The sequence below is a fragment of the Zingiber officinale genome, chromosome 5B (genome assembly GCF_018446385.1).
Source record: "Zingiber officinale cultivar Zhangliang chromosome 5B, Zo_v1.1, whole genome shotgun sequence".
Lineage (NCBI taxonomy): Eukaryota > Viridiplantae > Streptophyta > Magnoliopsida > Zingiberales > Zingiberaceae > Zingiber > Zingiber officinale.
In genome coordinates this window covers 52,160,751-52,232,839 of record NC_055995.1, presented here as the reverse complement: position 1 = coordinate 52,232,839, position 72,089 = coordinate 52,160,751, and the positions used below count along the sequence as shown (strand labels likewise).

Here is a 72,089-nt window from a genome sequence, read left to right as displayed (position 1 = left end):
TATGGCAATAAATCACATGATATAAGCACGGATACGTCACAGGCGATAAACCTAACATGCTATGGATATCAAACAGTGGCATACCAAAGACAAACATGTTCATTGCTTGTAGTTATAAAATACTATGCATATCCAAATGACAATATCATAAAAGATAAGTCAAGAGGTACCCGCCTCGGATATAGAAGAATCAAACCAATCCAATGTCGAGACGTCCGTCTCGAATCACAGTCCTGTAACAACATGATATAATCAATCCACTATACTATAATTTAGATAACCAACTCAATTCCAATGATTATATCATTCATAAACTCTTCTATTTATCACGGTGTCAATTTAATTAACAATCCCTCATAACAAATCATGATACTAATCCCATAATCCTATAAATGATCATGTAACCTTCTACATCAACCAATCAATAAGATTTCCATCATAAATCCACAACAACCAAACATCATCGTCTATAACTAACCAAACCACCACATCTGATAATCCAACTAACAATCATTCATCCTATCCACACCACACTACTCACATCCAAATGTAGACAAGAATTAAACTTCAAAACTCACCTCAAACCAGATGAATTGTTGTTGACCCACAATTGAAGAGATGAAACTGTATGCTGCTGGAAACTCAGCCAAAACCATAGTAAACCTGCTGCACCTTTCCATTCAAACATCCCAAATCAACATCCATAGAACCACAACCAAGAATTCAACTCTAATTCTTGATTCATAACATTTAACTAACAACTTACCTCCTTTAAATCCTCAGCTGATGATACGCTGCTGGAGAAGGTTGCTGCCGGAAAAGATGACTTGTACAAACTCTAGCAGCAAATCCTCGACCCCATAAGAATTGCCACAACTAACTTCCTGCAACCCAACACAATGCTGCTCATGGCAGGACAAGAATTAGAGCACAAAATCGAAAAACCAAACCCTAAACCCTCACCTTCAATCCCACTGCCGAATCACTGCTGGATAATGTGGCCGAAACAACCTGACATTGCTGTCCTCCAACCTAAAATACCTCAGATCAGTACAGAGCAAAGTTCTGGCACGTACCCAAGTATACATCAAAGGGATACCATCTCCAAGTGGACCAATGAAGACAAAGCCAACGGCGGATCGTTGGCTAGGGCTCGGAAATGTGCAGAGGTGCGGCGGGTCGTGAGGACAGGGAGGAGAGGGAGTCAGGTGTCGGCCTGGCCTAGGGCAGAGGAAGCCGCGACACTGTGGTTGGCGATGCCGTCGGGTGGAGAAGTCGCGACTGGGGAAATGGCTAGGGCTCAGACGGCGACGGGCAGAAAAGGATGAGGGAAAGACAAAAATCTTAGAGCATCGGTAGGGAAGGAGAAGAAAGGGAAATAGGAGAAGGCGTTGCGCGCCGCGTGAGGGAGAAGGAAGAGGAAGGGGAATCGGCCTCGGGGGTAAGGGAAAAGGGGAGAGTTCGGCGCCGAGAGGAAAGGGAAGCGGCGTCGGGTTATGGGAAGAATCGGGCGAGTGAGGAGAGAAAATAAAGAAAAAGAAAAAGAAAAGAAAAAGGAAAAGAAAATAAAACTTTTCCTCATTAAAACAGGGTAGCCTAAACAGGCTTTCCCGGGCTCCATTTTTATCCCCGTTAACTCGTCCGTACGAGCTCCGAAAAATTCCCGAAAAATCTCCAAAAATCCCGGAAAATTCCCTTATTAATATTCGCCTATTTTCGGTATTTTACACCTAGGACTTGGTATGAACGACTGTCTAATTATCTTTTAGAAAAAGGGTTCCACCAAGGTCAAGTAGATCCAACCCTTTTTGTGAAAACCTTAGAAAAAGATACTTTCATAGCCCAAATTTATATAGATGATATAATATTTGGATCAACAAACTCAAAATTTTTAAAAGAATTTACAAACTTAATGGAAAGTGAGTTTGAAATGAGCTTAGTAGGGGAACATAACTTTTTCTTAGGTATACAAATTAAGCAAACAAAAGATGGAATTTACATATACCAAACCAAATATGCCAAGGAATTAATTAAAAAATTTGGCATGAAAAATTCAAAAATTATAAATACACCAATGACATCTAATATCAACATTGATGCTGACCCAGAAGGAAAACCAGTAGATCCAAAACACTATAGAAGCGTAATAGGCAGCTTACTCTACCTAACTGCAAGTCAATCCGACATACTGTTTACAGTAGGTATGTGCGCAAGATACCAATCCTGTGCAAAAGAGTCACATCTAACATGTGCTAAAAGAATACTTAGGTACATTAAGGGCACCCTAAATGTAGGACTCTGGTACCCTAGAACCTGCACCTTTGACCTTTTTGGTTATTCTAATTCAGACTATACCGGGTGCAAACTAGATAGAAAAAGTACAAGTGGTAGCTATCAAATTCTAGGTCAGTGACTAGTAAGTTGGTCAAGCAGAAAGTAACACTGCGTTGCTCTATCCACTACTGAAGTTGAATACATAGCCCTAGGAGAACGTGCTTCTCAACTTTTATGGATGATGCATACACTAAAAGACTATCAACTAAAATATAAAAATACAAGAATTTTTATTGATAATATAAGTTCAATTAATCTAACCAAAAATCTAATTCACCACTCTAGAACTAAACACATAGAGGTAAAACACCATTTTGTAAGGGATCATGTCGTTAGAGGTGAAATTGCACTTAACCATGTTGAGTCCAAATCAAACCTAGTTGACATCTTCACAAAACCCTTACCTAAACTCGAGTTCAGTACACTTAGAAGACAAATAGGAATGTGTTGGGTAGACTAGATCTATTCCTACATCTAATTTTAAATTTTTTTTTCAAAATTACTTAATTTTAAAATTATCTTTTAAAATTCTAGGAAAAATGAGGTTTTCAAAATCCCAATCTTATTAGTCTTTCAAAATTTGGACTTATCCTATAATCTACCCCTTAGATATCATACTCCCCTAGCTTCAGCCAGAGCATCTCATAAACACACTAGGCATAACTTGTTTGTGTTTGAAAGAAACTTGGACTAGCGTGAGATGCATAGGGTAGAGCCTGGACTCCAGAATGCTTATATCTGTGCATCATAGTGAGTCTGGGCGTTAAAAACTACCGTTACATTAATCAAGTTAAATGATCCAGCCCTAGTCAAATCTAACTGGATTACTAACTTAACTTGACTAACCAAGTGAAAACTGTTGCCCTCTAGGCATTCAGCCAGTAGCTAAAGGTTAGACAGTTGGTGGAGGATATTAAAATTTCAAATTAACTCAGCTTGCACTTTAAGACTCTGATACCCTGCTAAAGGAAATTGATCAATTTTCAACTCATGCTTGGACATTAGGGTTTTAAGCTTAATGCTCCTCCCTTGCCTCTAAGGATTTTCAAGTTATTAAAAATGTCCTTTTGACTTCTATAACCTTCCTCAAAATTAACTTTTTGATTTTTATTTCAAAAATTAAGATCTCAAGTTAACCCAACTTTCAAATTAACTTCAAAATTAATTTTTTTCAACAAAGCCTTTCAAAATATCTCTTTTGCAAAACTTAGCCTACTATTTGCCTTTCAAAAATCGCTTGTTTTAATTTTTCAAAATTAAACCTAACTTTGCACAAATTCTGGCTAAGTAAAAAGAGTTCTTTAAACACTAAAGTAATTTTCAAGTAAAGAAATGTCGTTTTAAAGTACAACTTTTTTGGTTGAAAACGTAATTAATTGGCTTAAAAAAAAACCTAGACCTTTTATCTTGTCTCTTTCCTCCTACAAAGTTTTTTTTTTGATAAATGGCAAAGGGGGAGAGTGAGACAAATTCAAAATACTAATTCAAAATTAAGTGATAAGAAAAACAGAGCTCTCATTAAAGGGGAGCCTTACACACTATGTTTTAGCTTAAATCATGCATGCACTGTCTATAGCATACTTATCTTAATTTTGTGCATCTTGTTTTACTTAACTTTAAATTTTTGTTGCCATAATCAAAAAGGGGGAGATTGTTGGTGCAGGAAGCATCCGACGATCAAACCTAAGTTTTGATAATGGCAAAGGGATTCAAAGTTAAGATTCCTTGTTATCTAATGTGCTTAAATGAGATTTTAGGAAAGTTCTAACTGCGGTTAGGCAGGTGGAAAAACCTAAGGGGCGGTAACCTTAAGTCCTAGGGGCGATAACCCTAGGTGAAGGAAAATACTAAGGGGTGGTAACCTTAGGTCCTAGGGGGTGGTAATCCTAGGTGGAGAAAAACCCTAGGGGCGGTAACCCTAGGGGGTGGTAACACTAGGCAGAAAGTCCAGTTGGTCTGGAAGACCGGACTGACACCAGGTAATCTCTCCTGAGGGGAGTAGGTGAGGACGCGTTCCCTGTAGAGGGAACAGTAGGCGTCGGGTCGACCTAAGATTTCCAGTTAGAAATCCGAAGTCAGATCCGAACAGGGTATTTTTGGGGACTATCAAACATTTATTTATCATGTGCTAACTTTGTGCTACAGGGTATTTTTGGGGACTAACATATCTTGCAGGGACCAAAGTGCATTTTACACCTCGGATGAACAGTACCCGAGGCGCCTCCATGGAGCTTGGAGGCGCCTCAGGTACATGGCTGAAGCTGGCTGTGAAGTGAAGCTGGAGGCGCCTTCATGGAGACTGAAGGTGCCTTGGACTACTTCTTGGAGGCGCCTTGGACCAACGATGAAGGCGCCTTGAGTCGGATAAGAGGCAGCGACCAGAAGATCATCACAACGCTAATGACGGGATAAAACCTTATGGTTTGAGGCGCCTAAATGGGGCTTTGAGGCGCCTTGAATACCCTTTATAAGGATGTCTCGAGGCAGCAGTAACATGAACACCTTCTGAGCAATCCTTAAGCTATAAGCTGCTAATGAGATGATCCCGAAGTCCTGCAACATCATCCCGACAACCCGGATCTTCAGTTTTCAGCATTTCTAGTTATCGGGTATAAGTTTTACTGCTTTTGATTGTACTTAGATTGTAATAGTTTTGCGAGATATAGTTGTTGCCCACAGAAAGTGGTCAATGATCGCGGGCCTTGGAGTAGGAGTCGTTCAAGACTCCGAACCAAGTAAATCACTTGTATTCGCGTGTTGTTTGTTTTATTATTTCCGCTGCGTTACTTGCATTCTTTAAGAAACCGAAACGAGTGAAAGCCACGAGCGCTATTCACCCCCCCCTCTAATGCTTTCGATCCAACATAAACGATCATAATATTTACGCACATCACTTAGCCCTATATATAATTCTCAGCATATTACCAGCCGACCACAAGTTGAGTGAGCATCCCTATGCTCATATATAGTCGACCGGGCAAAGCCCGCCCGAGCATAAAGACATGTTCAACAAAAGACATTCTCAATATACGAACGACTTAAAAGATCGGGTAAGACATATTCAACAGGAGGTATTCTTAATAGTATATGCAGCCAGCTTAAACAGCCGGCCGAGACACATTCAGCAGTTGGTATTCCTAATATACGATTAGCTTGAACGACCAGCCTGTTAGTTAGAGCCCTAGAGCCAATCATTTGATGATTGTTGTATGGACTCATTGTATCATATTTCTTATGTATATAAAGGCATTTGTTTATGGTTATTATACTTACTTGTATTGGTGCCAAATAGCTAAGTATAATAGCGTCCTTGAGTAGAAGGTTCTTACCTATATCAATCGATTAGTTGAATCGATAGTGAGATGATATATGGAACACTACTCTTAATCATTCCTAGTCAAGTATTAACATTCAGGGACAATGTTAATGCGACGAGACTAGCATGTAGGTCAACTCGATGACTTGATCTCACAAGTCATGGATATAAAGATATTAAATTGACACATGGATATGCATTGGAGAATGTATAATGAAAGACCCGCCATGAGAAAGTATCATGGATCATTATATGAGTGTCATATACTTTCTCATATGGCTATTAGTATGACTATTAGTCCTTGGACCTGAAGTCACCATGGTTCCCTACATAATGAGTTGCATACTTTGACTTCGTCAAACTTCACCCGTAACTGGGTGGACTGTAAAGGCGATTACTGGGTATGTAACAAATTATGCGGAGGGATGTGAGTGATGTAGATGGGATCTATCCCTCCTATATGACGGGAGTGACATCATGATTCTTGATAGAGTGAGACCACTAAGTGCATGGCCATGCCCAAATGAGTCAATATGAGATGTTGAGCTCATTTGATTGAGTGAGTCTACTTGGAGTTCAAGATTTAGATTGATTAGAGGATGACACGGTCTATGCCTCACATTGATCAATCTAGATGTCTAGGATAGAAGGACATTATCACATATTGTGAAGAGTCACAATTAGTAGTCACAAGGTGATGTTGGATCTCAACAATCTTGTAACTTGGGTAGTAATGATGTGTTGCTAGATACCGCTCATTACTTATGCTTCTAAATGGGTTTAGGAGCATTGCCAACGTTACAAGAACTTATAGGGTCACACACAAAGGGCAATTAGATGGAGATTAGGTTCATTTGATGAAGCAAGAGGATTAGGTTCATGTGATGAAGAGTAATCCAAAGTAAACTAATTGAGTTGGACTCAATTTGGTTCATGTGTTAAATGAGTCTAATTTGGACTTAGACTCATTGAGCCAATTTAATTTAATGAATAGAGATTCATTAAATTAAAATTGACTTGAACCAATGGTTAGATTTGATCAACCATGGGAGAGAAGTGGTCAAGTTTGACTTGACTTGAGAGGAAGATGAAAGGTCAAGTTTGACTTGATCATTGCCACCTCATTTGTGAGTTGGTATTAAGTGGACTAATGATGATGTGTCACATCATCAAGGCTAGCACATGTGTGTGCCACCTCATGAGGGAGATCAAGAGCCTTGACTCTTGATATCCCATGGAGGTTTAAAAGCTTTTTGAAGTGGTCGGCCACTTAATTCATGTGTGAGTTTCATTTTGGTTTTGTAACCTCCTTCTTCTTCCTCCTCTCATCTTCTTCTCCCTCTCCTCCACCTTGGCCGAACCTTCAAAGGTGCTAGCACACCTTTTGTTTGGTTTTTCTCCACCTAATTGTTCGTGTGGATACGTATTGAGGAGTGCCCACTTGAACACTCTCGAGATGCGACAAACTTGGACGAGCGGGATAAGCGAAGGGATTCGCATCAAGGGTAATCTCTCTACCATGTAGATATAGAGTAGATCTAGGTTTAGAAAACATGTACATGAAAATTTTGTTTTTATAACTTCGCACGGATCCGGTGGCATGGGATTTCGAGGTTTCCGCAATGCAAAAAGTGATTTTTGCCGCTCGAAAATTCCAACAGTGGTATCAGAGCCACATGCGAAGCGTGTACATGTTTTATTTTAATTTTTATGAAAAATTAAGGATCTATAAGTTTTTGTGATTTTATGATTTTTTATGTATTTTATGGGTATTTTTCTCGTTGAAGCGAAGCAACAAGTGTTTAGACACTTGTAGGCTTCGACTACCGAGAAACAGCTTCCGAATCGGCAAGGTCTCGCCCAAAATATTTTGGGACAACGGGCTAAGGCGCTGTAAGATCATCGTAGAATACTCGTGAGATTCATTTCGCAAGAAGGGGTGCTGCCCCTAACCCCGCAAGGGGCATTGTCCCGTAATCGCGCCCGAAAATCGCTAATTGGGACCGTCGGGAAGTTGCGACTCATAAAATCATAAAAATATTAGAAAAATTACAGAAATTTATGGAAATTACATAATTTAGAATTGTGTATCATTTTGTGATGATCATGGCCCAAAGAACCCAATTTGATTGGAAATATGTGTTGTAATTCATAATATGGTATGCGTGCCATTTTGTGTGTTTGTGCGTGTTGTACTTGATTCGCGACCTGCGCGTCGTACCTTCATTTATTTTATATTCCTGTTGTAAATAGTTTAAACTCGAATGTAACTCAAGTTTCAAATTTGTAATGTACAAAATTGGAGCGGTGGAAGGTCCACTCGAGACGGAGTTACGAGGAGGGTATGAGCAACACATGATGGTCAAAGGGAGGAGCTTGAAGAAGTTGTTGACCCTAGGTTGACCATCCGATCTTCTCATTGGCTTGAGAAGATCGTAGTAGGGCCATGACTAATCACAATTAATTAATTGCTTGTGTGTGTATATGTGATGCATGCTAGTAGAATAATTAATTAGTGCTTTAACGATTAGATTAGATCTAAATCGCGTACATGATGCACCTTAACGATTAGATTAGATCTAAATCGTATATATGATATACATCGTCGATTAGATTAGATCTCAATCGCGTCAACTCGAAATGTCTACCATGCCGTGATACCCATCACTACCTCGATCACATGTTGTTGTTGAATCTGCCAAAGCAGAGCAACGCATATTATCTTGGTAGGGTGCGGAGGGACAATCTTGGTCCCACCTATCAACGCATGGGTGAGTACAACTCAATTAGATTGAGTAACTAGTTAACTCAATTTGATCGAGTTTAACTATAGGCATTTTCCAATGGTTGGTAGATAGGTCAAAATCACATTTATATTAACTCTTGGGCGATTTAGCCAAAGCTAACTCAAGTTTTAATATACATGCGGATCTTGATCCTATAAACAAGAGCTGCATAGAGATGTAATTGGTAATTAGTTACCTACCGATCATACTAAGTCTTGGGCGATTTAGCCAAAGCTAACTCAAGGCGTAGTATGATGTGGATCTTGTCCCACACAAATTATAGCTAGTTGGTTAGAATCTAGTAAGTGTGGTTTGACCACATCACTGACTTGATTCTACAAAAGTTCTATAATTTAGTGGGAGCATCGTTTAATTAAAGGTATAATTAAATGATTAATAGAATATGATATTTATTTTCTATATTTTACTGTTGTAGATTGCCATGTCGTCAAACACGAACTCCTTCTCCCTGCGTTTTGTCTTTGATAAGGACAAGCTCAATGGAGCTAACTTCCTGGACTGGTATAGGAACCTGAGAATCGTTCTCACACAGGAACAAAAAATGTACGTCCTAGAGCAGCCCATTCCCGAGGCACCTCCTGCCACTGCCACACGAGCTGACCGAGATGCTTACAAGAAGCATCAAGATGACGCATTAGATGTGTCATGTCTAATGCTCACGACCATGAACTCTGAGCTTCAGAAGCAACATGAGTTGATGGGTGCTTATGATATGGTTGAACATCTTCGTCAACTATATCAAGGACAAGTGAGGCACGAGAGATTCGAGATCTCTAAGGTACTGTTTCAGTGCAAGATGCAAGATGGGACCCCCGTAGGCCCATATGTACTCAAGATGATTGGGTACATAGAAAACCTACAGAGGTTGGGATTCTCACTTGGCCAAGAGCTGGCCACTGACCTGATCTTGTAATCCTTGCTAGATAGCTATAGTCAATTTGTTCTAAATTACAACATGAACGAAATTAATAAGTCACTGCCCAAGTTGCTTAGCATGTTAAGAACTGTTGAGTACATCCTTAAGAAGGTTAAGCCCAACTCTATTCTGATGGTTCAGAAACACAAGGGCAAGGGCAAGCCCAAAGGTAAGGGAAAGTCCCAAGCCAAGGGTAAAGGCAAGGCACTGAAACCCAAAGGAGGGGTTGCCAAGGACGCTACCTGCTTCCACTGCGGTCAGATCAGGCATTGGAAGAGAAACTGCAAAGTGTACCTGGAAGATCTTAAGAAGAAGAGAAGTGAGACTTCTACTTCAGGTATATATGTTATAGAAGTCAATCTATCTATTTCTTCATCATGGGTATTAGATACCAGATGTGCTTCTCACATTTGTACTAATGTGCAGGCGCTGAGAAATAGCAGGGCATTGACGAAGGGCGAGGTGGACCTACGAGTAGGCAATGGAGCACGGGTTGCTGCTGTTGCTGTAGGGGCTTACTATCTATCTCTGCCCTCTGGGCTTGTACTAGAATTAGATGAATGTTGTTATGTGCCTGCTCTTACTAATAACATTATTTCAGTTTCTTGTTTGGACAAGAAAGGCTTCTCGTTTATCATAAAGAACAAATGTTGTTCCGTCTATTTAAACGATATGTTCTATTGTAGTGCACCTCTGATCAACGAACTCTATATTCTAGACTTAGAGAACCACATCTATAACATAAATACCAAAAGGTTCAAATCAAATGAAATGAACCAAACCTATCTCTGGCACTGTCACTTAGGTTATATAAATGACAAACGCTTATCCCAGCTCCATAAAGATGGTTTACTGGACTCATTTGATTTTGAATCATATGAGACATGCGAGTCATGCCTACTGGGCAAGATGACCAAGACTCCCTTTAGTGGACATAGCGAGAGAGCGACTAACTTGTTAGGACTTATACATAGTGATGTATGTGACCCTTTCAATGTCGCTGTCAGAGGTGGTTATTGGTACTTTATTACATTTACTGATGACTTCAGTAGATATGGTTATGTGTATTTGATGACATATAAGTCTGAATCCTTTGAAAAGTTCAAAGCATTCAAGAATGAAGTACAAAATCAGCTTGGCAAGAGTATTAAGATACTTCAATCAGATCGAGGTGGAGAATACCTTAGCCATGAGTTTCGTGACTATCTAGCTGAGTATGAGATTCTATCCCAACTCACTCCTCCTGGAGCACCACAATGGAATGATATATCCGAAAGGAGGAATCGTACCCTATTAGATATGGTACGATCTATGATGAATCACACAGATCTTCCTATATCTCTTTGGGGCTATTCTCTAGACACGGCAGCCTTCATACTTAACTATGTTCCATCCAAGGCTATGATAAAGACACTATATAGGATATGGACTGGGAGAGATGTCCAGGTGTCTTTTTTGAGGATTTGGGGTTGTGAGGCTTACGTTCGACGTCAAGTCTCGGACAAACTGGGACCCAAATCCGATAAGTGCTATTTTATTGGATATCCCAAGGAAACGAAGGGATATTATTTCTACATTCCCAGTCAACACAAAGTAGTTGTGGCTAAGACTTAGGTATTTCTAGAAAGGGACTTTGTTTCTAGAAAAACTAGTGGGAGTATATTCAATCTTGAAGAAGTTCAAGATATGGACCATAGCACTGAAGCCTTGATGAAAGTTGTACTGGAACCACAAAATGTTGTGGATGATGAGATTGTTCCACAAGGAGTTTGGAACAACAACCAGTTCAAGTAGACATACCTCTTCACAGGTCTGATAGGGTACGTCGTCAGCCTGAGAGATACTCATTTCTCTTGTCTGACCATGATGACATTATGCTCGTTGAGAATGAGCCTACCTCCTATCAGGAAGCTGTGATGAGACCAAATTCTGAGAAATGGCTAGAAGCCATGAGATCCGAGATGGAATCCATGTACACCAACTAAGTATGGACTTTGGTTGATCCACCTAAAGGCGTCAAACCCATTGGGTGTAAGTGGGTCTTTAAGAGAAAGACTGACATGGATGGACTTATATATAAGGGTCGTCTGGTAGCTAAAGGTTTCAAACAAATTCATGGTATTGACTATGATGAAACCTTTTCTCCAGTAGCGATGTTTAAGTCCATTCGGATCATGCTTGCTATTGCAGCATACCACGATTATGAGATCTAGCAGATGGATATCAAAATCGTGTTTCTAAATGGAAACTTGCTCGAGAATGTGTACATGACACAACCTGAGGGTTTTGTAGATCCATAGCATACTGGCAGAGTATGCAAGCTGCATAAGTCCATTTATAGACTAAAGCAAGCTTCTCGGAGCTAGAATCTTTGATTCAATGATGTGATCAAACAGTTTGGTTTCATCAAGAATGAAGATGAACCCTGTGTCTACAAGAAGGTTGTAGGGAACACAGTTGTCTTCCTTGTGTTGTATGTGGATGACATACTACTCATTGGGAACGACATCCCTTTGCTGCAGTCTGTAAGAACTTGGCTAGGGAATTATTTCTCATGAAGGACTTAGATAAAGCAGCTTGTATTCTAGGCATAAAGATCTATAGAGATAGATCTAAGAGATTGTTTGGCTTAAGTCAGAGTACATATGTTAACAAGGTATTACTACGATTTGCCATGCTGAATTCCAAGAAAGGATTTTTGCCGATGTCACTCGGTGTGAGTCTTTCGAAGACTCAAAGTCCCTCTTCTAGAGAGGAGAGAGACTGCATGGATAAGATCCCTTATGCTTCAGCCATAGGATCTATCATGTACGTCATGCTATGTACTTGTCCTGATGTTTCGTATGCTTTGAGCATGACGAGCAGATAACAGTCAGATCCAGGTGAGTGTCACTGGATAGCAGTCAAAAATATTCTTAAGTACTTGAGAAGGACTAAAGAATATTTCTTGATATATGAAGGCGATGATGAGCTAGCTGTAAAGGGTTACAGTGATGCCAGCTTCCAAACTGACCAGGATGACTATAGATCACAATCTGGGTTCGTGTTTTGCTTGAATGGTGGTGCTATGAGCTGGAAGAGTTTGAAGCAGGACACAGTTGCTAATTCTACAACAGAGGTCGAGTATATTGCTGCATCAGAAGAAGCAAAGGAGGCAGTTTAGATCCGTAAGTTCATTACTGAGCTTGGGGTGGTTCTTAGCATAGCAGATCCTATAGAGTTCTATTGTGACAACAATGGAGTAATAACACAGGCTAAGGAACCTCGCTCACACCAGCAGACCAAACACATACTATGGCGCTTCCATCTCATTCGAGAGATCATCGATAGAGGAGATGTGAAGATTTGCAGAGTACCCACAGAGGCTAACATCGCTGATCCCTTGACCAAGGTTTTGGCACAGAGAAAGCATGATAGTCACACTAGGTCATTGGGCCTTAGAGCCTACACTGATTGGCACTAGTGCTAGTGGGAGATTGTTAGTTAGAGCCCTAAAGTCAATCATATGATGATTGTTGTATGGACTCATTGTATCATATTCCTATGTTTATAAAGGCATTTCTTTATGGTTATTATAATTACTTGTATTGGTGTCAAATAACTAAGTATGATAGCGTCCTTGAGTAGTAGGTTCTTATCTATATCAATCGATTGGTTGAATCGATAGTGAGATGATATAGAGAACACCACTCATAATCATTCCTAGTCAAGTATTAACATTCAGGGACAATGTTAATGCGATGAGACTAGCATGTAGGTCAACTCGATGACTTGATCTCACAAGTCATGGATATAGAGATATCAAGTTGACACATGGGTATGCATTGGAGAATGTATACTGAATGACCTGCCATGAGAAAGTATCATTGATCATTATATGAGTGTCATATACTTTCTCATGTGGCTATTAGTATGACTATTAGTTCATGGACCTGAAGTCACCATGGTTCCCTGTATAAGGAGTTACATACTTTGACTTCGTCAAACGTCACCCGTAACTGGGTGGACTATAAAGGCGATTACTGGGTATGTAACAAACTATACGGAGGGATGTGAGTGATGTAGATGGGATCTATCCCTCCTATATGACGGGAGTGACATCATTATTCTTGATAGAGTGAGACCACTAAGTGCATGACCATGCCCAAATGAGTCAATATGAGATATTGAGCTCATTTGATTAGAGTGAGTCTACTTGGAGTTCAAGATTTAGATTGATTAGAGGATGACACGGTCTATGCCTCACATTGATCAATCTAGATGTCAAGGATAGAAGGACATTGTCACATATTGTGAGAGTCACAATTAGTAGTCACAAAGGTGATGTTGGATCTCAACATTCTTGTAACTTGGGTAGTAATGATGTGTTGTTAGATACCGCTCATTACTTATGCTTCTAAATGAGTTTAGGAGCATTGCTAACATTACAAGAACCTATAGGGTCACACACAAAGGGCAATTAGATGGAGATTAGGTTCATATGATGAACCAAGAGGATTAGGTTCGTGTGATGAACCAAATTGGATTAAAAGTAATCCAAATTAAACTAATTGAATTAGACTCAATTTGATTCATGTGTTAAATGAGTCTAATTTAGACTTGGACTCATTGAGTTAATTTAATTCAATGAATAGAGATTCATTAAATCAAATTGACTTGAACCAACGGTTAGATTTGATCAACCATGGGAGATAAGAGGTCAAGTTTGACTTGACTTGAGAGGGAAGATGAAAGGTCAAGTTTGACTTGACCAATGCCACATCATTTATGTGTTGGCATAAGGTGGGCCAATGATGATGTTCCACATCATCAAAGTTGGCTTATATGTGTGTCACCTCATGAGAGAAACCAAGAGCCATGACTTTTGGTATCCCATGGAGGTTTATAACCTCTCCATAAAGTGGCCGGCCACTTGATTGCAAGTGAATGCAATTGTGTGCTCATTCACTCCTTCTTCTTCCCCATCTTTTCCTCTCTACTCTCCCTCTTCCTCCATTGTCGAGACTCCTTGGAGTGCTACCACACTCTAAGATTTCTTCTCCACCTATTTGTTCGTGTGGATACATATAGAGGAGTGTTCACTTGACACTCTCGAGATCCGGTAACCTTAGATGAGCGGGATAAGCGAAGGGCTTTGCATCAAAGGTATAAAATCTCTACCATGTAGATCTAAAGTAGATCTAGGATAGAAATAAGTACATGTAAATTTTAATCTTTGCACGGATCCGGTGGCAAGACTTCGGGGTTTCCACAACGTAAAAAGTGATTTTTACGGCCCGAAAGTCCCTACATATATATATATATAGAGAGAGAGAGAGAGAGTTATATAGTCATACATGATAAGGCTAAGCGATTAGGATGGGTCGATCGGGATATTAATTTACATATGCATGGACACACAATCATTCGATCAATCCCCATAAATGCATCCATAAAGAAGATGAACAAACATTCAGAAAGTATGATTAATTGAAGGAAAATAAAGTGAGTTATACCAAGTCCAAGAGAGAAGTCAGCGTGAATTCATCATAAAGAAAGAGTCTGCAGAACATTAGAATTACAATATAACAACAATTACAGCAGCTATGGAAACAGGCCGGAAGGACGATCCTTTAGTAATTTCCTCCAGTCAGGAAAGCCGCGGGGAGGATCGGACACCAATACCTTTAATTCCTTTAACTCCCTCACCCCCCAATCCAGTGCATAATTCACAGTGCGTATAAGAGAATCAGAAACGGGAACGAGGAAAGCAGAAGACTTGAGATATTCCTTCTTCTTTTTCTCAAAGCGAGCATGCTCACCAGCTTTGTAATCTACCAATTCTTCCTGAGAAGCCTTCAGAGCAGCCTCTTTAAGGTTCAAGATAGATAATTGTTCGACCATTGTGGTTGCGTGGGTGTCCTTTAATGATTGTAGTTGGGAGGACAATTGAGCAATCTCAGAGGTGTATTTCTCTAGCTTGGAAGAGAGCTCATCACCACGGGCATTGGCTGATAGTAGCTGAGACTGAAGACTCTCCACATCAGCCTTGTACTGCTAGGATTGCTCAGTCTTAGTCTTAAGTGACTGACAAGTCTCTTCCAATTGGACAGACAAATCCTTTAGTTTCTCGTCCACCTGGTCAGGAAATAGCTCGGAGACCTGTTTCTTCAGCGTTGCATTTTCTTGGATTAAGGTATGTAGCAAATGGGCTATGCTCATATTGTATATCCAGCGCTGTAGAACAATGGGAATTAAGAGGATACGTAAGAAAATAGGATTGTAAAGGGAAATAAGGGTACCTTCGTCTCCTCAAGAGAGAATTTATCAGTCATTTCGGAATAATCGATTCCTTTAATTAATCGGCGTACCTCCTCCCCAACTGTGGTGAAAGACCCTCCTAAGAATATAAGTAGAGTAGCAGTAAGGGAAGAAGTGGAAGATAAAGAAGTCTGAATTGAAGGGAGACAGTAAATACTTTATGGTGAGTTATGGGGGGGGGGGGGTAAGGTCATTTGTTCAGGAAAATTTATAAAAAGGGAGGCGAAGAACTACCACTGGAATAGGTAGGGTGGCAGAAGAAGAAGGAACAAGAGTAGGATAAAGGGTTGAGAGGGAGAGATCAGGAGAAAAAGGAACAACATCTACAAGGGGAAGGTCCTCAGAATGGGAAATAGATTTTTGTTTCAGGGATGGAGCAAGGGTCAATTTACGTTTTTTTTCTTAGTGGGGGCTTCTGAAGGAGATTTCTCTGAAGCCGAAGAGGAGGTAAGCTCAACAATTGTGGGAAGTTCGGGAGAGTTCCCTTTTGGAGCTGCAGCTTGAGAAGTAGAAACGTCCTCTATGATAGCGGGGGCTTCTAACGAGGAGGGCTGACCCAATGCGGCAAGAAGTTCTTGCTCCTTAGCTTTAACTGCTTCTTCTACCAAACACAACTGCCCATCGATTGTAGCTTCGAATAGAGCATCCACTACACAAAGTGAAAAATACCTTAGTTAGTAAAAAAGGATTGTAATACATAAAAGGTGACTTACCAAGGGAGCCACGAAGCCCTATCTGAACGGGGCTCAATCCAAAAAGATAAAGAAGGTCATCCCAGATCCATTTGTGAATGAATAAACGATAACCTGATAACTTCTGTGAGTAAGTAGTGAAGGAAGGATGTCTATGCAATTCCTTCACGTCAGGAAGAGCAGGAAGAGAGGATTTCCAAGAAGCAGACCAAGGGATGAGTTCAGGGAATTTTACAAAGAAAAAGCGTGATTTCCATCTCTTAATGGAAGAGGGCATTTCTTCAAAAATGGTCATTTTAGGCCTGGATTGAAACAAAAAGATGCCAGACTCTGACTGTTGGGACTTTCGAGCCGTAAAAACCGCTTTTTGTGTTGCGGAAACCTCGAAGTCTTGCCACGGATCCGTGTGAAGATAAATAAAATTTATGTACATGTTTGTTTATCCTAGATCTACCTTAGATCTACATGATAAGAGTGTTACCTTTGTCGCGATGCCCTTCGCTTATCCCGCTCGTCCAAACGGTTGCCGGATCTCGTAAAGTGTCAAGTGTACACTCCTCTACACGTATCCACATGGACAAAAGGTGGAGAAAAATCACTTAGAGTGTGCTAGCACCCTTGAATGGTTTCGGCAATGGAGGAGAGGGAGAGAACAAGAGAAGAGAATAGGAAGAAGAAGAAGTTACAACAAGCACAAATGCTAGCACTAATGTGGCCGACCACATAAAGGAGGGTTTTAAACCTCCATGTAATACCAAGAGTCATGACTCTTGGTCTTCCTCATGAGGTGGCACACTATGATGTAGCCTTGATGATGTGGAACAACATCATTGGACGGCCCCATGCCAAGTCACAATGAGGTGACATTTGGTCAAGTCAAACTTGACTCTTCATCTTCCCTCTCAAGTCAAGTCAAACTTGACCTTTTATCTCCCATGGTTGATCAAATCTAACCATTGATTCAAGTCAATTTAATTTAATGAATCTCTATTCATTGGTTTAAATTGACTCAATGAATCATAATCTAAATTAGACTCATTCTACACATGAATCAAATTGAGTCCAACTCAATTAGTCTAATTTGGATTTCTCTTAATCCAATTTGGTTCATCACATAAACCTAATCCTCTTGGTACATCATATGAACCTAATCTCCATCTAATTGCCCTTTGTGTGTGACCCTATAGGTTCTTGTAACGTTGGCAATGCTCCTAAACTCATTTAGAAACATAAGTAATGAGCGGTATCTAGCAAGACATCATTATTACCCAATTTACAAGAATGTTGAGATCTAACATCACCTTTGTGACTACTAATTGTGACTCTCACAATATATGATAATGTCCTTCTATCCTTGACATATAAATTGATCAACTGAGGTATAGACCGTGTCATCTTCTAATCAATTTATGTCTTGAACTCCAAGTAGACTCGCTCTAATCAAATGAGCTCAATATCTCATATTGACTCATTTGGGCATGGTCATGCACTTAGTAGTCTCACTCTATCAAGAATCATGATGTCACTCCCGTCATATAGGAGGGATAGATCCCATCTACATCACTCATATCCCTTCGCATAATTTGTTACATACCCAGTAGTCGCCTTTATAGTCCACCCATTTACGGGTGACGTTTGACGAAGTCAAAGTATGCAACTCCTTATGTAGGGAACCATTGTGACTTCAGGTCCAAGGACTGATAGTCATACTAATAGTCACATGAGAAAGTATATGACACTCATATAACGATCCATGATACTTTCTCATGGCAGGTCATTCAATATATATTCTCCAATGCATACCCATGTGTCAACTTGATATCTCTATATCCATGACTTGTGAGATCAAGTCATCGAGCTGACCTACATGCTAATCTCATCATATTAACATTGTCTCTGAATGTTAATACTTTACTAGGAATGATTAAGAGTAGTGTTCTCTATATCATCTCATTATCGATTCAACCAATCAATTGTTATAGATAAGAACCTTGTACTCAAGGACGTTATTATACTTAGTTATTTGGCACCAATACAAGTAAGTATAATAACCATAAAGAAATGACTTTATAAATATATAGGAATATGATACATTGAGTCCATACAACAATCATCACATGATTGGCTCTAGGGCTCTCACTAACACAAACCTCTTAGGATAGGAGAATATAAAGAAATTCTGAGGGATTGGAGGGATATCAAAGAGGCGAAAGAGCATGAACAAACCACAAAGATAACGAAAGGCATTGGGGGTGAATTGTTGCAAGGGGATATCGAAGAACTGACTTATTTCAACTAGAAAAGGGGGAATGGGAAAACACAGACCGACTGCTATTTGATCTTTGAAGAAGGTCGTGACATGATTCTCAGGGGGGAGATGAGGATGAGAATTAGTATTAGGAATAGCAATACGATAGTCTTTGAGAATTCCATACAAGGAACGCAAAACAGACCTATTATCTTTGTGAAAGGTCGAAGAGGTTTGAGCGTACCACGCGGAAAATGATTCTTTAGCCATATATGAATAGAAGAGTAAAAGAAGACTTACTGAAGCCTTAGGAAGAAGGATGACAAGGAAGGGTTGGAGAAGAAAGAAGGATGGCAAAGGCTAAGTTATGACACCAACAGAGAGCGTAATGAAGAAGACGGAGAAGTAAGGATATGAAGGGTTTAGTGTTTTTTTCTAAAATATTGACGGACAAAAATCACCGTTGGATGTGAGCAAACTTCACAAGAGTAGTCATTGATTTATCGAAGAAAGAATATGATAAGATGTTGCCAAAAAGCATGCGAGTGATTACGTCAAGAGGAAGAAAGGGGTCACACGTGTCAAAAATCCATAAATGGGCATTTATGATGGACATAACAGGGCAAATCATGCCCAGATCAGCGCCGCAGCATAGTACATCACTGATACTCTTTTTCCGTTGAAGGACCAATTAACGAGGAGAGGATTTTGAAAAAGGTATTCAACTTCCTAGGTGTAATAAAGGAGGGAATGGAAAGAAAATATAAAATAACATTAGCAAATCATGACTTGTTAAAATTCAGAATATATCAACAGACTATGATGCTGACCTGTCTTATAAACAGACCGGAACTCAGAAATTGACTAAATTCAAACCCGCCCGAACTCATACATAAAGTGTCTTATTTAGTTATTTTTTACACAATCAACTACGTGCTTTCACATGCTCCTACTCTCAAATAAACACACGAGACTCCGATATTACTACTAGTAACTTTATAACCACAGTAAGGAATGGGGAATATTTTGCCCGGTACTGTTGTAGGTCGAAAAAAAAAATCTGTCGTCCAACGGAATATCATTTCTGTTTATAAACGTTAGATTGTGCTTCCACACCTAAATGGGGGCAGGAAGTAGAATGACAGCTTGGGCAAAGAGGAGAAGTTTGCCCTATCCTCTGACGTTTGTGGGGTTCCCCCTCACAAACAAGTGATTGAAAGGTCCTCTCCGACCTAATCTGAGCCAACTTGGCTTGTAGGAGATCCACCTTAGCTTTCTGTCGATCTAGATCTTGTTGCTGCTGAGATATTAGTAGATCATCCGCATAAGCTTTTCTGTTTAGATCGGCCACCTCTGAGGTATGCTAGGCCCTTAGAGTATCCAGCTCCTCAGTCTTTTGCTTCAACTCCAAGTAGGCTTTGTTCCTCAAAGCCACTTCTGACTGAACCTATGATTGAGCTAAGAGCAGGCACACCTCTAGTTCCTGTTGAGGGGAACGATGTAAATCTAGGGCTTGCACGACCTCGTTTAAGAATTTCTCCTTCTCGCATAGCAGTTGATCCCAAGGAGGGGGGTTCTGAAGTCATGACACTCGGTAAATCTTAAGAGGAAAGTAAGACTACAAGGAGCGAAGGTGAAGGGGGAAGGGAGCATGAGCACAACTTTATTTAACTAGCTAAGAAAAGTCACGAGATCACTTTAGGAGAAGTCACGAGATCACTGTAAAAGGAGTCACAGGATCACTGTAAAAAATGTCACAAGATCATTGTAAGAGTTATCATGGGGTTGCCACAGAGGGTATCAAGAGGTCAGAAGTAGACTTAGGTCTAGTCAGTCGGCTACACCTCCTTCAACTAGACTTGAAGGGGGCTAGTGATATGAGTTATGATGAGTGGACCCTTTGTAGGAGAGGAAAAAGGGGTAATAAGGACAAGGAAGGTGGAAAAGAGCATGATAAGGATGTAGTAGGTTACCCGAAAAAGGATTTTGACTGGGTAAGAATGTTGTTACACGTTTGGCAGACAGAGACTGTTCGAACATAATGGACCGGCCAGCATATGAGTTCGGCAGGCAAAGAACGGTCAGGTGTAAGAGACCGATCGAACATAGAAGCACTTAGCCTTAAGCTGTCATGAATGCTTATGCACGACTGATTAATTAATCTCGGTCAGTAATGTATGATCGGCCGGGCTCAGTTGACCGGCCGAGCATAAAGACATTCAGTCTCACACAACCCTTAGCATACAACCGACCGAGGGAAGGTCGACCGAGCAATAGTATTTATACACACCCGATTAGTTAATCTTGGTCGATAAGGTAGGATCAGCCCGGCTCAATAGACTAGCCGAGCACAGAGGCATTCAGTCACACATGACTCTTACCATATAGCTAATCGAGGGAAGGCCGACGGGGCAATAGTGTTTATACACGCCTGATTAGTTAATCTCGGTCGATAAAGTAGGATCGACCGGGCTCAATAGACTGGCTGAGCATAGAGGCATTTAGTCTCGCACAATCCTTAGCATACGATCGACCGAGGGAAGGTCTACTGGGCAATAGTGTTTGTATACGCCCGACCGGTTAATCTCGATCGATAAGGTATGACCGACCGGGCTCAATAGACCGGCCGAGCATGGAAAGTAGATCGAGCATAAAAGTCTTCAACCTTGTACGGTTTCTGACATATTTATAATAGTAGAGTCCTGGTAGGGTATAAATAACCGATCGAGTATCGAATACCAGTCGAGACTAGTACAACAGAAGATATTCCTCATATATATAGAATGGGCTTATGTGACTAACCAAGTGTATGTAATAGGTGAACCATAAGAATATGTGGTCATATGACAACTTAATTAATTTGATGGCAAATAGCTTCTAGAAGTCTCCACGGGATGCTAAACGACAAAGAAGTACATCTGGGGTAAGAAAAAAATTCCTTAAACTATTATTGCAATTTCGGCTTATGTCGTCTCCTAACAAACTTTAACAAACCGGGGTCCACCTCATGACTGTAGAGGTTAATGAGGTGGAATAAAAGGGCGAATCCTCTCCACTGGCTAGGTACGCAAACATACACATTGCATTAGAATCAAACCCTAATCCCATTTTTTTCGTACTTCTTCTTCTCCGGGAGACTAACATGAGCGTCGGAGGGCCTAGCTAGGGATTCCCAACCCGGTTTTAGGTCGCTAACGCTTTGTTGGTTGGTCTCATAATGTGCAAGAAGAGGAGATCATCCATCAGATCGCCGAGCCTTCGCCGATTCACGGTGTTCCTCATCGGAGTTTGCCTTTCCACGAGGGTACCTCACCGGAGTTTATTTTTGCGAGGTATTATTCACAGATCTGCTTTGGTTTTCTCGTATCTATTATTCTGCAGTTAGGTTCTTGTGAGGTCCGTTGTGGTTTTCTTGGATCCTCCTCTGTTTGCCGGCATCGGAAGCTATTTTTCATCATCGCCTATCATCGGCCAGCGCTTCATCCCGCAAGCTCTCAGACAGGATCAACAGTCTATGGAGGTTATCAAGTTCGAAATGCATGAGATAAAGTTTGCATTTGGAGGCACCTCGGATGAGGTTGGTGGCACCCTCAACACTTTATAAAAGCACTATTCGGTAACCACAAAGTACAATTAACAAGCTACGACTTCTGATTTCAATTTAATGCTCAAATGCTCTCCGTACTATTCTGACTTCTGATTACAATGCTGCGACGCTGCTTCGACAACTGCGCTCTACACTAGATTTTCATATTATTGGTAAAATTTATTTTACACAAACTTGTAATTATCTGTTTGTACGTTCTTTGTAATTATCGAATTGCTAGTGAATTTTCCAACGAAAGCAATCGTCGATCGTGAGCCTTGGAGTAGGAGTTGTCATATACTCCGAACCAAGTAAAACCAAAAGTCTTAGCATTGTCTTTTTATTTATACTGCTTTTATTACTTTGAGTTTTTTTTTACAAAAATATGAAAAAGCTACGATCGTTATTCACCCCTTTTCTAGTACTTTCGATCCTACAATTGTTATCAAAGCAAGGTTTCTCTGAATTGGTGCAACCACCATTTGAACAAGTTTTTCTGTGGTATTTTTGAATTTTTCGAAGTTGATCGGAATCAGTGCTATCACCCCTTCCTATCAAAATTTTTTTAATCGAGTTTTACATTTCTTGAGTTGGTGCAACACCACTCGAGTTCATTACTTTTCATATTGCATTACTAATCCAAGACAAGTCTTGGAACAAGTTTTCCTCATTTCTTTATGTGCAAGATTTCAAATGACCCATCAAGAAGGCTACAGTACCGCACGTCTGCCCCTCTTCTTCAACGAGGATTTCAGATACTGGAAAGGTCAGATGGAGTACCAACTGAAAACTCAGGTGGAAATGTTGATCATCATTCAAACTAGATTCACATTTCCTACCGAAGACGGAGTACTCATCTCCTATGACAAGTGGGATGCACCAACAAGGAAAAAAATTGAGACTGATGCCAAGACAACTCAGACTCTCCAATGCAGCCTGACTAAAGAGAAGCTAAATCGAGTTGGTCCATTCATAAGTGCAAGGGCCTATGGGAAAAACTAATCGAATTGCACGAGATACAAAGGTAAGTAAACACAACTTAATTTTAAATAAATTATATAATATTAAAATGTAAGATGGTGAATCGGTGAGCCAATTACACACTCGAATCCAAGACTTGCTCAACAGTCTCCACGTGATCGGACAAAAGATAAAAAATCGTGACAATATAAGGTACACATTAAACGTTTTTCCAATGAATACTTTGTGGGTATCGATGGTAGGTACTTATAAAGTATCCAAGAATCTTTCAAATATTAGACTTGATGAAATATTTTTTGAATTTGAATTACATGGATAGACTAACCCACTTCCGATCAAAAAAAGTATTGCCTTGGTTGTAGGTACAAGCAAGACAAACGAATCAAAGAACAAGTACCAAATCAAACCCAAGTCCAAAGGTGAATCAGATTCAGAAGACGATGATGAAATCACTACCGAGCTCATGAACTTGGTTTGAAAATTGTAGAAAAAGAAGAGGGGGTTCACCAAACGAGAGATTAAGAAGGTGATCTAAATGAAGACGAAGCAACTGAGTCTAAATTCGAGCATGAAGGCCAAGTCAGAAATCACCTGTACGCAAAAAGAAAGGACACATCAAGTCAAACTATTCGAATCTAAAGGAAGCCAAGAAGCAACGGAAAAAGAAGGCGCTATAAGTAACGTGGGATGAGTCTTCATTAGAAGACTTTGACAATGAACACAAGAAAGCAAGCTTCCTTGCGCTCCCGGTCCGAGAATGAGTTGTTGAAACTGAGTCTGAGCATGAATCGAAAGCTGAGTTCGAGCAAAGCCATAGATTCATATCCGGTTCAGACGATTCTAGCTCCATTGTAAGTCCGTCATTAGTTAGATTGCATAATTTAATTTCTTACTTATCTAGAAAATCAGCCAAGTCCAATATCTGAGTCAAGTCACTCCAAAAGGAGGTCAAAGCCCTCAAGGAGGAGACTAACCCAAGTCGTTTGACCGAGCAAGGTTAAATTGGAACTTCAACTCAAGACCAACAACTTGAGGAAGAAAATTCTAATTTGAAAACTCAAGTCAAAGAACTTAAAGACACATTGGAACGATTCACTTTGAGTTTCAAGAACCTTGATCTGATTCTTGAAAAACAAAGGGTCATTACAACTAATTCAGACTCGAATACAAGGCTAAACATTGATTCAGATCTTATTTATCTTTAGTAAATCAAACCAATAGAAATCTAGTCCCAGCATGGGTCTGTAAGTTTAACTTGACTAATTAAGTTAGACTTAATTAATATTGGATCCTTAAGTATTAAATCCATAATTATCTTGATAGACTTTATCGAAGTTATGATCTAGGGGGAGCCAATAGAAAGATCATCTTTACTATTAACTAGATTTGCTTGATTACTTAATTTACTGTTTTCCTTATTTCTGCCTAGATTAGGATGGTTAGATAAGGACTTAGGTTTGATCGACACTTAACTAGTTAGATCAAGGATTTTCAGAAAGAAAGATAAATATTCAATTTCCTTAAAAACTTTGTCTAGAAGTGGTCGTTGCTCCGATATCTTTGAAGGCCCCTATGCCTTGCCACAACCTAGAAGTTGATTATCGAAATGGATATTTAACTGATTAACTGTTAAATCTAAGTCTAACTCAAATATAAATCAATGCTTAGATTTCAAATTAAATTGAAGAAAAAAATATTAAACATCTTAGGAAAACCTATAAGGCTCCGTGATTGAAAATTTAAAAATAAGTGAGATGTTAGGATTAATCAATTTAGACTTATTTAGCCTAACTCAAACTAATCTATTAATTTACTTACCTAACTCAAACTAATTAATTTAATTAATCAATTTACTCAATCTAACATAAAATCTAATTAATTCAATTGATCTAATTCAAACATAAATATTTTTTAAATTCAAGGTTAAATATTTTTTAAAATTTTAATTTAAATATTTCACAAAATTTATTTATTTATTTCAAAATTTAATTTTTTCCAAAATTTAAATATAATTATTTTTTAAAAATTAATTAATGTTTTTAATTAATTTCTCAACTTAATTAATTTTTTTAATGAACTTAAACTTAAAATCGACTAAAAAACTAAGATTAACGTAACTTCATCTCACACAAACTCATAAAAATTAATATATTTTATAAACATAAATGAGTGAGATGAAAAATAAAGAGCTGAAATCAATCTACCAATTTAAAAATCCTCTTAAGTTGGTTCCAAATGGAGTACTTTATGCGTAGAAATATAATAATTTAAACCAATAAATATTAGATAGTGGGTGCTCTAGACACATGACTGAAGATAGATTGATGTTCACAAAATTAATATGTTGAGACTAGCGTATAGGTCAACTGATGACTTAATCTCACAAGACATTGATATAAGATATCAATTTGACATATGAGTATATATTATAGAATATGTACTGAATTGACCCGTCATGAGAATATTTTATGGATCATTATATGATTGTCATAAATATTCTCATAGTCACTATTGGTATGAATAGTCCTTAGATCTGAAGTCACTATTGTTTCCTACATAAGGAGTTATGTACTTTGGTATCGACAAACGCCACATATAACAAGGTAGACTATAAAGTCGATCACTGGATATGCAATAAATTATGTAGAGGGAGTGAGTAATATAGATGAGATCTATCCCTTTCATATGACGAAAATGATATTTGTGGACCCCTTGATTAAGTATGACTACTAAAATGCATAACCATACTCAAATAAGTCAATATGAGATATTAAACTCATTTGGTTGAATGTGTTTACTTAGAGATCAAGAAATATAAAGATTGGTAAGAGGATGACATAGTCTATATCTCATCGATCAATCTAGATATCGAGAATAGAAGGACCAAGTCATACAATATAATATACACAAAAATGTTAGGTTGGATATCAACATTCTAGTCACTTGGGTAGTAATGATGCATTACTAGATGTCACTCATTGTTTATGTATCTAAAATATTATTTTAGATACATTGCTGATATTATGAGAACATATTGGGTCACACAAAAAAAATATGTTGATTTAGAGATAGGTTCATTTTTAGTTTGATTAAAATATGAAAAACTATTGAAACCATTGAATTAAGTCTAATTCAAATTAGACTTATTGAGTTAGACTCAATTGAATCTACTTATTAAAGAAAATAGTAATGATTAATTTGGATTAATCATGCATTGAAGAAGGAAGATTAAAAGGTAAAAAAATCTTTGGTATTTATTGGATGTGTTGGTTGCTATACCCGGAGACCGCTCTAGTTCCCCTGTACAAACATTTTATATAAGCATAGAACTTTCCTAGCTACCCTTATGCTCTACTGAAGTTCAACTTGGATTGCAAACATAACTTAACATTATTAATCCAAGTTGTCCTTCAGAAGTTAAATTTGGATTGGGAACGATGTTTAACATTCCTACTCCATATTTAACCGATGTGTTCTTCTTAAGTTAAACCATATTACAGAAATTGATCAAATATCCATTTCAAGGATCAGCTTCCAAGTCAAACGTGGCAAGACACATGACCTTCTTGGGTATGAGAGCATCCACCACTGCCTAGACAAAGTCTTTCAAAGAAATCGGATATTTAAACTTCTTAAGTAACCTAGGTTTAACTACGAAGACCTCAATAGAGGCACAATATCGAAACATGAAATTGAAACGAAAAATCGATTACAAAAATGATAACTAAAAAACCGATAGCCTCTTATGTTTGGTTTTTCAAGATCTATACAAAAGATGAACTAGTTATGATGCGGAATTAAATAACTAGTTATACATTGTAATTTATAGACCTCACGATCTTCTATTGTATTCCTCTTCTTATCTCGGGCGTCGTGTGGGCGACGATCTACCAAGACGAGACTCTACAAAAATCTTCTTCTTCCTTCCAAGTTTCGACCACCAGCAATCTCCTAGAGATGAAGAACTTCGGCCACCAACCAAATTCCAAGGGATGCTAAGAAACAATGCTTCCTATCTCTCCTTCTTCCTCTAACAAGATCTGACCACCAACAACTCCTAGAGATGAGATGTCGCCGGCCACCAAGGAAGAAGAATAGGGGAAGAAGAGGGCCGACCACCACCAAGGAAGAGAGGAGAGGAATAATAGACGTGTTGTTCCAAGGTGAGGCACCTCTACCCTCTCTTTTATATTCCTTGGTCTTGGCAAATAAGGAAAGTTTTAAACATAATTAAAACTTCCTTATATTCTTTGCCAATGTCTAAGAAGGAAAATTTAATTAAAACTTCCTTATAACCCTTTAATGGTCGGCCCCTACCTTGTTCTCCAAACAAGGAAAGTTTTAAACAAAAAATTAAAACTTCCTTAATTGTTTCCGGTAAGAAATTTTAATTAAAAAATTTCTTTCTTTAAATCCCTTCATGGTTGGTTATAAAAGGAAAGTTTTATAAATTAAAATCTCTCTTTTAAAACATGTGGATGGTTACAAAAAGGAAAGTTTTATCAAAAATTAAAATCTTCCTTTAAACTACAAATAAGAAAAGATATTAAACCTTTCTCTTAATCCTTTGTAGAAAGCTATAAAAGGAAAAATTTATAATTTTAAAACTCTCAAAATTTATAAAAAAATTAAAATCTTCCTTTTAACTACAAATAATGAAAGATATCAAACCTTTCTCTTAATCCTTTGTAGAAAGCTATAAAAGGAAAGATTTATAATTTTAAAACTCTCTTTCAATGTGAATGTGGCCGACCATCCTTGCTTGGGCTCCAAGCTAGGGCCGGTCACAACTTGAACCCATCTAACCTTGGTTTTGCCGGCCCTAGCTTGGGCTCCAAGCTTGGCTTGACCGACCACCTTAAGGTGGGTAAGAAGTTGGGTGGTGGATATAAGACTTTATAAATAAGCGACTACAATAGAGATTGAGAGGAGAAATTGGTTTTGGTCTCCCGATGAGCTTGAGCTTCTCGTGTTCGCCCCGAACACCCAACTCAAGTTCATCAATAATATCTCATTCCACTAAAGACTTATTATTGCACTACTGTACCAATCCCATATTACTATATGAGCTCCTTCTTATCATGAGTGTGTTAGTCTCCCTGTGTTTAAGATATCGAATGTTCATTAATTAAATGAGTTACTGACAACTCACTTAATTAATATCTAGCTCCAAGAGTAGTACCACTCAACCTTATCGTCATGTCGGACTAAGTCCACCTGCAGAGTTTACATGACAATCCTTATGAGCTCCTCAAGAGAACATCATCAACCTAGATTACTAGAACACAGTTTCATTCTATAATCAATAACAGACCATATAAATAATATCATTTCCCAACTTATCAGACCTATTGATTTAACGAGCTAAATCACACCCTTTGATAAATCAAAGAAATAAATATTAAGTATACATGCTTGTTATTATATCATGATTAAGAGTACATACACACTTCCATAATAACAGAGGTATTGTTCTTTTATATAGTCAGTATAAAAAGATACTACCTCAAATGGTCCTGCTCAATACACTCATAGTGTACTAGTATAATTTATTAGTCAAAATAAACTAATACCTAATTACACTACAACCACTCAATGGTTTGCTCCATTCCATCTTGGTTGTGAACAACTGTTTATAATTTATAAGGAACTGATAACATGAACTTCTGTGTGTCTTCTCACACCATGTTATCTTCAATATAAATTCAATGGACAACTACACTTCTCATAAATTTAGACATTTGACCAATGTGATTCTTAAATGTTTATACAAAAAGTTAGATTTTTAGTATACACTCTAACAGGATGAGTACAAAAGGATTTTTTTTTTTGATGATTTTTGAATATTCATTCTAGTCATCTTCTTCTTCTTACCTTGGCCAAAACTTCCATGAGTTGTTGCTAGCACAACAAAGGTTGTTTCTTCTCCAAGTAGTGAGTTTGTGAGATGGACGAAGAACATATTCGTATGGATACTAAAGAGGTGAGAACATTCTGATTGTGCTAAGATCTATATCCGAATCAAAATTGCCGTCAGAAGTACTGTTCACACAACATAGATGACCATTTTATTTGATAGACTAGAAAACAGATATACTATATTCACATCGATCTCTAGAGGTATCTATTTTTTTACTGTGTTATATGCTATTTTTTCGCATAAAATCCCTATACAACAACCAACCACATTCTTAATAGGAATTTGGTGACAAGTGGATTAATTGAGCAATTAAATTTTAATTTTTTTATGTAATTAATTTTTTAATAAAAATTTAAAAATGTCCCTTATTTTAGTTTTTTTTAAAAAAAATTATTCAAAAAAGCACCATTCTATTTATCTATTTCCAAAATAGTATTAGTTAGTTTATCAACTTTAATCACAACTATTTAAATATATTAAAATGATTTAAAATATTAATAAAAATATTTAAATATTAATTAAAATTACTCTTTGTTAATTAAAGTCGGTCTAACTTAATTAAAATTAGTTAAATTAATTCATGTTAATCTAACTTAATTAAAATTGATCAAATATAATTGTAATAAGTTTAGTGAAAATTGTTATGATACAGAATACTTTAGACTAAAACTACTATGATATGAAATAATTTTGTATAAAATTAATGAAAACTATTTCAATGTAAAGCAGTTAATCAAAATTATTTAGAATAAATTTGATGAAAGTTAATTTATATTAGAGTAATTTTCATCAAATTTATAAATTTAATTAAAATTATTTTTTATATAGGTTGTTGATAAGGGTCCTTTTAATTTTTTTAATGATAATTTTATTTGATTTGATTTTATTTCTATTTTTATTTTGACGGATTTTGATTAGGATCGGAAAAAAGATGCAAATGAGTGCCCCCGATAGTCGATATGACACACACCCCTTCGCATATGAGTCCCAGTGCTCAGCACTTTGGTCTGTATATTTTATTTTTAACTCTGTAAAATCGGTAGTGGGAAAAGCCATCTAATTCTGCCCCAAATCCCCCCTTGCTCTCTTCCTCTTCCTCTTTCCGTCCCAGTCCTCACCGCTTCCGTTTCCTTCGTAGTCTAATTCGGCCCCCTCTTGGCTGCCAGACCTCCCTTCGAAGGGCGTCCACTGACGTGTTGTTCTCGTTGTGAGGGAGGCGACAATCGGAAGCGGCAGCGTGGTTTGTGTGAATTCCGGAGGGGAGGTGGGAAGAAGCTTCTTGCTGGCTGATCTTTGAGATTTCTAGATCGGTTGGTACTCCAAAGGTGAGACCTTTAGGATCTGCTCGTCCGATCCTTTGACGAGATTCTGTTTCCGACCGATTTTGCTTGATCTTGTTTTCTTTGGAGAGAAAGAAGAATTTGCGGTTTGTTTCTGAGGTCTTATGGGTCGTGATTCAGCGCTATGTTTCTTGTAGTTGCTATTAACTTTTTTTTCTTTTTATTTCAATTCTTTTCTGGATTCCGAGATGATTAGACATGCCATTTTGTATCCTAACTTGACCTGATATTATTTATTTTCTGAACTTATTTTTCAAAAGATGAATCGATGACGGCAGGGGACTATCGATTCTTTTACATACTGTTGTTGTTTATTTATGGTGCTCTTTTAAATATGAATAGAGGTTTTGTCTTCCATCCGTTACTTTTTTTTCTTCTTATGATCGATTGCCTTGCTCCCTTTCCGTTTAGCAAATGTTCCTCCGATGAAAATTGCTGGTTGAACCTGTTGCACGCCTTTTTTTTTTTCTTGTGGTTTCTAACCGCTGTTATAAATCTCGTCCTTGCAATGGGTATTAGATGAAACATCTACCCGTTTGAGAAATCACCATTTTGTATGAGAAAAATGTTTATCTATCTGCCTTGTTAGGATGATAAAACTAACACTCCCATGGTCAACAACAGTATTCTGATTTACCTATACCAATTATCTGATGTGTAAAATTAGCATATAATCTTTACACATTATGAATTATCTGAAGTAAGCAGGTGATATGGTTTATCTTATACTTTGACTGGTAAAGTTAGCGTGATTGATTTTGCTGTCACAAATAGGATTGTCTCAGTTTTAAAATCACAGTTATATGTGATGACTCTCATTGATCCATAATATGAGACGACAACAATTTGACTGTGTAGGCCTGCATATTTTTTTTGTTTACATTAAAAATATCTATAGGTATAATCTCTTGACCTCCAATCAACCGTGCTCTTGTTCCTCTTAAAAATTTACTTGTTCATTATAGTCTGCTTCAATTAGGTTATAATATTGAGCTTTGATCATTTCATGTTCTTAATCTTACCTACCCTATTAAATTGTCACAGTCTTCTAACAACAAGATTTCTGACAACCTCACTTGAATTTCCTTAAGAAGTTTTGTACCTCAGATTTTAAAACTGATTTTGTCAAAATTGTTTATGATACTAGCTTAATCTGTTTTGTAGTTGTTGCATATTTGATCAGTCTCTCCTCGAATAATAAACCTTGGAAGTTTCTCCATGCTAACCTCTTTAGTAAGGTCAACATGAACGAAGATTCTTTAGGTCAAGCTGGTGAAGGTGCTAACAAAATATAGTTGTGAAGGTTAAAAAAGTCGAATCGAAGTGATCTTAGTCATTGGAAAAAATATGTTAAGGTAGTTTATCTTATAAATGTGAATGTATTGCTTAGCTATTAGGTGAGCTTTTAACTAGCCTACAATACCATTAAGTGAACATCTAACAGATTTAAACACATTTGCAACTCACACTTTCATAGTGGGTAAGAAATTAGCTATCGTATTAAAGTGGCGAACATCCATTAATTGAAGGGTATGAGAGGACTCTTTTGCTATATCACTGGAAAGATCTAATGAATATATGAAACTGGGCTTTAATGTCACCATGAAAAGAAGTAAATATAGAGAAACTTGAAAGCTCTTTCATCAACAAACACCATGTTACTTGAGAATAGTCATTAATCAAAGTTACAAAGTACTTAACACCTAATAAGTGAAATTGACACAACACAAACCTCCTATATTAGAATAAATCAAAGACAAGGGTGCAAGAACACCCTTATAGATCCTATTTGAGAATGAAAACCTAGAATGTTTACCGGACTTCACTTAAAAAAAAGAATAGATTGACTATGTATTTGAAGAGGTGATGGAGCTGCCAAAAGAACCAAATATGATGAAAACACATTTAAATGGTACAATCCATGGGACTTATGTCATATGCTAATCACCTTGCTTGTGTTAAATGTGAATGAAAATATGTGACATGATAAATGTAAGGATTTAGACTGAGGTTACTAGTGGACATTAAATGAAAATTTAGGGATATAAAATACAGACAAAAGTGCAATGAGGATGAAAGAGAAACATTCTTAATTCCCTTAACCCATGACTTATGAGTGAGATCTATTAGAAAGTAGCATATAGTTGATCCACATGAGCTAGGTTAAAAGAATAAACAAACGGATAGCCATGATGAGAATAATGGACATCCTCGACATGCACAAGTTTTCCATAATGTGAATACTGAAGCTTTTCCTATCTGCCAGTATGACTTTCAGGGCCTTGATATTAGCCTCCTTGACTTCCATTTGATTCTCCAGATTGTCATTGAACTGCCTTAGTTAATTGGTCCACCATCAGATCAGATGATTGCGGAACTGTGTTAGAGTCTTGAAGCATTTGCAAATACATGTTTGATGAGATGGAAAAGAAGGGGTACCTAGGATTTGAGTCTTTACCGACTCTTAACTCTGGACAGATCAGACACTATAAGGAAAAGTAATAGTAAGGAGCTTATCTAAGTTGCCCTTTATAACCTTGATATCTAAAGTGGTGTAGAAGATACCTTTAAAGTTAGTTTCAAAGACCTGTAACCAGCTAATATGAATGGTTATTTCAATATTTAACTACACAATTGAAATATATTACCATGTCATATGTATATATATTTCTAGCTTGGTTAAAGTCACATAGCAAGAGAAGCAGCAAAAGATGCTCACAGGGATAGGATTAATGGTCTAGAAAAGGAGCAAGTAATTGTACATCACAACTAGATCCCATAAGACTCTTGCTCAGAAATCTCAGCAACTTGAGTGGTGGGGTACTCTAACACTAGACCCATGAACCAAATTTAAAAGTTGAAACACTGCAATCCATGAGACATTACTTTTTTTGTTCAGTTTCTTTGTGGTTAAGATAGGTGGCATCGAGGAGCTAGTAGAGAAATTTGGTAGTTTTTAGAGTTACTGCTATACTAACCTAAATAAGGCCTATAGTGCTTGAGAAACCTCTTCATGTTTCCTCATGGATGACTGAGAAGGAATCAGAGGTCTGTTGAGGTTTCTGAAAGGTGGATTGAGGCCAACTACTTATGACATTGTAGTGGCAAGAAAGGCATTCAAGACATCTTGTCATCCTTGCGAAGAGGAGCCACTAGACATGGAGTTAAAGTTTAATCTCTTTAAGCTTGAGCCTTGATGAAAAGAAACCTATCTACAAGGCATGGAGCTGAAGTTGTAACTCCTTACGCTTGACAAGAGGACTCCGATCAGATCTTTGAGCACAAGTCCATTGAAAACTTTTTGGAGTGTTGCTTCCTAACACGTCTTCAAGTTTAGCAGCCTATGTGTGGTAGGTGAAGGGAGAATTAAGAGTGATGGAGATGATGCCTTCATTTTCATTGGACACCACAACTGTTGCTCCATGATCTCCATATAAAACAACAGTTGCTCATTGAGAATTCTTGGAATTTCTCTCTGTTCACCTTCATTTCATTGACGTGCTTGCTAATTTGAGGTCAAAGAATTGACGCCTTTTATTTTTTCACCATAATCAAGTATTGTCTTGTGGGTTTAGTTCCACATTTATAGTTTAGGTTTAAGGTTTGTGATGAGTCCTATAGTTACTATGTAATTATTTCTTTAGAAAATGAATGCAATTTCTATTCTCCCACTTCAACAGATGTGAAGTAGATAACATTTTTGGCAGATGTGCATTTTATTGCAAAATATATTTGTAATTGTCTGAAACAGAAATAAATTTCTGTTGAATATGAGCTTAATCCCATTTCAAGAATTTGGAAATGTTGTTTTGCTCAAAGTTCTCTTCCCTTTCTCATTGTGATTTGATATTATTTACTTCTTATATGCATGTTGTTTCTTTTATCAAATAAATTACCTTTTGTGTCTCCATTTATGAATATTTCTCTTTTCGAGTAATTGCTGAGTTGTGCCATGTGATTTTTGGTTTCAGGATACACATTGCTCCAACTTGCAACAGTTGCAAAAGAACCTAAAATACCTGATGCAGGGTCAAAGGAGTACTTTTCAGCCCGTCTGTGAAGCTTTTGATATGGATCGACCATCTAGTTCAAGCACTTCCGTCATGGATCAACCATTGCTCTGGAATGAACTTCTCCCTGTTTCAGTGGAAAATCAGGATTTACCTCGGAACCCAATGTCTTCAAGTGGAACTGTTTCCTGTGGAAACGTAGCCAGCCAAGAAGGTCCAAGTTTTAATTTTTGGGATACAATTGGTCCTAGCTCTAGCATGCCCCCACTAAACCAAGGATCTCACAATGAAATTAAACTTGAATATAGTTGGATGGCTTCTTCTCTAGGTAGTAGAACTGGTGGACCAAGGATACAAGATAGTAGACCTGAAGCAACAAACAATCTTTCATTTGAAACTGATAGTGGTGACCTCAACATCAATTTGGCCAACAACAGACAACAATTATCTCAGTTACTTGCCTTGAATGAGTCCCCTCATGATTCAAGTCACAATACAAAACATGTTGAAATGAGTAGGGAGGTTCTTGGATCAGGGTTTCATTCGGGACCAAGTAATGTGGGTTTAACACCATATCAACATGTTGCCTTCTGTGCAAGCTCTTCAGGAGGGAGTTCTTCAAGGGCTATTGATTTCTTTTCCAACAATGATGGAGGCAAACAAAAAGTTACAGAATGCTCTTCACACAAGAGAAAAAACATTGAAAGAGACCACGGGGAATGCTCAGCAAGTGGAAATTCTGGCAACTTTAATGAAGGTAAGAATCATTTGGTGCATTTCATTTCCTCTCTTCATTTTTCTAGCTCACAAAATGGTCACTAGCTCATCTAGGTAGTTAAACAGGTGTATATCGTGCAGAAGACAATAATACAAGAGGCAGTATAATACCAAGAGCTGGAGCTTCTAATCACTATCATTTTGTGAGTTCGGCTGGCAACCATCAGAGGAACACTCGAATGAGAATGAACCATGCAGACGAAGCTAATACTTTTGCACCTGATCTATGGGCCCAAGAGAATAATCTAGCTTATTACAATCCTTGGCATCCCCAGTTAGCATCTGCAACAATCCCGCATAATCAATTGTCAGATTCTAGGTACCAGGGTAGCAATTTGGTGCCACATAGGCAACGCCATGTATGTACTATGCCTGTCTTACCTCTGGACCTGTATCCCTTTCCACACAATGGAATTTCAACTACAGAAGTAGGTAGTTCTTCAGGATCCCCAGCAGTTGCAGCTGATGGTGCATCAGCGGAACTCGACTCATCAGGTGTTTCTATCAATATCTCAGAGCAAACGTCTGCTCCTCCAATTAGCACCAGAAATATGTTACATGAGCAAACAAATTGGGGTTCAGTCACTGGCAGCACAGTTTTGTCTGGAAATTTGGTGCCTACATCACAAGTTGGCACCAACTTAGGAGTTTATCAACCACTAGGAGCCAACTGGTTAACTCATCAAAATCGACGTCGTATATCAGAAGCTGTATGTAGATCCCTTCTTTCTTCTGATTGCCGAGGTCATAGTATGGACCACTCTACATGTCAAAATAGTTCTTCCGCATCTCAGGAGGTTGGACATCAGTCAGGAGCTGTATCACGTGTTCATCAGCATCCATACATGAGATTAAGTGGTGCTTTGAGTGTTCCATTGCCTACGCGGACTCTTGCAGCTACAAGAGAAGGGAGAAACAGGATGTCAGAGGTATGTAATGAGGTTGTCTTTAACAGTGACTTCAACTTTATTTATTATTTTAGACTCACTTGACTGTAATGGAATACATACCTATATTGCAAAATACTTAATTGTCATTGTCATGTTTGATATATATAAGAAACATCTTATACTCTACTTATCATTTTTTGAATTCAATAGACTCCAGTGTGCAACTGTTATTGTATACTTTTTATTTTCTGTTTTGTATTTTCATTGTATCTTTGGAATTCTCGTCACTATAAATCAATTGTGACCTCACCAAGTCTGAATCCATTTAATCATTAGTTTTGTTGAAACAGACACTGCCATTCTTCACTTAAGAAGATTTTCATTTTTGAAAGCTAGATTGATGCACATTGTTGCACAAATTGTGTTTCTTATGGTCCATGGAATTTATAGAAATTTACTTCAATCGGCAACCGACCAACACCTTAAAAGTCTACTAATTCTTACACTTTGGACCATGGGAATTTTTGTTGATTAGCACTTTAGAATTTACACTTTGGATCTGCTATACTGCCTTGGTCTTTTTCTTCAGGATTTGAAGTCGTCCCAGTTAAGTGATTTAACCATTCTAATTTGAGATCTTTGGAATTTCTCATGATTGATAGAAATGACCATGGATCATTACAGTCGATGCAAATAGTCTTGGCTGAAAATAACTCATATTTTCTTTGGATGTCTTAATCTAGGTTATAAACTTAGACTTCCTGTCTGAATAGCTAGAGCTAATTTCAAGCTACTTTTATAGTGACGTGTTTAAAATAGTATGGACATGAACTTACTCGACCAATAAATGCTCTTCTAGGCGTGTAAGATTATGGCAAATACACACATTAACAAGGAAGAAGGTGACCAAAGAAGACTTGATCTAGGTTATAAACTTAGACATCTTGTCTGAATAGCTAGAGCTAATTTTAAGCTACTTTTATAGTGACATGTTTAAACTTATTCGACCAATAAATGTTCCTGTTAGGCATGTAAGACTATGACAAATACACACATTAACAAGGAAGAGGGAGACCAAAGAAGACTTGGTTAGGAGAGATAAAACAACATAAAATTCATTTATTTAGATGGGAATGTAGTAGGGAATTGAGTCCCATGGCATAGGAGGATTCAGATAGTTGAAATCACTTAGTGGGGATAAAGACATGTTATTGTTGTTATAGACGGTCGTGATAATGCTTGTGACACTTGCCAATGCTGATATCTTGATAGTTGTACATTACAATAACTACACAACATGCATGAATAATTGTGCATGGTCTTATGGGATTGATATTGTTGAATTAGCAACAATATGATTGGTATTGCAGGTCTACTAAGTGAAATGAAGTTGATGGTTTTGTCTAGTTTCTTATATAGGACAGCACATTAGGGCTAGTTGCACTCTTATTCATGCTTAAGTGTGATTAGCCATGTCTTAGTATGATTTGTTGTCTTCTTTTTTTGTTCCTTCTCCGTTTGTCTCATGGATGCCCTTTTATTTTTGTATTGTTATCCATTTTAGAGTGCACAATCAGTGCAGAAGAGTTACTTTTGATATCAACAACCTTTGTATGGAAAACAATCACTTAATCACGGGGTCTTATCTTATGTGATAATCCATCTCTTTTTTACAATGTTTTGGATGCACTAGTGCTAAGCTACTCTTTACCTTTTGATATAGGTTTGTGTTGTGACGGCAACATAGGAAACCTTCTTTGGACAATGTCCATTCTAAACGTACAAATACATTTAGAAGGGACAGCGTCTTGTGACACTGGCCATTCTAAATACTTAGTGGTATCCTTGTTCCTCAGTTTTCTTCTTGTTTTAGTTGGTATATATAATATTGTTGTTATAATACACATCCAATTATTCTTTTCTTTAAACTTGTTGGGTCTGGATTGACATGTCTAATGATTGTCAATATGAGTATCAAAAGGTTCCAAACTTACATATCAGTTGTATTGGATCTGTGGAATTACTGAAAAACTCAAAAAGAATATTACATATATGAAAAAACAAAACAATAATATTTAATAAATGAGATATAAAAAAAACTTAATATTTGATGCATCTTAAATTTGATTAAATTTCAATGCTACTAATAATTTAATATAATAAACATATTTAATAGCTATTAGTAACTAACCTATCAATCAGTGTGTGTATTATTAGTTTGTAACACTAAGAAATATTTGTTTATTAATTAATATGTCATTAATATCATTAATAAGTATGCTATTATTAATATCAACAATAAGTACATATTAAATAATCAGAATAAAATAATAAGTATCTACTATATACCATTGATAAGTATGCTATTATTATTTCTTCTTATTGTGAAAGAGTATCTCACCCACTAACTTTCTTCTTTCTGAAATTACACCCACTCCCTAGATATATAGTGAACGCATGCACACCATCTTGACTCACCTCAGTTTGAGTGGATGTCTTAGTGAGGCAACAACGAAGCAAGCTTCTCTCTCCCCTAAATTATATTTTACTTGCATCTACATCTAGCTTTTGTCTCCTCTTTTCCTCTTCTAAAAAATGGACCCTACTCGTTAGTTGTTTGGAAAGATTCAGTTGGTAGAATCAAGTGAAATTGACATAAAAGTGGTTTTGCTCAATTTAGTTGAATTGTTTCCCAAATGATTTTGACGATTAGCAACAAAATTTCATCAAATTAAATTTGGGTTTTCAACATTTGAGAGATTCTCAAGCACTTGTCCAAGAAATTGGTTGGAAGTGGATTGGCTAATGGTGACCTCGATTTAGCTTGACAGTTCTGAATTAGGATCAATTGAGTTTGCCAACTATGCTTGGATATGAATCCAAACCTCAAAATCATGTATATTATTTAGTTTGACGTTTTTAGGGCTTTTCACATAATATATGTAGTTGAGTTATAGTGCTTATTATTTACCTTGACATTTGAAAGTCTGAATGTTGCTCTTTATTTGACCTATTTGTTGAGGAAGTAGCCTCATGGGCATGGTCTAGCTTGACATATTTTGAATTTTGCTAGAATATTTTGTCATAGATTTTTTCTTTTATCTGAATTCTTTTAGACCCACAAGAAAACTCATTAAATGGCCCAGAGAAACACGATTGTGGAAGACCCTTTTGGCGATAATTATAAAATTTCTGTTTAGTATTTTAATTTGAATTTTTTTTCTATGAGAATCTCTAGTTTTTGCTGGACAAGATTGTCCTGATTGTGCTTTGGAACTTCTTTCACTGTAGATTTCTACTCTCGTTATACATGGATGTTACTGTTGACTGTTTCGAGTGACTTTGAAATGACACTTGAATCTTGATGGTAAAGACATTAAAGGGATTTCTTTTAGATGTAACTCATACCACAATAAATTGAGTCCATATCCCATATATCATTTTCCTAATATTATTTTCTATTATGAAAAATCAAAGACTAGCTAAATTCAACTCCATAATTATTGTAGAATTTAAGAACATTCTGCATTTGATTATAATACAAATTGGGAATTTCAGGGTAGCCAGGTTCTTTTGTAGCAAGATTTTTTATTTTATTTTATTTTCACAATCCTCCATGGGATCAATAGCATCAGATTTTTCTTGATATGAATGGGTTTTGTTGGTAGTCTTTAGCTATACTTCCAGGTTCTTTTTGAAAAAAGTATGCTCTACATTTCTTTATAGTTTTATATCTTTATTATGTTTATCGTGCCTTATATTGAAGGTATTCTCATTGTAACAGATTCGGAATGTTTTTGAGCGCCTCCGCAGGGGTGAAAATTTACTTCTTGAGGTTAATTTTAATTTCCTAGTACTACAATTTTTCACACTCACCTTTTCAGTATCAATGTTGTCTGATGTCATATGTATGTGGTTTGCATATAAAGCATGGGTAATGCTCAATTTCCTTTTTAGTTTGGCGGTAGCTTCATTGATAAAAGTAACTTTATCCAAGATTATTAGTGCAATTAAATGCATTATTCTGCTCTAATTTCTGCAATTATAAGGGTAGAAGAAAAGATAGAAATTAGCCTCATGCCGACCACTTAAATGTTCCTTTTCCTCAAAACATTTTTTCTATGATAGACTGACTCACGAAGATGCTAGCACGCATGGAGATAATATTGTCAGAGAAAAAGAGAATGAAACTGGGAAGAGCGTTTAATTAGAACCCTAGAGGGAGGATATATAGTGTCACAGCAAAGCATCAGAGATACGTAGATGACCTCAAAGATTGATAGAAGCTGATAGATAAGAGATCTATATGTAAATTTCTGATGCTTTGCTGCAATACTATATTGACACGTGATACTTATCAAGCGGCTTTAATATCTTCTGTTGTTATTAAAAAGGTAAGCTAAAGGACATTAGCATTAGAGCATGAATTCAGGGCTTAATGGTATATGCTATAGAGGTAAGCTGATCAATAGGAAGTTAGAGAAGACATAATTAAATGTGCAAGATAGTTATCTTGGACTTAACTCTTAGTACTGCAAGCATTCTTGCAAAGAATGTACTGATAGCTATCATGTATGGCCATCATATAGTTCTCCAGCTTGTACTTGAACTTGCTTTTGCCAATTTTCCACTACTGAAAAGTGAAGATTCTTATTCATTTGAATGTGTTTTGTTGTTATATAACTTGTGGTTAGTGTGGTTTGGAATAACGAGGTTAATATGTCCTTGATATTCACCTTAGCATTTTGAATCCCACCCAGAGCCATCAGTGGTTTGTTTAGGACTTGTGGAAAGATAGGAGAGGGTGAAAAAAAAACAAAATGTAAACTATCAGATAATGTTTAATCCAACATATGCATAACTTCTGTCAATTTTTTTTTTAATTCTTGTCAAATGGTCTTTTGAATGATTATCTTGTATCTGTTGTTAGAAAGCTCTACAAATTATTAAGACATGTCGATAACTACCGCCATTATCTTTTATATGTTATTTGTTGATCTTTCTTTGACATATCATAATTTATTCTTGTGCATGTTTGGAATATACATTTTAGCAGTGCCTTTTAAGGGTTACTGCTTATGTATGCTTAATCCTTTTTTTTAGTTTAGGTAGCATGTGAAATTCATGATTCTGCTGACAAATGAGACTTCATATACATATTTATTTTAAAGATTTGTTGGGATCTTTGTTGGATTCTATCTGAATTGAGGGTTCTAGGTCAAGTTTTCTTTTAGAAACTGGCTGTCTATACCATAACCTACATTTTTTTTAGTTAATTCAACACCATAGAACCATGATGCAAATCCTGAAGCTTATTCTTACCGAGTTGCACATTAAGTTGGTAGCAAAGCTCCATCCATGCTGTAAATTAATCCCCTAATTTTGTCAGGCCCGAGGGCAAGGTTGTCCAATCAAAAATCGGACAACACCTCCTCTGTAACAGTGACAAATTGGAGTCAATATACATACACAACCAACATATAAACATAATCAACAATCCACACGGCTGGATATAAGCACAACCATGCAGTTTATAAACAACCCACATGGTTGGAAGTAAACACAACCACGCAGTTTATAAACAGTCCATATGGCTGGAAGTAAACATAGCGGAAATCACAAAAAATACGAATGTATGACCAACAAAGTCCTTAACCAAAATACTTGCAACCATTAGACTAGACTCCAAACCCACATCAACTTATTAGAAAGCAAATACGCGAAATCAATATACCACCCAAATAGTAATAAGACCGAAAAGAAAACCGTCCTTGAATGTGTAGTGGGACTGACAGCCAGGACTCTCCAAGCATCCTTGATTCATCTACCTGCTACCTGGCGAAAGAAAAATCAGTTTGTGGGGTGGTGAGTGCTAGGACTCAGCGCATAAAGGAAAGATAGTGCATGAACATAACATACTATACAAATAACATACTATACAAATAGAGAGTGAGCCAAAGATATACAGTCTCATAAGAGGAATAGCAGATACTAAAATAAAATCATAATATATGCTCATACCTGAAATCATATCCTAGGTTAGGTAATAGAAGATCAGGAATAATACTGATCGACTACTGAACTGTTCATCACTACGAAGGTATCATGTGAGGTAAAGACATTCTATCAATAAGTAAATCGGAGTCGAACAACATGCGATCAATACATATATAGCTCAACAAGTATAAATGTATCACATGACAAAATGAACAGCTGTAAATATAAGAAAGCAACAAAATAGGCAGGTATAACAATAATAAAAACGTATGCACTGATGGTCACTCCCGCCCACCTCTCTGCTCCATGACCCCTGTATGGTTGAGAGGCCAGGTCAGTGACAAACTGTACAACACTCCAGCTACCACTCTCTCGAGTGGCCGAGTGGACAGTTGCATAGTAGCTAACTAGCTACATCTGCGGCGGGATCCCTGCTACTCGCAACTCCAGCTTCATCTACTCATGAGTGAGCGAGTGTGGGCACGACAGGACAAGCGACATCTGCTCCAGCTACCACTTTCTCGAGTGGTCGAGTGTGCGGTCTTGGTCAACGACTCTCTCGACCGCAAGAGAGAATTTGTCGTTAACATGCATGCAATGATATGATGCGCAAAATACAACAGTCATCATATACGTATAAACAGGAATCAGGTATGCTACATGAAGCCAACACGCTCAATACGGTACATAAATAAACAACAATTAAAGCATACAAGGTTGGTATATAATATCTGCTAAATATCATAGATGGCATTAGGAGAGTATATGGATATAGAAATGAATATCTCAAAGGTTTGAGTGGAAGTATTAAGCACAGGAAATATTACGAATGGAGTCAAGGTAAAGCAGTCCTTATTCAAAAATGGCTTATGCACCAAGTTCTAAAGAACTAAAGAAAGTCAAAGTAAGAAGTACCCGCCTTAAATGTAGATCGAGCTAAACAATCCCCCGCGTCGAAGTGCTCGTCTCGAAACAACGTCCTGCAAATCATATACTGTACAATTTAGCTAATTTCATAATCAACAACTAGCTAAATCCAAATCCAATTTAATTAGGAAAAAACCCTAATCCAACTATGAAGTCACCCAAATCCATTGGTTAAATTAGATTTAACCTAACCTTATCAACTCTTTAATTGATTCATATAGCAATCCATTTACTAATAAGTCAATTCAACATAAATTCAACATACTTAATTTATCCAATTGATTAATTTAAGTTTAATCATATCTTCCAACAAAATCCAATAATCCTTAATCAAAACCGAGTATTTCATCTTCCAATTCACATTCATATTAAGTAACCCATGTATAACCAAACCTAGCACCATAATCAAATAACAACCAAATCATCAACAAAATGCACACTAATCTCCAAACACACAAATGAATCAATCCTATCTCACAATAAACTTAAATTAACCACCCAACCACCACAAGAAATCTGAAATCAAACTCCATCAACCACACATGAACAACCAACTACAATATTCAAATCAATCCATGATCTAAGCACAATTTAATCCATTAAAATCCCAATTTTAAACACATCCCCTTTTCATAATCCTTCCACATGCTTCTATGTGATCTAAATTAGACATAATCTAATAACCATTAGCAATCCTAACAGAGCAAATCAATAACAGATCAAAAGTAGAAAAATCTAGAGGAGAATCACTAAAGCGCACTCGCCCTAATATGCAGACAGAAATCAAACGCCTATGCTTCAGCCAAGAATTGCTCTGTGGAAACTAATCCCTAGCCGGCCATTTCTTCTCCAACTCGGATCTCTAACGGCAGATGCGCCAAAGAAGGTTAGCGATCTGCTCAACGAGGTTACGTCATCACATGGTTTGGATGCCTCGCCTTAGTCCTGATCAGAGAAAACCTTACATCGGAAACCAAGGAGATAGAATCCAAGAATCCACAAGATTTCCACACAAATCATACCTGAACAATCATCGTGGTGCCCTAGATGCCGAATTGCCGACGATCGCGCACAAGAAATGCCAGAGGAGGTGATAGTTCCTCCCCTCCCGGCAACAGCGAAGCTATCGGAATCGATGACGCTATGGCTCGACGTCCGTCGAGCGACACGGTGTCGGCAATGTCCGCTGGCAGCGTGGCATTAGGTGGCGTCAGCGGTGCTGGGCAGAGGAGGGGAAAGTGACGGGGAAGAAGGTGGTATCACGCGGTGGTGCGGCGTCTTGGGTGCTCACGTGAGGGAGCGCCGACGACTGTGGTGCTGGAACTCGCAAGAGGGAGAGGGAAGAAGGTAGTCGACGGTGGTTTTGGGGAGAAAAGGGTTCGGCGAAGGGGGAGGAGGCGGCGTCACGAGGTGCTCGCGTGAGGAGGAGAGGCCGGCGGGGTGCGGGAACTCTCGAGAAGAAAGGAATCGACGATGGATTGGGGAGAAAGGGGTTCGGTGAAGGAGGGGAGGCGACGTCGTGAGGTGAGGGCTCGGGGAAGAAAGGGGTCGGCGATGGGGGAGCTAGGGCACGAGACAACCTTTTTTTTTATAACTTAGGGATTTTTCAATTAAACCCTAGATCAATTTCTCAATCAACTCCCGCCTTCGAGTATCCCAAACAGGTTTTTCTCAAGCCTATAAACGTATCCCCTCAAAATACACCATACGAGCTCCGATTAAATCCCAATTTTTTTTAAAAAATTCCAATAAGATTATTTGTCAAATAACTTTATTATTTAATTATTATTTGAGCATCGTATTTTATATTCTCCCCCACAAATAAAAATTTGATCCCCAAATTTACTGCTCAACACAGGGATCCTCTTAGAGTAACAGCCAAACTACATGCTCATATACGACTCCATCCAAGTATCATAACAAATCTCTAACCGTAAAAGATGACTCTGTGGGTAATGAGCTCACCCTGCTTTCGCTACTCCCCCGTTACTATCTAGCCAAGCGTGGGTAAATCAACCATCGCCAAAATCCATAACGCCCACTATTAGCAAAACCTCCAACGTCCATCCGTCTGAGGGTGAAAACTTCTATTACAACAAAGCTCCATACTCATGATCTGCTACAAACTCTGCCAGAAACGTAAGGTGAATCAAGGATCTCAATCCAATACAATACTCAGAGATATACCATAAAGTCTGGTAATCTCTATACAGTATACCACTACTATTCGATCCAAAGAATCCATCCCTCGAATCGATGGAAAGGGAGCGAATTAGTCAACCAAACAATGATTACCCAAATCGCATCATATCCTCTTCGTGTCCTGGGTAATCCCATAACAAAGTCCATCAGATCATGCTCCCATTTTCATTCTGATATCCAAACCTACGGATACAATCCTACTAATCTCTAGCAGTGTTTGATGGATCTAACTAATGACTGACATAACATAAGTCATATATGGTATAAACAACTAGTTAAGTAACAACGGAAGTGTATGATAACAATATACAACATATCTCCTATAGCTTGGAGATTCCTGCCGCTGCCTGGTCCCAAAACTCGAAAAGTCACATCAAGAAATCAAATCACGAAAATCCAAAACATAGAAAATAGGCCTCGTAAACTTATGACTCTGATACCAATAAATTGTCACGCCCCGAGGACAAGGTTGTCCAATCAAAAATCGGACAACACCTCCCCTGTAACAGTGACAAATTTGAGCCAATATACATACACAACCAACATATAAACATAATCAACAACCCACACGGCTGGATATAAGCACAACCACGCAGTTTATAATTAACCACTGGAAGTAAACACAATCACGCAGTTTATAAACAGCCCATACGACTGGAAGTAAACACAGCGGAAATCACAAAAAATACGAATGTACGATCAATAAAGTCCTTAACCAAAATACCTACAACCACCAGACTAGACTCCAAACCCATATCAACTTATTAGAAAGCAAATACGTGAAATCAATATGCCACCCAAACAGTAATAAGATCGAAAAGAAAACCATCCTCGAATGTGTAGTGGGACTGGCAGCCAGGACTCTCCAAGCATCATTGATTCATCTACCTGCTACCTGACGAAAGAAAAATCAGTTTGTGGGGTGGTGAGTGCTAGGACTCAACGGGTAAAGAAAAGATAGTGCATGAATATAACATACTATACAAGAGGAATAGCAGATACTAAAATAAAATCATAATATATGTTTATACTTGAAACCATATCCTAGGCTAGGTAATAGAAGATCAAGAGTAATACTGATCGACTATTGAACTATTCATCACTACAAAAGTATCATGTGAGGTAAAGACATTCTATCAATAAGTAAATCGGAGTCGAACAACATGCGATCAATACATATATAGCTCAACAAGTATAAATGTATCACATGGCAAAACGAACAACTGCAAACATAAGAAAGCAATAGCATAGACAGGCATAACAATAATAAAATGCACTGATGGTCACTCCCGCCCACCTCTTTGCTCCATGACCCCTGTATGGTCGAGAGGCCTGGTCAGTGACAAACTGTACAACACTCCAGCTACCACTCTCTCGAGTGGCCGAGTGGACAATTGCATAGTAGCTAACTAGTTATATCTGCGACGGGGGTCCCCGCTGCTCGCAACTCTAGCTTCCTCTACTTATGAGTGAGTGAGTGAGGGCACGACATCTGCTCCAGCTATCACTTTCTCGAGTGGTCGAGCGTGCGGCCTTGGTCAACGACTTTCTCGACCGCAAGGGAGAATTTGTCATTAACATTCATGCAATGATATGATGCGCAAAATACAACGGTCATCATATACATATAAACAGGAATCAGGTATGCTACATGAAACCAGCATGATCAATATGATACATAAATAAACAACAATCAAAGCATATAAGGTTGGTATCTAATATCTGCTAAATATCATAGATGACATCAAGAGACTGTGTGGATATAAAAATGAATATCTCAAATGTTTGAGTGGAAGTATCAAGCACAGGAAATATTATGAAGGTAAAGCAGTCCTTATCCAAAAATAACTCATGCACCAAGTTCTAAAGAACTAAAGTAAGTCAAAGTAAGAAGTACTTGCCTTAAATGTAGATCGAGCTAAACAATACCCCACGTTGAAGTGCTCGTCTCAAAACGTCCTGCAAATCATATACTGTACAATTTAACTAATTTCATAATCAACAACTAGCTAAATCCAAATCCAATTTAATTAGGGGAAAACCCTAATCCAACTATGAATCTCAATTCACCCAAATCCATTGGTTAAATTAGATTTAACCTAACCTTATCAACTCTTTAATTGATTCATATAGCAATCCATTTACTAATAAGTCAATTCAACATAAATCCAACATACTTAATTTATCCAATTGATTAATTTAAGTTTAATCATATCTTCCAACAAAATCCAATAATCCTCAATCAAAACCGAGTATTTCATCTTCCAATTCACATTCATATTAAGTAACCCATGTATAACCAAACCTAGCACCATAATCAAATAACAACCAAATCATCAACAAAATGCACACTAATCTCCAAACACACAAATGAATCAATCCTATCTCACAATAAACTTAAATTAACCACCCAACCACCACAAGAAATCTGAAATCAAACTCCATCAACCACACATGAACAACCAACTACAATATTCAAATCAATCCATGATCTACAACTAAGCACAGTTTAATCCACTAAAATCCCAATTCCAAACACATTTCCTTTTCATAATCCTTCCACATGCTTCCATGTGATCTAAACTAGACATAATCTAATAACCATTAGCAATCCTAACAGAGCAAATCAATAACAGATCAGAAGTAGAAAAATCCAGAGGAGAATCACTAAAGCACACTCACCCTAATATGCAGACAGAAATCAAACGCCTATGCTTCAGCCAAGAATTGCTATGTGGAAACTGATCCCTAGCCGACCATTTCTTCTCCAACTCGGATCTCTAACGACAGATGCGCCAAAGAAGGTCAGTGATTTGCTCAACGAGGTTCCGTCAGCACATGGTTTGAATGCCTCACCTTAGTCCTGATCGGAGAAAACCTTACATCGGAAACCAGGGAGACAGAATACAAGAATCCACAAGATTTCCACACAAATCATACCTAAACAATCGTCGTGGTGCCCTAGATGCCGAATCACCGGCGATTGTGCACAAGAAACGTCAGAGGAGGTGATAGCTCCTCCCCTCCCGGCAACGACGAAGCTATCGGAATCGATGACGCTGTGGCTCGGCGTCCGTCGAGCGACATGGTGTCGGCAGTGTCCGTTGGCAGCGTGGCATCAGGTGGCGTCGACGATGCTGGGCAGAGGAGGGGAAAGTGACGGGGAAGAAGGTGGTATCATGCGGTGGTGCGATGTCTCAGGTGCTCGCATGAGGGAGCGCCGACGGCTGTGGTGTTGGAACTCGCGAGAGGGAGAGGGAAGAAGGCAGTCGGCGGTGGATTTGGGGAGAAAAGGGTTCGGTGAAGGGGGAGGAGGCAGCGTTGCGAGGTGCTTGCGTGAGGAGGAGAGGCCGGTGTGGTGCAGGAACTCGCGAGAAGAAAGGAATCGGCGATGGATTGGGGAGAAAGGGGTTCGGCGAAGGAGGGGAGGCGGCGTCGCGAGGTGAGGGCTCGAGGAAGAAAGGGGTCGGCGGTGTGGGAGCTAGGGAACGGGACAACCTTTTTTTTTATAACTTAGGGATTTTTCAATTAAATCGTAGATCAATTTCTCAATCAACTCCCACCTCCGAGTATTCCAAACAAACTTTTCTCAAATCTATAAATGCATCCTCTCAAAATACGCCATACGTACTCCGATTAAATCCCAGATTTTTTTTAAAAATTCCTAAAAATTTCAATAAAATTATTTGTTAAATAATTTTATTATTTAATTATTATTTGGACATCGTATTTTACAAATTTTTCCTGTTGCAATATGTAGTTCAATTTCTTCGGTCGTCTATATAATTTACCTTGAAATTGTCAGTAACCTTGCTTCGCAGGTTCTGTGAATTTTTGCTTTTTGAGTATTATGGTGTGAGATCGGTACTCTGCATTTTGTCAGGATGTTTTACTTCTTGAGCAATCAGCATTTGTTGGAGGTGGCAATTTTCAGGACAGGTACAGAGATATGAGACTGGATGTGGATAACATGTCTTATGAGGTAAGAAACTTTTCTTTTGTATTTTCTGGAGTTAGATGGGTTAAACTTTATGATATGATGCCTGCCACTTTCTCCTTCAGGAACTGTTGGCACTGGGAGAACGTATGGGTAGCGTCAACACCGGACTCAGTGAGGAAAAAATCCTCAGTTGCTTGAAGCAACGCAAGTACATATCTGTCGCCACTCATCTACTTGCAGAAGTTGAACCATGCTGCATTTGTCGGGTGAGCCCATTTCTTGCATTTATGCTTTTCTTTGTAACAGTGCAAACTAAGACACTGCGTCATGTGGCAGGAAGAATACATCGAAGGAGAGGAAGTGGGTCGATTGGATTGCAGCCATGATTTCCACTCTGCATGCATCAAGAAATGGTTGATGATAAAAAATATATGTCCCATCTGTAAAACAACTGCTTTGAGTACCTGAAAGGAGAACAAGATTCATCCTTGCATCTCGAAATTAAGATGTTGGAGTGAGCGTTGGAAATCAAGATGGGTGACTTTAGTAAACGACTATTCATTAAATTATTACAATGATGAAAAAACATTTTCCTGATTTCTCGATTTGTTTTAGATCTGATTGCCTTTGTGGTTATTTTTCATTCTGATATCAACTGTTTGAGTCATTATATAAATTTTTTGGATAGGATTTGATTCTTGCAACATATATAGTTTGTTCAAAGAGCCTTTTTGCTGCGCTTTCATAGGTGCTAGGTGCAACTAGGTACTGAGAGATGAGTAGTGGCCTCAGTTTTCCGATACCCCTCTCGTTTGAAGGGGGAAGGATATGCCACTTGAACCAACCAGCATAGTACAAGAATTTTTGTTCTTTTATAAAAAAGGTAAAACGGGCAAATCAATTGTATCAAAGGATGAAAGGAGATAAATTATGAGATTAATTTATAGTTGATTGCTAAGGGAGTAGGAGCTAGCAGGTGAGGAGTTTTTTTTTCTAAGGGTATACTAATGAATTTTAATCTGTTTAAATAAAATTAGTTTTATATTTAAATTTATGAACAGAATGGCTATAGCAAATCAATGAACCATTAGGTATAAATATCAATGGCCATTTGAATGATTCAATGATGAATATGAAATTTTATCATTTTCATTTTCTCATGGCGGTGCGATAGTGAAGATATAGTGTTGCTATATGAGATTTTGAGATCGAAATTCGATACGTTCGAGTATGTCTTTCTCTATATTTTGATTATCTATATTAATGACTAGTAGTCATCCGTGATTTATCTTTTTGTTGATGGAGATATTGAAGATGAGCGAATTACTTTTTTATCGTATGTAATTACATTACTTCTTTCTGATTTTTTTTAGTGACAAGTAAAATTTTTTAATGGAATTAGACTCATAATCTTCAAAATTAGTCAGCCGGCGAGAATTGAATACGTGGATTATAAAAACAAAAATGATGAATAATAAAGTGAGTTTCTAGATATTATTAATTCTCAGCGGAGGCTTCATACTTTAGTTTTACTTAAAGGGTGCCTTACCCATATTACTGGGCAGTGGATTTGCAATTTACATACAAGCATGTTTATTTTTATAAACATTACTTATTTTTATTCTCTCTTTATTGATATTCCTTAATATATAATTTGTTTGATGCAGTTAATATTATCTCGTTTCTTGATAAGAGCCATGGAAGACTATTAATAATTTTGGGAAAACTCACCAGATAAATTAAAATTTCTTCCCAATTAAGCAAACTTGTTATGTTCATTATACCATCCTAATTCTCACACTTTTTTTTTAGTCCGTTAGGTTTGTTCACCTAGCAATAGATATTTTGACTTGGTATGTTATTATTTTTACTTTTGATATTTTATGTTCATTTAATAGTTTTGAACAACGCGCTAGATTAACATAAATTAATCAAAGTTGAAAAAATAGTAGTATGAATCAACTTTTTAGGTTCTACGTGGTAAAAAAAATGATTCGTTCATTCCTAGTGCTCTATCAATTTTTTTCTAGATCAATACGGAATAGGTAAATTATCGATGACTACTAACCATTAGTGCAAATGGTCAAGATACGGAGAAAGACATGCTTAGATGCATTAAATTTTGATCCAAAAACTTCATGTTTAATCACCACACCATCCCAAAGGACTAACCTTTTAGACTCATAAAACATAGTAAAGAGATTTTTTTTTAAAAATTAACCAGCATCTAGAAATATTATATTTTTTTAGTCTCTAAAATCATTATCTTATTTTGATTGTTTGAGCCTTACAAGGTCATCTATAATTTTTTACTAAAATTTTATATATACTTAAATTGTCAAAAAAAATATTAATGTAATTAATATATATATTCTTCAACTTGAATTAGATAAAGACCATGAATATATGTTTTGAAAATATTTAAATGAGGTGGTATAAAAAATTATGCTAAACAAAATTATTTTAATAGTAAGAAATTTAAATGGGCATGTATGAATAAAAATGATAAATATGATAAGATGTATGCGAATTATGATTTTGGAATTAGAAATGAAGAAGAAAAAATTATATTGAATTTTATGATAGCATATGCTAATGCATTTTTTAAGAAAAGAGAAGAATACTTGATTACATTCAAAAGTGATAATTATAAATAGTAAATTAACTTTTTTATGGTTAACAAGAAGGATAGAAAATTTATAAAAGATTGCATGATCTTTCTTGGAGAAAACTTAATTTTCAAATATAAATTATAGTAGTGTTGGATATGCACTTCAAATATAGTGTCAATAGAAGGGAAACATACATGACTCCTAGAATCAAGTGTTGAAGGTTAAAGGATGGGAAACAAAATACATATAAGGAAAGAGTAAGAGTACAAGTATTAGAAAAAAATATATGATAATTCAAATAGATATGGGATAAGATGACATTGAAGTTGAAAATGATAGTCCAGAGCGTACTTGGTAAGTTAAAAGAATGTGCGTCACCAATAAAAAATCTTGGTGGTAGAATAAAAAAGTAAAAGAAAAACGAATATTGTATGAGTTATTATACACTTGTAAGATTGAATAAAATTTTGGTAGACAAGAAAGATGTTAAAAAAGCGGTGAGTAAAGTAAAAAATGCAACTTTTGAATGCTTGTATCGACAATTGGATATAAATGAAAGGGGAAAGAATATTTATATAATAGCTAAAGTAAGAGAAAGAGAAAGATAAAAGATTTTATCTAAAAAATATATTAAAGATGAATGTAATAAGGTACTAATGAATGATAATAAAATAAAAGAGCGATGAAAAATATATTTTAATCAACTTTTTAATGAATATTTAGAAGACTAGACTAACTTAACTTAGGTAATTTAAATAGGTCAGATAAGAACTAAAATTTTCCCCTTCCCTTCTTATTATTGCCCCTACTTCTTGGTAGCGGCCATCAGAGCCCATCAGAGCTCACCGAAGCCACCAGCAAAGAGGGGAAACATAGCCTAGTTATTGCCCTCTCCCAGCAATAAGATTAGCACTTTGCTGCCCTCTGTTCCAACCGCCAATGGCAGCTCCATCCTCTTTTCTAGTAGCAACAATATCTGCAAGAGCTACATGCTCTTGTTGCCCAAATCACAGGACATTAGGTTTGCCATTCTGGAGTGTGGTAAGAATGGGTAAATCATTGTTTATTAATCTTAAGACATATATAGTTATGTTGGACTAATTATAATTTATTATATAGGTTCGATTGGCTTGAGAGTTTCGTATCAACGAAACACCTTCGTTAGTTTCTCGGTTGAAGGAATATTATGAAGTAGCAGGATCACGATTTGATGTCTTGTGTTATTGTATAACTAGATATCATTTTGAGTATTTGAATTATTTTCATATGATATTTGTAGATACTAGTTCAAGTGGAGTACGGTGGTCTGTCGACACTCAAAGCTTTTGCTATATATAAAAGATTTGGCTCGTAATACATTTCCATGTATATGAATAAATAGATAAATTGGATTATGTATATGCTTATATTATTATTTTCAAAAAGGGGATTAAAAAATATTTAAAATAGTGAAATGGGTATTAAAATAATTAAATCATTAGAGGGTAAATAATGATATTATTTCATATCCACATGTGGGTTCATATAAGCATTAAGATGGGAAGGGTTGCTTTCAAAATTAAATGGATGTTCTCAATTACTTTTCCATTAATACTTGTCTTTTAGATTTGCTTGACCTTCCGTACTCCATATTGTTGATATTGTATATTGTTGATACTTGCACCTTTATATTGTATAACTTTTACTTACAAATCTTTTGATGATACCATAATCAATTATCATGATTCATATTAAAAGTTGACTTGTATATGTAGTTCAGATTAACCAATAAGACATGAACTTAGAATTGAATAATGATGGTTAAATGAATTAAAATGAAATAACAAAGATGCATGGAAAATGGAATCTTAAAAGAAAGAATTGAATAGTTGGTTTCAGCTTTACATAGAATCACTCAAAGATTTTGATCGACTGATTCCTCATTTGACTTGATTTTTATTTTTTTATATTTCATTTTGTTTCATCTAATATTTTATTCATACAATTTTCATTGTATATAAAGAAAATGATATAAGTACAATGAATTTCTTGGTCATCCTATTATATAGTGTTTAAGGTCTTTTATTTATTATCATCAGGTGGGGAACCGAGAATTATATCCCTAGGGCATGAGACTTTTATTGGTATCATAGCTCGGTTTATGATTTATGTTCGTGGGGTTTGGTCTTATTTTGGGATTTTTATTTTCTGATTATGCGAATTTTGAGCAAAGGAATTTTTATGCAAGTCGAGTTGTATCTCTGAGCTATAGGATTTAGGAGTCCTTCATTGTTTTAATATCTTGATTATAATTGGTTATTGGAAATATCATTCGATTTTGTCAATTTATGCCACAAGGCGGAGCTACTCATGGTTGGGGTTATAATGATGATCGTGGTTTGACTTTGGTTTGACATTGTTAATCAAATATGACTTGGGAGCCCAAGCCTTTTTGCTTATAGTATTATTATATGACTTTCTTTACACGGGTGACATGTATGATAAATGCTTAGTACTTCAGTTAAACCCAAGCCCAATTTTGTTGTAGGAGACTCAGTAAAACCCAAGTGTCATATCTAAATATATGACACGCAATGTGAACTTTTCCAACATTGACTTTGACTCTTCAACTTGAGTTTTCAAGGAGAAATTTTTTTCCTCAAGTTGTTTAACTTGAGTTGAAGTTCCTTCTTGAACATGCTTAGTTGACAAGCTAGAGTTGGTCTCCCCGTTAAGGTCTTTGACCTCTTTAAGGAGTGACTTAAACTTAGATTTAGTTAGTTCTCTAGTTAAGCAAGCTATTGTTGAATATAACTTCTCAATATCAGGATTTACCTCATCAATTGACTCATCTGAGTCAATAATCTCATCTTTATTTTGGTTTGAGTTTGAGTCTGTTGTGTTGGGTTTGAATCTGATTCAAACTTAATCACTTCATCTTTTGCCTTTAAAGCCATCATCTTGGAGGAGTTGTTTAGTTCTTCTTCTTCTTAACTTCAACCAACTTATCCCACAACTCCTTTGCACTCTTAAAAGGCTTGACCTTACAAAGGTATTCTTGTGTTAGGTGACATTGCAAAGTTGTTGTACCCTTTGCATTTTCTTGGGCTTTCTTCTTGTATCACTTGTCCACTTGTCAAACTCTAGGGGTTGCCCAAATTCATCTCTATGTTGACTGAACCTCTTTTTAACAATGAACTAATTTTCAATGTCATTCATTAGGTAGTAGTCCATCTTTTCCTTCCAACAGACAAAATTGTTACCATCAAAGAAGGGAGGATAGACAATACTATAATCTTCTTGTAGAAACACATCTAAAGAAAGAAATTTGCTAGGATTTTAAAATAGATCTTTCAATAACCTTGGGTAAGTGACACAATAATAATAAACATTATGTATAAAGGAATGTGATTAAGTTTATTTTATAGACAGAAAATGATCTATTTAGTGTCTGACTCTCTAAGGTGTGGCTAAGGTGATTTGATCCTTATTTTGATTCAAGTTTAGGTACAGTCAACCAAGCAAGTGTGTCAGGATAGATTATCAAATAGTCATAAGTTTCAATGGATATTTTTAAAATAGCTATGGTGCTAGGTAGAATCATCCTAAAACAAGCAAGACTAGGTTCCCTTCACCGAACTCTCTTCTAAGATTGGTTCAAATTGGGTTAAAATAAGTTCCCAAGAAAGTGTGTCAAGATAGATTCCCATTTAGTGGTGAGTCTCAATGGATCATATTAAAGTAGCCATGGTCCTAAATACAATCTTCCTAAAATGGGGAAGCTGAAGCTCCCTTGACTAAGTATATGTGAACTCTCTTTGATACAAAGTATTGGTACCAAAGAACTTGAATGATTGAAAAATGGTTAAGCTTATCTAGATGCCCATTCTCTTATATCAATTATAGGATTTATGGGTTGTGCTAGAAGGGGTGAATATCACTTAAAATTTTTTGTTAACTTAACTAATTTATGCAACAAAAGTAAACATAGAGTAAGTAAACACAAAGTAAATAAAGTATAAGTAAATACAAAGTAAGTAAACACAAAGTAAGTAAATAGAGAGTAAGTAAGCAACATAAACAAAGAAATGGAACACGTTGATTTAGCATGGTTCAAAACCCCCAAGTTCATAATCCACAACCTATCAATCCGTCGAGTGAATCACCTCAAAAAATGCCCACTAATTTTCTCTCTTCTAGAAACCCTTCAATGGTGGACAAACCTTTACAATCTTGGCAAAGAGATATCATAATTGAAATACAAATGCTAAAGAAAGAATTACAACTCAAATGAATATAGTACTTAAAAATACTAAGTTGTTTTCTACTTGTCGAAGCTTTAGAAAGAGCTTTGAAGCAGAGAATGAATGCTTAGTGATTGAATATTGCTTCTTGCTTCTTGTTGTGGAATGTGTTGGTGTGGGAAGCATCTGACGATCTAACCTAAGTTTTGATAATGGCAAAAGATTCAAAATTAAGGTGTGTGGTGATCTAACGGTCTGAATGAGATTACATGAAAGTCCTAAGTGTACTTAGGCAAAAGCCCTAACTGTGGTTAGGCAAGGTGAAAACTCTAGGGGGTGGTAACCCTAGGTCATAGGGGGTGGTAACCCTATGCGGAAAGTCTTGGTGGGTCGAGTGCTTCAGGCAAAAGTCCTAGGGGGGCGTAACCCTAGGTGGAAAGTCCTGGTGTCGCGAACCAGGTGAAAGACTGGATCAGCCGGGAAGCGGACGTCCAGTAGAAAGTCTGGAAGCATCGAGCACCGAGCAAAAGTCCAGTCGATCTGGAGGATCGCACTGGCATCAGGTAAATCTCCTGAGTGGAGTAGGTGAGGACGCGTTCCCCGTAGAGGGAACAATAGGCGTTGGGTCGACCTAGGGTTTCTGGTCGGAAACCCGAAGTCAGACTCGGACAGTCCGATGATTGTCGTTCACTTATATTATTATGTTTTATGTGCTAACTTTGTGCTGCAGGGTATATTTGGGATTAATGTATCTTGCAGGGACCAAAGTGCAAAGAATAGCCTCGGATGAACAGTACTGAGGCGCCTCCATGGAGTTTGGAGGCGCCTCGGGTGCGAGCTGAAGCCAACTGTCCAGAAGGGTTGGAGGCGCCTTGAAGGAAGCTCAAGGCGCCTTGAACAGGTGGTTTAAGGCGCTTTGGACAGTGATGAAGGCGCCTTGAGATGGATAAAAGGCAGCGGTCAAAGCTTCATCGCAGAGTCATTTACGGGATAATACTTAGGGATTCAGGGCGCCTTGGAGCTTGATGGAGGCGCCTTGAACACCCTTTATAAGAGGGTCTCGACCAGCAGCTCAATACAATGAATACCAAGCGATCCCTTTGCAACTAGCTGCTAACAAGACGACCCGGAAGTGCTGCGACTTGACACCGACAATCCAACGCTCCGATTTCTGTAAATTCTGTTATCGGTATTGCTTAGATTTTCTGCACTCATTTCATACTTGTACTATTGACGATATTATAGTTGTTGCCCACCGAAAGCGATCAAGGATCATGGGCCTTCGAGTAGGAGTCGTCACAGGCTCCGAACGAAGTAAATTTCTTCGTGTCTGTGTGCTTGTTCTTATTTTCCACTGCTGATTACTCTGTTAGTTTTCCGTATGATTTACGAATTCGCAAAGTGAAAGCCACGAGCGCTATTCACCCCCCTCTAGCGCTTCTCGATCCAACAATTGGTATCAGAGCGGGGTCATTTTGAATCGGTGCAACCACCTTTCAAAACAAATTTTCGTGGTATTTTCAGATTTTTCGGAGTTAATTATAATTTAGCTTTATAGCAATATTCTAATTCTTTTCTCGAATCGGTTTTTGCTCGAAGTTGGTGCAACACCACTCGAGTACGTTTTCTTTTAAATTATTCCCGCACTACTAATCCAAGACTTAGTCTTGGAACCGATTTTCGTTGTTTTTGTCGTGCAAAAGTTCAAATGGCCCATCAAGAGGGTTATAGCACAGTTCGCCCCCCGCTTTTCACCGGAGAAGACTTCGGGTACTGGAAGGGGCGAATGGAAACATTCCTCAAAACCCAGTTCGAGACATGGATGATCGTCAAGACTGGACTACAACTCCCATTCGACGAAGACGGCAAGCCAACACCCTGCGAAAAATAGGGACCGACCATAATCAAGAAGGTGGAAGCTGATGCCAAAGCAACCTGCACCCTCCAGTGCGGACTGACCAAGGAGGAGCTCAATCGAGTTGGCCCATTCACATCAGCAAAGGAGCTCTAGAAGAAGCTGATCGAACTCCACGAAGGAACCTTCGACATAAAAGTAAGTAAACGTGACTTGTTGCTTAATAAATTGTATAATCTAAAGATGCAGGAAGGTGAGACGGCGAGTTCACTGCACGCAAGAATTCAAGACATCCTCAACTCCCTCCACGGAATCGGGCAGAAGGTAGAAAATAGGGATATCATAAGGTACGCTCTTAACTCGTTTCCAAGGAGTACATTGTGGGCATCAATGGTAGATGCCTACAAAGTCTCTAAGGATCTATCTTGTATTAAATTAGATGAATTGTTTTCGGAATTTGAACTTCACCAGCAGACTAATGCACATCCAAGCGAGAAGGGGGTTGCTTTGGTTGCAGGTACCAGTCGAACACGCGAACCAAGATCACGATGAAGAACTGAACCAGAGTCGGAAGAAGAACCCGACTCAGACGATGAAGACAATGAATTGACAACCAAGCTCGTAAACCTCGTAAAGAAGCTCTACAAGAAGAAGAAGGGCTTCAACAAGAGAGATCTAAATAAGATAGTACAATCCAAGGAGGTTCAACCGAGTTCGAAGGGTAAGTTCGAGATTAGCTGCTACGGGTGCAACCAGAAGGGGCACATCAAGGCCAACTGCCCAAGTCTGAAGGATGCAAAGAAGCGAAAGAAGAAGGCCCTGAAGGCGACATGGGACGAATCCTCAGAAGAAGATACCGACGACAAACTCGATCAGACGAGTCTCCTCGCACTGATGGCCCAGGACCAGATCGACGTGTCCGAGAGTGAGAGCGAGTCGGAGGCCGAGTCCGAGCGAAGCCACAGATCCGTATCCGTTTCCGAAGGGCCCGATCCCTGTGTAAGTATCCCTCGCCTCAATAACTTAGTTAATTATTTATTACAAAAATTAGCTAAGTCGAATCTTAAAATTAAGTCACTTCTAAAGGAAGTAGCTGTCCTTAAAAAAGTGACTAACTCCGAATCTTTGACTGAACCAGTTCAGACTGGAAACTTAACTCAAGCCCAAAAACTTGAAGAAGAGAATTTCAGCCTGAAAATTCAAGTCAAGGATCTGGAGAAAACACTAGAACGATTTTCTTTAGGTTCTAAGAATCTTGACCTAATTCTTGGGACACAAAGAGCTGTTTACAATAGAACTGGTCTAGGATTTATACCAAAAAGGAAATATAAATCTTATTTATCTCTTGTACAAAAAGCAAATAGAAAAACAGTCCAAGCATGGGTCCCCAAGTCCAAATTGATTAATCAAGTTGGACTTGGTCAATATTGGATCCCGAAGGATCAAATACACTACCTCGATAGACCATATAGAGGCTATGATCCAGGGGGAGCAAAAAGAAAAATGATACTAATAAAACGAACATAATTAAAAACTAAAAATTAAATTAAAAATTCAAAAATTAAATTAAAAATTCAAAAATTAAATTAAAAATTCGAAATTAAATTAAAAATTAAAAATTTGAAAATTAAATTAAAAATTCAAAATTAATTCAAAAGTAAAAATAAAACTTAAATCAAATAAATAGAAGGAGGATCCAGAATAGCTGGCACCTCCGAAATTAATCTACCCGATAAGGGTAAACAAGAGTAGTCTACCGGCAGGGTAATTAAGGTTAGATTAAATTGAAACTAAATCATCTCAAAAAAATTTAGGATTAACTGATTGAAAATTTAGATCGGGTGAGATAACTAAGGACTAAGAAGTTGAAAAGAGAATCAAATTTGAAATTGAAAATTAAATTCGTAATTAATATTATTTTTTCAAATTAATTTCAAAATTATTTGAAAAATCTTTTAAAAAATTATTTTAAAAATCTTTTAAAAACTTAATTTCAAAATTATTTGAAAAATCTTTTAAAAATTATTTAAAAATCTTTTCAAAATCAATTTCAAAATGATTTAAAAATATTTTCAAAATCAATTTAAAAATTATTTTTTTAAAACTTAATTTCAAAATTATTTAAAAATCTTTCCAAAATCAATTTCAAAATTATTTAAAAATCTTGTCAAAATCAATTTCAAAATTATTTTAAAAAAATATTTTCAAAATTAATTTCAAAATTATTTTAAAAAAATATTTTCCAAATTAATTTCAGAATTATTTGAAAAATCTTTTAAAAAATCATTTTAAAAATATTTTAAAAACTTAATTTCAAAATTATTTGAAAAATCTTTTAAAAATTATTTAAAAATCTTTTCAAAATCAATTTCAAAATTATTTAAAAATCTTTTCAAAATTATTAAAAAAATATTTTCAAAATCAATTTCAAAATTATTTAAAAAATCATTTCAAAATCAATTTGAAAATTAAACTTAAAATTATTTTTCAAAATTAATTAACTTAAAATTATCTTTCAAACTTAATTAACTTAAAATTGTTTTTCAAAATCAACTTAAAAATTATTTTTTGAAATTAATCGACTTAAAAATTATTTTTCAAATTAATTGACTTAAAAAATAATTTTCAATTTAATTAACTTAAATTTTTTTTTTGAAATTAATTAACTTAAAATTATCTTTCAAACTTAATTAACTTAAAATTTTTCAAAATTAACTTAAATCATTTTAAAAAATTAATTAACTTAAAATTATTTTTCAAACTTAACTAACTTAAAATTATTCTTCAAAATTAACCTAAATCCTTTTTAAATATTAATTAACTTAAAATTATTTTTCAAACTTAATTAACTTAAAATTATTCTTCAAAATTAACATAAATCGTTTTTAAAAATTAATTAACTTAAAATTATTTTTCAAACTTAATTAACTTAAATTTTTTCAAAATTAACTTAAATCATTTTTAAAAATTAATTACCTTAAAATTATTTTTCAAACTTAATTAACTTAAAATTTTTGAAAATTAACTTAAATCGTTTTTAAAAATTAATTAACTTAAAATTTTTCAAAATTAACTTAAATCGTTTTTAAAAATTAATTAACTTAAAATTATTTTTCAAACTTAATTAACTTAAATTTTTTCAAAATTAACCTAAATCGTTTTTAAAAATTAATTAACTTAAAATTATTTTTCAAACTTAATTAACTTAAAATTATTTTTCAAAATTACGTAAAATTATTTTTTCAAATTTAATAAACTTAAATTACTTCTCAAATTAAAATTATTCCTTTAAATTTAATTAACCTAAAGTTTTTTGATCCAAAAATTAACTTACCTAATTCAATTCAAAATAAAAAAAAATGTACACGTGGCGCCTATCAGAGGCGCCTCCCACATGCGGGAGGCGCCCTCCAACGCGGTGGGAAAATTCCCGCCGCCTCAAGTTAAGGCGCCTTAAGTCCCGGTTAAGGCTCCTCCAAAAGAACTCTTAAGGCGCCTTAAGTCTTGACTAAGGCGCCTTCAACCTTATTCTTTGCCACAAACAGAACCTTTCTATTGTGTCTTTTTCCGCCGAGTATTCCCCCGAACCTGTGGCGATTTCTCGACGATTCACATCATCTAAGGCGCCTTCAACCCATCTCTTCCTCTTTAATCCTAGCAATGCCTCCTAGGTAAACTCTAATCACTTCCCAGTCAAGTTTTACATATTCTTTGTGCTTATTTTGCCAATTTTTATGTAAAATCGTTGAAAATAGGAAACGACGTCAAGTAGATCCCAATCCGGCTAGACTCCCATCAGCCGACCTCAGATTCCCAACCGACCAACTTAGGGCTACATTTGCTAACTTCAAATTTAATCCTATCAAACCCAGATACCTAAATAGACCCTTCTTTAGTCAGTTCTGTCAACCATCGATCCAGATGATAGAATACTATCAGCTGGACAAATTGGTTTACTGTAGTGATGCAGTAAATCATGATTTATGTGCACAGTTCTATCACAACCTTGAAAGGGTTGATGATAGTACATACTCCTCTAGAGTTGGTAGCACTGACATCCAGCTTACCCCCACTTTGTTACGTACCGCCTTAGGGCTTAGAGCGTCAGAGTGTACCTTCCTGTGCTACCCCGGTATGGATCTGCCATTTGGCGACCCCTACTCTCATATTACGTTAGACACTATCTATGGAGAGACCACTCGGCTTGACTGAGTTCCGGTCAGTTTTTCTTAGAGTCCAGGACTATGTTATGTATAGGGTCTTGACAGCCTGCATATTGCCGATCTCATCTCGGGATGTCCCGAAGATGCGATCTTCACATTCATTCTTTCTATATGCCTTGAGTCATCGGTTGGACATTGATATAGCCTTACACATGTTCCAGAACATTATCTCAGCATCTAGTACAGTCACATCCCATATAGTGCATATGCCATACTGCCATATTTTGACTTCCATCTTTTCGACCATCGAAGGCATAGATGTGACCAGAGGGACAGTTATCCCTTTAACCATATACGCCGAACTAGGGTCACGTAGTTGTAGACTAGCCCATGCTGAGGTCAACGCTGATGGAGTTCTAGCCTCGACAAGTCGACCACAGCCAGCCGCTGCCCCTATCGCTCCAGAGGCCGAGGATATACCAGGTGAGGGTGAGGATTGGCCCGACTTCCTGGCAGAGGACTTTTTCTCAGATCCTTCCACCTCTACTGGACCCTCTACATCTGCCGGTCCTTCGACCTCGACATCACTCTCCGTCAAGGATATACTCGCCAGTCTTGAGGTTCACTCTATTGAGACTCGATGCTTCCTCCGATCTCTCCGATCCGAGATAGCTGCAGGTTTCGAGTCTCTCCGAGGCGAGATACAACGTCAGGGACAGCCTCAGCTGGCACCCGAGCAGCCTCTAGCCGATCCTCCAACTGACGATCCGCCTGCTTGACTCTATCTTTTTAGATTATCTGGATATGTCACTCACTTTTTGGATCTGGATATCTTACTCACCTTTTGGCTATATCTTGGAGTTGGTTATCTTATGTTTAGCTGACTTATGTTTTAATTCAGTACTTATTTGTCACTTTTTCAAAATTGGGAGTATAATTTCAAAACCACTTTTAAATTGTTCTTAAAAATTCTAGGAAAAATAATAATTTTAAAATCCCATTTTCTTAGAATTTTCAAAAATTGGACTTAGCCTAGGCTTTCCCCCTAGAAATCATGTTCCCCTTGATCTAAGCCAGAGCATCTCACAAACACCTAGGTATACCTTGCTTGTGTTTGAAAAACATAGAATGACGTGAGATGCATAGGGTACAGGCTGGACTCAAGAATGCTTATATATGTGCATCATTATGAGTCTGGGCGTTAAATACTTTATTAACAGAAATCAGTTTAAGTCATCCAGCTTTAGTCAAAGCTAACTGGACCAAGAGACTTAACTTGGCTAACCAAGTGAAAGCTGCTGCCCTCTAGGTAATCAGCAAGTAGCTAAAGGTTAGACAGTTGGTGAAGGAAATGGAAATACTAAGATTAAGCATGTTTGTACTTTAGGGCTCTGATACCTTATCAAAACAAATTGGATAACTTGAAATCTAATTTAACTTGACTCATGCTTGGACTTAAGGACCAACTGAATAAACAACCTAAATTAAATATTTAGTTACTCCCTCTTCGTCCTAAAATTCATAAGTTCTTCCTCCTATTTTTTCAAAATTAAGTTTTTAATTAAGCTAAGTACCTTTTCACAGTGAAACTACATTTTCAAAATTCATTGTTTGCAAAATGACTTAGCTAAGTGATTCATATAGCAACTTTCAAACTTTTTCAAACTTAACCACCTTTATAATTTTTTTTTTCTAAAATACTTTTCTAAGTTACCTCTTAGATTCATTCTATACTTAGCTAAAAGTATTAAAAAGCATATTTCTTTACTTGCAAAATTTAACTCATGACTTTCCAAAAATTTCTGCTAAGACTTCAAAATTTTTTTTCAAAATAATTTGGCTCCAAAAAATTCTTTAAAATCTAGCTAAGTTTTTCAAAATTTAGCTAAATATCTTTCAAAAAACAACTAAGTTTCAAAAGAAGTCAACCATATATTAGCCGTTTAAACTTAGGTGCAAAATATTCCTTTTAAGTCCTCCCTCTCCCTTAGCTAACAATTTTTCAGTAAAATTTAATTATAAGCTTACAAAAGCATTTTCTTCAAAGCCTAAATCTGTTCTTTTTCTAAAAACTTATAACTTGCTTTCAAATGACTTATTTTTTGATAAATGGCAAAGGGGGAGAGTAGGAAAATTCAAAAGTAAAAATCTACTTCAAAAAGCAAGCCCTGTATTAAGGGGGAGAGCTTCACAAAGTTTAAGTGTTAGCTTAAGTTATGCTTGTATTTGAATTTATATACTTAAGCGTGCTCACTTAAAACCTTTTAAATATATTTATGCATTTGTTTTACTTAACTTTGAATTTGGGTTGCCATAATCAAAAAGAGGGAGATTGTTGGTGCGGGAAGCAACCGACGATCTAACCTAAGTTTTGATAATGACAAAGGATTCAAAGTTAAGGTGTGTGGTGATCTAACAGTCTGAATGAGATTACAGGAAAGTCCTAAGTGTACTTAGGTAAAAGCCCTAACGATGGTTAGGCAAGGTGAAAACCCTAGGGGGTGGTAACCCTAGGTCATAGGGGGTGGTAACCCTATGCATAAAGTCTTGATGGGTCGAGTGCTTCAGGCAAAAGTCCTAAGGGGGGGGGGGGGGTAACCCTAGGTGGAAAGTCCTGGTGTCGCGAACCAAGTGAAAGACTGGACCAGCCGGGAAGCGGACGTCCAGCAGAAAGTCCGGAAGCATCGAGCACCGAGTAAAAGTCCAGTCGATCTGGAGGATCGCACTGGCATCAGGTAAATCTCCTGAGTGGAGTAGGTGAGGATGCGTTCCTCGTAGAGGGAACAGTAGGTGTCGGGTCGACCTAGGGTTTCCTGTCGGAAACCCGGAGTCAGACTCGGACAGTCCGATGATTGTCGTTCACTTATATTATTATGTTTTATGTGCTAACTTTGTGCTGCAGGGTATATTTGGGATTAATCTATCTTGCAGGGACCAAAGTGCAAAGAATAGCCTCGGATGAACAGTACCGAGGCGCCTCCATGGAGTTTGGAGGCGCCTCGGGTGCGAGCCGAAGCCAACTGTCTAGAAGGGTTGGAGGCACCTTGAACAGGTGGTTTAAGGCGCCTTGGACAGTGATGAAGGCGCTTTGAGATGGATAAAAGGCAGCGGTCAAAGCTTCATCTCAGAGTCATTTACGGGATAATACTTAGGGATTCAGGGCGCCTTGGAGCTTGATGGAGGCGCCTTGAACACCCTTTATAAGAGGGTCTCGACCAGCAGCTCAATACAACGAATACCAAGCGATCCCTTTGCAACTAGCTGCTAATAAGACGACCCGGAAGTGTTGCGACTTGACACCGACAACCCAATGCTCCGATTTCTATAAATTCTGTTATCGGTATTGCTTAGATTTTCTGTACTCATTTCATACTTGTACTATTGACGATATTATAGTTGTTGCCCACGGAAAGCGATCAAGGATCGCGGGCCTTTGAGTAGGAGTCGTCACAGGCTCTGAACGAAGTAAATTTCTTCGTGTCTGTGTGATTGTTCTTATTCTCCGCTACTTATTACTCTGTTAGTTTTCCGTACGATTTATGAATTCGCAAAGTGAAAGCCATGAGCACTATTCACCCCCTCTAGCACTTCTCGATCCAACAGAATGTCACCACCAAAGCCCTATTTATAGGTGACGTCGATAGTTGACCAAATCATTTTTTGAACATTTGAAAATGAATTTACATTTTACCACAGAGGGGATTTCCAATTTGCCATTGTGACGAGTGTATTTTATATAGGATTTTTATTAGTATTTTGTACTTATTTTGTGATGATTTAAGTGTTAGATTTTGAGGGATGCTCTAAGATAATCGTCTTATGGTTTTATTATTTATTTGATAAATATAGATTTATTATTTGAATGCATATTATATGTTTGAATAATCTTAAACTCATTTACTGAATGTATGAATACAATTTATAGCATGAGAGAATTTATAATTGGATCACAACTTGTAATTTTCTTTACATGTGCAATTATGAATGTATTAAAATTTTCCTAATTGTCGAATTGGTGCATTCGAACATCATTAATTCTATAAGACTAGCATGGATTATAATTCTTAGTTCGGCCAAGCAGCTGTTTCTCACTAGCTAGAGAATTGGGATGTCGAGAGTTAAATGTTGATGCTAGTTATGGTAACTAGTTCATTAAAGTGACTTGCTGTAAGACTTTATATGGTTCTCTAGATGTATGGATATGTCTTACTACAACTCGAGTACAAGTTTCCTTCGACTTGAGCTATACAAGTCATCTTGGTTATGAAGACTTATACCTTGATATCTTAAGCAAACATCCTTTGAAGGTGTGGAGTCGAAATGATTAGGTTTAAGTCGAAGTACCTGAAGGTGTTTGGATAGCTCATAGAAGATTCATCACTCCTTGTGAGAAGACGTATATCTTATGGTCACTTATTAGGATTATTACTCAAAGTCTTTGGTCAAAGTATCACATGCTAAGAGTATGAGACTCTTGTATACATGTACGAGTAATTTGAATTTGTAGAACAAGGAAGTATTACTTGGGCTAGGTGTGATGTAGTCAGCCTAATGGGGGTAGACATATAGACTATATTCTAAACCAAGTGGATATAAGATGAGTGAAAGGAACGAGACACGACTCACTGTAGCTATTGAAGGTTTCAGAATTAGTTCTAAGATCAATTGTGATTTTTTGATTAATTAGGGATCATGATTGATACGGGTTATGATAGGTCGGCCTGGTGAGTGAAAGAGGGGTTTAAGTAAAGAAAGATAGGAGTGATATGTGGCCGGTTGAGTGAAGGCCGAGCGAGCACCCACGTGCTCATATATGCTCGACTAGGCAAAGCTCTCCCGAGCATAAAAATATTTAGCCTTATATATGATTTTCAGCATATTACCGATCGACTGTAGGCCGATCGAGCACCCACGTGCTCATATATGCTCGGTCGGGCAAAGTCCGCCCGAGCATAAAAGTATTTAGCCTTATATATGATTTTCAGCATATTACCGGCCGACTACTGGCCGAGCGAGCACTCACGTGCTTATATATGCTTGGTCGAGCAATGCCCGCTTGAGCATAAAGACATTTATCCTTATGTATGATTTTCAGTATATTATCGATCGACCACAGGCTGAGCAAGCACCCACGTGCTCATATATGCTCGGCCGGGCAAAGCCTACCCGAGCATAAAGACATTTAGCCTTATATATAATTCTCAACATATTACCGACTGACCGAAGGACAGGTGAGCATCCCTATGCTCATATATACTCGATTAGGCAAAGCCCGCCCGAGCATAAAGGTACTTAGTGTTACGATTCCGCAAGTGCACGAATTCGTCGTCAATAATAAAGATTATTGATCCCACGAGGACTGGTTATAAGCACTAGCGATGACTCACTTTGGATTAGCCAAACTACTGATGGTTGTAAGTTATCTAAAGAAACAAGATTGAGAAGTGGAAACGAGAACTAGCAAAGTAGAAGTAATTGACTTGGTTTATGAAGAGTCCTAGAAGTTCGGTTTCATTGTGGTGGTATTGGCATATCACATTCTATCTTTTACTCATTGTCTATCAACATGCATTTGTCAAAAGCTAAAGCAACTATCCTTAAGTACCAAATAGAGAAGATCCCTGTGAAATCCTGTTACGGTTAACCCCTGTCACTAGGGCGCCTTGGTAGATCACAAGAACGCAACTCTAATTGGTGTCATTAAGGATAGAAATAAGGAGCTTAGTTTGGTCTCTTACTGCCTTGTGGAGAAGTTGCCTCTCCTTTCAAGGAAGTACCCTAGATGTCCATGAACGGGTTACCCTTATCACTAGGGCCCCTCGGGTGTACAATCTAAGATATTCCCTCTACGAGGTTGGCAATTCTTACACAATCAATTAACACGATATAGAGATCGAGTAGTCGAAACAAAGCAAACAAAATCATCTAATGAAATAAAGTATAAATATGAGTATTACATCAAAACCAATCCACAATTACTCCCTCATCCTAGAACAAGGAATCTAATTCATAGATGCCAGAGAAAAACCTGAAGACATAATGTAATTAAGCATCCTCAAACAAGAAGAGAGAAAGAAGAAGTATGCTTATCCAAAGACGACGAGTGATCTTCAGATCCAATCCTTTGCTTCTGGAGTTGATGTGGTGATGAAAGATCGCTGGAGAGAGGTCCTGGATGGCGTGGAATGACACTAAGGTGATTCTCCTACTGACGGCTCGCTTCTCGGCTCTCCCCCTTTGAGAAGAAGTGTTAAAACCCTTTTATAGGCTAGGGCACGACTACGGCGGCACGACCGTGCCAATATGGCACGGCTATGCCCTTTCTTGTCTCTGGCCGCGCTGCACGACCGTGCCAATTGGCATGGCCATGTGAACTTCAGGCTCGACTCCTGGGACACAGCCGTGCAGGGTTGCATGACCGTTCCTTGCTTGGCTTCGGTCGTGAGGGGCATGGCCGTGCAAGTTTGCACGACCATGCTCTGATCTGCCTCTGGTTGGCCGCACGACTATGCAAGAGTTGTATGGCCGTGCACTGTTCCTTTTCTGTTTGGCCACATGGCCATGTGAGGTTGCACGACTGTGTTATCTGGCTCGTTCTGGTGCGTCGACAATCGTTGTTTTTCTTTCGAAAATTATCCCTGTCAACACAAAACCAAACAAAGAGAAGATATCCGAACAAAAGAGTATATATGATGAGCATATGATAAAAGAGGCGATCATGTAAATAATATATATGTATAAAGCAAGTGAATGTGCGTTAAAACATGCATAAATGATCATAATATTTACGCACATCACACCCCTAGACTTGAACCTTTGCTTGTCCTCAAGTAAAACGCTGCAAACTATGTTCATTAGCGCCTGATAGTGTTTCATAATCCCTAGTGCATTCGCCTAACTCTATCAACTAGTTTCATTGATAAGCACGATTGTGGAGTAACCTAAGTATGACCTAATCATAAGTTCTTTGTGCTCGGTGCAATAAGTAACTCAAACTCTTCAAGTTTCAATTTTCTATCCTAGTTAAGTCATCATACAATTGAGTTCCTAATGTTCCCTGTGATAGCCACTTACCTACCACACACTTGGTTCATTTTCCTTAAATTACACAAGGTCTCAAAGTATCACTACTCGGAATCAAGAGAAACATAACATTTATTTCTCCAGTAACCTAACTAGGTTTCAAAGGGGTGAATTGTTAGTTTCCACTCATGACAACTATTTTTTATTCCTTATTCAATTTTTTTTTATCACAAATGTGAGATGCATATGTTGGAATTTAGATTTTTTTCAAATGAGCTTCCATGATCCGAGGTTATCCAGTAACCAAAATATAAATAAGAAATCACCATGGAAACAAAAGTACTAAACAATTTGGATGAATCATAACTATTTCAAACAAGCTTAAGTACTTAAGTGTAGTGAAAATAAGATCCTTAAGGTTAGACCAAGACTTATACCAAACTCCATACAATACTTAGTTTATTTCATGTTACTAAAGATAGAGAAAGGAGATACACCAAACATACTAACACTATCTTGACAACACATGAACTAAGAAAATGCTAGTCATTTTGCTATCGGACAAGTATAAGAAAAAGTAGAAGGTTTGATGCTATCAAATATGCCTCAAAACTATGAAACTAATAAAATGAAATGCAAATAGAAATATAAAACTAATAAAATGCGAATAAACAAAGCAGACTAATAAAATATTCAAAATAGAAAAATAAAATATGCAGAAAGAAAAGAAAACTCGACTCGACTTAGGTTGTGCAGACACAACACCCCCCCCAGACTTAAACTTTTCATTGTCCCGATGAAATCAATACGGTGGCGGGGGTGGGGGATAAGGGGGTCCCCGATGTGTGCCAGGGGGGAATCTAGGCATACTAGGAAGATAGCCAAGGTGTTGATGATATTGATAAAGGACATCTACTTGTTGTCAAGTGGTATCCATATCATCCATAAAATTCCTCATTCTTTCCTAGTCAACCTCATAGTCCTTAACGAACCCTGTCACCTGATTATGGATGTCCCTAGTAAACTGAAAATGATCCTGTACCTCCCTAAACTGGTCATCAGATAACTTGAAGCGACCCTCCAACAATCGTTGTTGCGTATTTTGCTTCTCATGAAGGGAGTCTAAGGAGGCACAGAAGTCAAAAAAATCAAATCTAGAAGGTCCCATACCATAGGCAAAAGAGTGCCTAGGAGGTTCCGGATATCCGAAAGGGTGCGGGAATCCTGATGATGAGGGCTCTTGGTGGTACTCAGTTTCTTCTATAATGGAGGGAACAATTTCAGGGATTAAGTCAGTAATCACCCAGTTCGCGGGGTTACTAACTGAAGTGCGCTCGGGACAAGGAAGGGGCAATGGAAAACCATTGTTCCTAGGGAAGGCAAACCCATTCTCATCCCGACAAATCATCTTTATCACAAGACAAGAATTGATGTCGATCTTGCCATTACCATGAATAACCTCTAATCCATCAAGCTCACAACCCAGATTGAATGCTATTTGGGTAATCAATCCACCAAATACTATCATCCCCGAAGATGCTTTAGCCGCTCTCAATAAATTTTGTAAAAAATGAAATCCGGAATCAAAATCCACTTTAGTCAACATCTCCCAAAGAGAATAGAGTTCTACCTTTCTAACCACCCATCACTCTCTCCTCGATCAAATATCGTTTTGCTCATCACTCGGTGAAGGTATCTAAAGGTCGGGTTTTGCATGCGGGATGACTTAGCTCTAGAAGGTTCATAAGGGTCTTTTGATCCGGTTATAAACATCCAAAATTCATTCCATCTAATCTCATCATCAAATCTACGGGCACCACCAATAGGTAAACCAAAATAATTATTAAAATCACTAAAAGTCCACCGAACTTCTTTATTCATCATCCTAAAAGTTAAGACCCCTACGTAGTCATCCTCAGATGAAAATTTAACATCAATTGAGCTAAAAAATTCAAGGACTAGGCAGGGGTAAGTCGGTGAATGAGCATACATAATATCATTCCAGTCTAAAGAACTAATCATCTAATCTACGGCATCCCTAATTCCTAACATATCCAAAGTCATGGGATCCATGTATCTAGTGCATATAATTTTTCTAGGGACAAAGATATCATATTTAGCTTTTTGTTCATGATTTCTAAAAATAATATTGAACTTGTTTTCATTACTTTCGTCGCGTGCCACCCTTTTTCCTTTGCCTTTTGAAGAAGAAGCCTTCCCTTTGCCTTTGTCGCCTCCCGACGCATCTCCTTGGCCAGATCCACCGCTTCCTCGATGAAGTCTCTTCAAGATCTGCGACATGACGTGCAAGGCTTTGAGGAATTTCTTGTGGAGATGGATCTTGAGGATGGGAGAGGAGGAGAAGGAAGAAAAATGGGGGATTTACTTCTCTCTTTCCGGATTTGTGGCTTGAAGAAGTGTTAGATTTAGAGGTAGATCTAAGTAAAGATGAACTTTAGAGGTAGGGATTTTGGGTTTGATGAGGTGTAGTAGGGAGGAGAAGACTTTTGAGAGAGAAGGAGATGGAAATTAGGGCTTTTGGAGGAGTAGGCGACGCACACGGGTAGGGGCACGATCGTGTCTTATAGACACAACCGGGTTAGGTATGGTTTTGCACGGTCGTGCCAATTGGAATGACCCCCTCTTTTCTCCCTTTGGCCAAAGTCACACGGTCGTGCCGGTTGGCACGGCCCGTGCCGGTTGGCACGGCCCGTGCCGGTTGGCATGACCTGCACCTTCTTCTTCTCGACTTTGATCGCACGACCGTGCCAATTGGCACGGCCTGTGTCCCTTCCTCCACTATTCTTCTTGCACGGTCGTGCCAATTGGCACGACCGGTGTCTTTCTCTTCTCTGCACAGGCCATACGACCGTGCAAGGTTGCATGGCTTGTGGCCTTTGTCCCTCTGTCGGCTTCGCACGGCCGTGCGAGGTCACATGGCCGACTCCTTTAAGCACATGGTGACTCGCCTTTCACCATTTTGGTTCCTCTGACGCCTCCACACCCATGAAACACTCACGGCCAGCTCGT

General features: G+C 37.5%; 1 protein-coding gene across 3 annotated transcripts; it reads left to right on the top strand.

Annotated features, from left to right (window-relative positions):
• Positions 1-30,127: 30,127 nt before the first annotated feature.
• LOC121984401 (probable E3 ubiquitin-protein ligase HIP1) lies at positions 30,128-49,797 on the top strand. 3 transcript variants are annotated; one of them, XM_042537311.1, is made up of 7 exons: positions 30,129-30,425; positions 34,412-35,207; positions 35,309-36,156; positions 39,902-39,952; positions 49,127-49,225; positions 49,306-49,449; positions 49,520-49,797. In XM_042537311.1, the coding sequence occupies exons 2-7, from the start codon at positions 34,463-34,465 to the stop codon at positions 49,649-49,651; spliced, it is 2,019 nt and encodes a 672-aa protein (XP_042393245.1). In that variant the 5' UTR covers positions 30,129-30,425; positions 34,412-34,462; the 3' UTR covers positions 49,652-49,797. The 3 variants fall into 3 exon arrangements, with proteins under 3 accessions (XP_042393246.1, XP_042393245.1, XP_042393244.1); XM_042537310.1 differs by having other exon boundaries at positions 30,131-30,425; positions 35,294-36,156; XM_042537312.1 differs by lacking the exons at positions 49,306-49,449; positions 49,520-49,797 and having other exon boundaries at positions 30,128-30,425; positions 35,294-36,156; positions 49,065-49,212.
• The last annotated feature ends 22,292 nt before the right edge of the window (positions 49,798-72,089 follow it).

What these genes read in the sequence shown, in the direction of transcription:
- LOC121984401 (XM_042537310.1), top strand. Translation starts at nt 34,463, where the DNA reads ATGCAGGGTCAAAGGAGTACTTTTCAGCCCGTCTGTGAAGCTTTTGAT. An exon ending in TTCTGGCAACTTTAATGAAG is followed by an intron (nt 35,208 to 35,293) that starts GTAAGAATCATT and finishes GTAGTTAAACAG; the next exon opens with GTGTATATCGTGCAGAAGAC. An exon ending in AACCATGCTGCATTTGTCGG is followed by an intron (nt 49,450 to 49,519) that starts GTGAGCCCATTT and finishes GTCATGTGGCAG; the next exon opens with GAAGAATACATCGAAGGAGA.